The sequence below is a fragment of the Lepus europaeus genome, chromosome 21 (assembly GCF_033115175.1).
Source record: "Lepus europaeus isolate LE1 chromosome 21, mLepTim1.pri, whole genome shotgun sequence".
NCBI classification, from domain to species: domain Eukaryota; kingdom Metazoa; phylum Chordata; class Mammalia; order Lagomorpha; family Leporidae; genus Lepus; species Lepus europaeus.
In genome coordinates this window covers 28,185,550-28,254,487 of record NC_084847.1, presented here as the reverse complement: position 1 = coordinate 28,254,487, position 68,938 = coordinate 28,185,550, and the positions used below count along the sequence as shown (strand labels likewise).

Sequence of the window (68,938 nt, the reverse complement as noted above, 5' to 3'; positions counted from 1 at the left end):
GTGTGTGCAGGGGCCCAAGGACTTGGGCCATCTTCTACTGTTTTCCCAGGTATAGCAGAGAGCTGAATCAGAAGTGGAGTGGCTGGAACTCAAACTGGTACCATATGGGATGCCAGCACTGCAGGCAGCAGCTTTACCTGCTATGTACAGCATCAGTCCCAATATAAATCCTTTTTAAAAGACTATTTGTGGGGCCGGCACTGTGGCACAGTGGGTTAAAGCCCCAGCCTGCTTCCCATATGGCACCAGTTTGAGTCCTGGCTGCTCCACTTCTGATCCAGCTCTCTGCTATGCCTGGGAAAGTGGTAGAAGATGGCCCAACTCCTTGGGCCCCTGCTCCCACGTCAGAGACCTGGAAGAAGCTCCTGGCTCCTGGCTTCAGATCGGCACAGCTCCAGCCATTGCAGCCAATTGAGGAGTGAACCATTGGATGGAAGACCTCTCTCTCTCTCTCTCTCTCTCTCTCTCTCTCTCTCTGTAACTCTGACTTTCAAATAAATAAATCTTAAAAAAGAAAAAAAAAAGGGAAGACACAAATACCTTCCTAAATTAAGTGGTGGTGACATGGAGGAAAAGTATCACCAAATCATTATTGTGACTAATTTCTGTTTCAAAATCCTAAAAGCAGTGAATGTTCTCCAAAGTTCTTTCAGATTTTGAATCACAGAGGTGCTGTCACCAGCCACCCTGGACTGGCCCACACCCTACTGCAGGAGCAGCAACTGTGCAGGTGGGTCAAAAAGTATCCAAAGATCATCTTAGATTTCTGTATTCATTTGAAAGGCAGAGTTACAGAGATGCAGAGGGAGAAAGGAAGGAAGGAAGGGAGGGAGGGAGGAGGAAAGGAGAAGGAAAGGAGGAGGAAAGGAGGAAAGAAAGAGGTCTTCCATCCACTGGTTCACTCCCCAAATGGCTGCAACATCCAGATCAGAAGTGGAGCAGCCAGGTGTCGAACCAGTGCCCATATGGGTTGCCGGCACTTCAGGCCAGAGTGTTAACCTACTACGCCACAGTGCCGGCCCCTGTGTCTCCCCTTTTTGAAATTTAAATTCCATAAATATAGCATTCAAAACAAAAACTGAGAACAGTGCAATAGTTTGCTTGAGCAATAAAAAGGTTTAGAACCTAGTAGCATTCCAGACAGAAGTCAGTTCTGAATGCCCCACCCTAACATGCATGGTTATATTTATAGCCCAGAAAAGGATATGACATACAGAAACAACCTGGTGGAAGTCAACAGCATTTGCCTTATTTGGACATGGTCTGATCAATTGGCTATGTGATTGCCTGAAATTTGACTGCTGTAATTGGGAGAGACTCAGTTTCTTGATTATAAAAGTTATAATTAGCTTATGTTACTGGAGACAATTGCTCAGAGGTTCATGTCTTCACGCAAGAAAGAATTTCAGATGTGAGACAGAGAGTAGTAGTAAGTGAGGTAGCAAAGTTTAATGAAGAGAACACACATGACAGACCAGGGTGGCATATCAGCAAAGGACTCAGAGCCCAGACGGTATTCAGATTGTAGTTTTTATGTATAAGGATATAGGTCCTCATCACCGCTCCACTTCTCCTTTCTTTCCTCTTCTGAGAAATCACTGGGTGGAGGACTATGTGGGTATGGAATTCCCAAAAAATGCTCCAAGGACCTTAACAGCAGTGTTATCAGAGCTAATAGACCCATTTTCTTTGGCCCCTCTTATATACACATAGGCTAATGTCCACCTAGCTACCTCACACACATCAAGTCAGAATACAAAGCTATTTTAGGCCAATCAGTTATGTACAGAGGCTAATCTAGGCCAAATTTATTTCAGTGTGACATTAGAATCTTGTTTTACTTGGTGCTGTTACTGAAACATCCAGTGTACCGTAACAGACCTCCAGAGGCAAAAGTTGCCATAGGACCAACAAAACAGCACAAATCTAAGATTACAAAGAATGTAATTTATTGGGGGATTTATGGACAGAAGGTGGTCTTGGGCAGCTGAGACAGTGGATCCCTATGCCGTGAGTCAGGAAAAGAGGAGTTTTACAGAGAAAGGTGGTTCACAGCCAATTGGAATGCACGTTACACTTTTTCAAGAAACATTAACATTCATAAGAGGGTATCCCAGACATTAGATAAGAGGGACTCTAGGAAACAATAGCAAGTGAGGGCCACAGTTTAATCATGTGACTTTGTGTACCCTATCATAGGGCTTGGGGTAACCTCTAAGGTTACCTACTGGTCAAGATACACGGTGGTTAGACCCAAGATGGCTGAAGCACATCGGGCTGAATGCCTACATTAGCCATTCAGTAAAATCTTGTCAAATTACAGTGTAGGATGCTATCTCAATTCTGCATACAAACTACATACAAACATACAAGAAAAGGGGCTGAAAATATATAGTAATACACATGCAAATCATTATTACCGTCTGAATGTAACATTTTGTTGACTGTAGCCACAAAAACATAAACCAAAGCAACTCAACACTGTCAAGCCCTGCCTAAAACTTTCTTTCCTCCAGTCACATAGTGACTCAAAAAAATACTTGTCCAAATATGTAGCTTCCTCAAGGTCCCCCAGCAGTCAAGCCAGAAACGTGACTCGCACAGCTTGGGCTAAACTCACCATGTTAATACAAATGTCTGAAGGACGCAGCGACAGCCTTCGGCCTAGGAAGCAAACTGCTAACCTTCCTGACTCATGCTAAGGTCGGGGGACAAAGTTTGCAGGGCACCACAGGATCTTCCGGTTATATAAAGCGCCGGGCGCGGAGCTCATGACGTCAATTATGCACGACGAGGCTCCGCTGTGAAGCCCTGCTCTTCCAATGACCTTCAGGGGCCGCCGAGGCGTCAGCGGACGAAAGGATCCTGTCCGAGCGCTGATTGGTGTAACCCTGGGGTAAGCCCCGCCTCTTACCTTCCGCTCTCCTTCTTCGCCGAAGCACTTGAGCTCTTGGCCGAGTTTCGCCTTTGGTGACGCCGAGTAGCTTGGCCGTGAAGATGCCGCGTGGAAGCCGCAGCCGAACCTCCCGCATGGCCCCTCCGGCCAGGTGAGGCTGTTTGGGGACCTGGGGGAGGGGGCCGAAGTACGGGTCTCTGAATCCTGTCGGCCCGGGGCGCCGAGGGAGACTGCGGGCGGAGGCGAAGAGAGCCCGCCTCGGCCGGACCGAGGTGGATTGTGTGCACACCGTGTGCTGGGAGCGTGGGGGAAGGGGCAGAGCTCGTGCCAAGGACGGGAGGCGCATTTCATAAAGCCGTGGCCAGATGCCACTTGATAGGAAGCCAGGTCACAGCCTCCGGACGTAGCCTCGATGCGGAGGAGGGCGCCCCAGGAGTAGTCCACAGGCGGGCGCAGGAAGCGGGGTGCAGCCGCAGTGTCCAAGCAGTGGGGGCGGGGTGGGGACGCCCGCTTCCGGTCTCCGAGGGCCTCGGGCTCCTCACGCCCCCTGCCTGCTGACGCGGAAGTGGTGGCCGCGCCGGTGACTCCTGTGGACCTGGGTGCTGCCACCCAGGTGGAAGACCTGAATTGAATTCCTGGCTCCGGGCTCCGGCCTCGACCCAGCCCCGGGCGTCGCCGGCATCGGGAGAGTCCGCGAGGGGCATGGGAGCTGTCTTTGCCCTTCCAGCTGTTTTTTTCAAAAGCAGTACTGGGCTTAACTAGTGGAGGTTCTAGACGTACTGCAGATGGGGAGTACGGTAGCTCCACGCTTATCTCGCTAGGCTCCGGTTTTGCAATCTCTGAAGTGAAAGAACTGAACTAGATTCTTTACCCAGGTGACCATCGTTAGCTTTTTTTTTTTTTAAGATTTATTTATTTGAAGGTCAGAGTTACACTGAGAAAGAAAGGCGGGAAGGAGGAGTGTCTTCCATCCGCTGGCTCACTCCCCAATTGGCCACTGCAGCCGGAGCTGCGCCCATCCGAAGCCAGGAGCTTCCTCTGGGTGCAGGGGCCCAAGAATTTGGGCCATCTTCCATTGCTTTCCCAGGCCAGAGCAGAGAGCTGGATCGGAAGTGGAGCAGCCAGGACTTGAACCGGCGCCCATATAGGATGCCGGCACTGCAAGCGGTGGCTTTACCTGCTCGCCACAGTGCCAGCCCCCTGAGCTAGATTCTTTACCCAGGTGACCATTGTTAGGTCTTAATTCAAATGTTACCAGCTTAGTGGGAGCTTGCTTGATTTTCCTAAAATTGCAATATCCCTCATCATACTCCTGCTCTTGAAAGTTCTTTAACATTTAATGTACGACATTTTTACTATTTGATCTTGGTGTATAAGGTCCATAAAAGCACAGATTTTCATCTCTTGTTAAGTTCTGTTCCTGTCATGCATAGTAGTTGCCTGGTATTTGGATAAATTATCTTGAGGTTTTTGTTTTTTTGTTTTTTTTTTTTTTTGAAAGACAGTGCTTCCTCCAGGTCACTGGGTATGAGTACCCAAGCCCTTGGGCCATCTTCTGCTTTCCCAGGTTCATGAGCAGGGAGCTGGATCCCAAGGGGAGCAGCCAGGTCTTGAACTGGAGCCCATGTTGGATGCAGGCCTCACTGTGGAGGCTTAACCTGCACAACACTGGCCCCTCTAACTCTTTTGTTTTTGTTTTGTTTTGTTTTTGACAGGCAGAGTGGACAGTGAGAGACAGAGAGAAAGGTCTTCCTTTGCCGTTGGTTCACCCTCCAATGGCCGCTGTGGCTGGCGCGCTGCAGCCAGCGCACCGCGCTGATCCGAAGGCAGGAGCCAGGTGCTTCTCCTGGTCTCCCATGGGGTGCAGGGCCCAAGCACTTGGGCCATCCTCCACTGCACTCCCCGGCCACAGCAGAGAGCTGGCCTGGAAGAGGAGCACCCGGGACAGAATCCAGTGCCCCAACTGGAACTAGAACCCGGTGTGCCGGCGCCGCAAGGCAGAGGATTAGCCTATTGAGCTGCGACGCCGGCCTCCCTCTAACTCTTAATAGTCTATATTAATATTCTGTATTTCTTAATGAAGAATTGGAATAACTGTGTTCCTAAAAAAATACAGTGGGTTATGTGAGCATATGGAAATGATTGCAAAACAGCAGGAAAAAAAATACACTTGGTAATTACCACTGTAACAAAAAATTAGATAAAATTGTATAAGTAGTTTATATATATGTATGGTAAGCATCTAGGTTTAAGAATTTAAAATGAAAATCTTGAGATTTATTCTGATACAAAGGTGTGTGTTTTTTATTGTGTTCTTCTGGTTTTTGTAATTTTGAAAGCTCAGTAGAAATGGAAGCTTAATGCATTTATGTTCTTTCAAGCCGGGCTCCTCAGATGAGAGCTGCCCCAAGGCCAGCGCCAGCAGCTCAGCCTCCAGCAGCAGCCCCACCATCTGCAGTTGGCTCGCCTGCCGCGGCACCCCGACAGCCAGGCCTGATGGCCCAGATGGCCACCACTGCAGCTGGCGTGGCCGTGGGCTCTGCTGTTGGGCACACGCTGGGCCACGCCATCACTGGGGGCTTCAGTGGAGGAGGCAGTGCTGAGCCCTCGAGGCCCGACATCACTTACCAGGTAAGGTTCGGGGCAGCATTTTCCTCCCGTGGGAATATCTGTGAGAAAACCTAGTTTTTATGTTCTTTGGGTGTAGGACTATCTTTAATTTTAGAGTCTACAATGCTGTTAATAGAAAGTGGGCTCTCAAAAGCCACATTGGGCAGTTCAGTTAGTGCTTCAGCAGCACCAACAAATCGTACTGTACACATTGTGTTTCTTCCCAAGGAGTCGAATTGTGACAGCGCAGCCTGACTCACTGCAGAACAACCGTTTTTCCCTTTAATGTAATTTTATCTTGGTAACACTGATCCAGTCTCAATCTTAATTAAGACATCAAGGCCGGCGCCGTGGCTTAACAGGCTAATCCTCTGCCTTGCGGCGCCGGCACACCGAGTTCTAGTCCCGGTTGGGGCCCTGGATTCTATCCCGGTTGCCCCTCTTCCAGGCCAGCTCTCTGCTGTGGCCCAAGTGCTTGGGCCCTGCACCCGCATGGGAGACCAGGAGAAGCACCTGGCTCCTGGCTTCAGATCAGCGTGATGAGCCGGCCGCAGCGGCCATTGGAGGGTGAACCAACAGCAAAAAGGAAGACCTTTCTCTCTGTCTCTCTCTCTCTCACTATCCACTCTGCCTGTCAAAAAAAAAAAAAAAGACATCAAAAATCTCTTCAGTTGCTCTGTGTGATCTCCTGTGATAGTTGCCATTACCCCTTTCTGAGATGTGTAGCGTTTCTTTCTAACAAGCACGAGTCTGTATTCTGTATTTGTGGTGTACAGGAAGCCATCTATCCATCTTTCTGTTGTCCCATTTTTCCTCCAGGAAGCTTCACTGAACTGTTTAATCTTGAGATGCCTAGATAACCATTCCACCTTATTTTTGTCTTAGTTGTTGACTGATTGCCACTGGAATTTAGTTTAAGTTCACGCTCCTCCTACCTTTAATTGTTTGCGTTTTTTGTATTAATTTGCATCTGTCTGGTTCTGCTTTCCCAGATGATGTGGCAGATAGCCAGATGATGGCTGCTGCCGTGTGTCTGGGATTCAGTACGATTTCCTTTCTCGATAGTGTTGAATATTTTACCTTCACAGGAGCCCCAGGGAGCCCAGTTAGCACAGCAGCAGGAGTTTGGCCCTTGCTCCTACGAGATAAAGCAGTTTCTGGAGTGTGCCCAGAACCAGAGTGACGTTAAGCTCTGTGAGGGTTTCAATGAAGTCCTGAGACAATGCAGAATTGCCAACGGTAGGTGGTTTGCCAAGCTGTGTCTCCTCAGTGTACAGTGATATTCCTGATCATGATGGGGCTGTTGGAGGGTGTGTTTAACAAACTGGCAAGTTAGAGGAAAGTAATGTTTCTTTAAAAAAATGTATCCTTATTTATTTGAAGGAGACAGGGAGAGATCTTCCATCTGCTGGCTCACTCCTCAAATGCCTGCAATAGCTAGGGCTGAGCCAGGCTGAAGCCAGGAGTTAGAACTCAATCCCCACATGGGTGGCAGGAATCCAGCATCGCTTCTCCTCTCAGTGTGCACTAGCAGGAACCTGGAATCAGGAGGGAAGTTGTGACTGAAGCCCAGGCACTCTGACATAGCATGTGGATGCAGCATCGTAACTACTGTACCACATGCCTGCCCCATACTTTCACTCTTCATAAGGAACTAGCCCAGAAGTTTACCAGTTATGTTCGGAGTTTCATTCTTCAGCATTTATAAGTCAGTGTGTCAGATCTTGTGGTCTGTTGCCCTTAAGTCCATGAGGGTAAGAAGACATTTCATTTTCATCAGTAGTGGGCAACTGTGCCTCACTGATGGAAAGTTCAGTAAGTCCCCAGTAGAACACTGGGGATTTAGGCTCTTTGGATTGTTGGCAGTCAGCTCGTGTTGTTGTTGTTGTTTGTTTTGTTTTGTTTTTTGTAATTTCTTCCTGCCCACCCAAGATGTTTACTTTGATCTTGCACTTTGATTTAGGTTAGGAAATTGGGAAGAAGCTTTTAGGCGTTTGAACTATGGAATTAAGGGATTGCATGGCTGAGTTTATCAGAAGTCTTTCTTGAAGCTACGTCTAGTACCAAAATGGTTAAGTTTCTGCCTTGGTACTTGTTCCCTAGAAGCACACATGCACTCACTGTTTTCTGTTGTGCCAAGCGTAGAGGTTTTATTGGCCACAGCATAAACCAGCAACCATGGGCTGCTTCCCTGCTGTTCTATTTGGAGGGCTGGTAGGGTTAAGTGGTGCTTCCAGTGCTCTTCTAACTCAGCTTTTCTTTTTGCAGGGTTAGTCTAATCAAGAAGCTCAGGATGAAGCAGAAGATTGGATCTCACGACCAAGTTACTTTGGCATACAGATGTAATCGGTAGTGTAAAGCCGCCTGGTCAGCCTGTCATCCGCTTTGAAGAGCTTCCCTAGTCCAGAAAGGGCCATCTTTGCTGTGTGGAAATTCACAGATGTTTGGTCTCCTTGAACAAGCTGTTGTAATGTTATTGTTTATAACAGAGTAGAATAAAGTGATTTTCTTCCAAGATGTAGTGTCTTACGTGTAAGGTCATTAATTCAATGTAGTATACACGTGCATGCCAAACATAACATTTGGCAGGAAAACACTGTTGTCTCAACCATTCTTTTAGGTTCATCTAGTCTAGTCTGGATATTAAATTAGCATCCACATTCAGATCTGACAGCTCCTTAAGGAGTTTTTTTAAAGGAGTAGCTCACTAGAAATCATGCCGTTCATTTAAAAAGAGATTCCCATAGAGTTCAGTAAATAGCCATAGCAGGAAGCGTCACTTCAAACAAAAAAATCTCAGATGGGTTGTAGGAGTGGACCTGTTGCTGTGTTGGGTCTCCATCATATGATATGTCACTGTTCCCCTGGCAAATCGAATTCACGGAACGGAAAAGCCATTCTCTTAAGGGAGGCAGTTCCTCTGCAGATGTGTTTTCTTACGCTTAAGGCGTAACTTTTGAAAGATTAGCTGAAATCACTGTGTTGGTGAAGGACTTACAAGTGTGGACTCCATAGAACTGTTTGCTTATTTGAGGATTGATTTATTTGAAAAGTGGAGACACAGATCTTCATTTTCTTACTCCCCAAATGACTGTGATGACCGGGACTGAGCCAGGCACTATCTAGGAACCTAGAACCCTGTCTGCATCACTTGTGTGTAGTGGGGGCCCAAGTATTTGGGTCATCCTCTACTATTCTCAGGCGCTTAGGAAGCTGCATCAGAAGCAGAGCCAGTAGGATATACGGGAAGCCGGTGTCACAAGCCCAGCTTAACCTGCTATGCTACAAGACTAGCCCCCAACCCTACATTAATTCATACTTTGAAAAGTACATTTTCATGGGTTCCGTTAGAGACTTAGTGCCAGGAAGTGAATTCAGTTACTACTTCCATTGCTCTCCTAAAAGGGGCCAAACTCCCTGCCCTGACAATGCACTCCTGGGCTGTACCCCAGAACTTCACCTGGGTTCATCAGTAGGTCCTCTGCCCGTTTTCCTAGGGGTCCGGGACCTGTGAGTTGATGCCCAGGTGCCCTGTCATTCCAAGGTGTATGGTGTGTCCCCCATTTAAAAGTGAATGAAAGGAAAACGAGCCACTAACAGTGGCTGGCCTGGCCTGGACATAGGAGTCGTGACTAAGAAGGACACAATGTACTTGGTGCCCTGGCCTTTTGCCTGGGGTCATATTGGATTTTGTGATGCCCTGAAAATCTCAGGCAGTCAAGTATATAATTTATGACCTGAGTGCAAAAACATGTTTTCATACTTAGAACATTTCCATTTTAATGTGTTAAATCTCAGTAAATTGGAGACCTTTGAGCTTAAGATTCACACACTAAAGTCACTTTCACCTCCTTTCTGTGTAGCAATTTAAGAAATCCCCAAGGTGAGATGGTTGGTAAACATGGTATGGAAAGAGCCCTGGCATTTAAAACACCAAGGGTTGATGGCCGGCGCCGTGGCTCAACAGGCTAATCCTCCGCCTTGCGGCGCCGGCACACCGGGTTCTAGTCCCGGTCGGGGCACCGATCCTGTCCCGGTTGCCCCTCTTCCAGGCCAGCTCTCTGCTGTGGCCTGGGAAGGCAGTGGAGGATGGACCAAGTTCTTGGGCCCTGCACCCCATGGGAGACCAGGATAAGCATCTGGCTCCTGCCATCGGAACAGCGCGGTGCGCCGGCCGCAGCACGCTACCGCGGCGGCCATTGGAGGGTGAACCAACGGCAAAAGGAAGACCTTTCTCTCTGTCTCTCTCTCTGTCCACTCTGCCTGTCAAAAAAAAAAAAAAAAAAAAAAACACCAAGGGTTGATCCAGACTTTCCTTACCTACTTGGAGAAAGAACAAATCCCATTCTCAAGTGTTGCTGACTACCAGAGTTTCGGAGTCCAAAGAAGGTTGTCTATGACGCACTTGATAAAATGGTAAGCTAATGGGTATTTCTGGACTCTGCTCTCACGTGAAGCCTTGCATAGTTTTCACTACTTCAGCTAAAATATCGGAAGTTCTTCAGGAGAGAAGAAGGTTTATTTTTGCTTAACAGTTTTGGAAGTTCGCAGTTCAAGGTTGGGTGGCCACATTAGCCCAGTGTCCAAGTCCAAGTCTTTGGGCCCCTGCACCCATGTAGGAAATCTAAATGAAGCTCCTGGCTTCAGCCCGGCCCCAGCCCTGGCTGTTGCAGCCATTTGGGGAATGAAAATCAGGTGGAAGATTCTCTAAGTCTATATTTCAAATAAGTCTCTTTTCAAAAACACATAGAGGCAGAAGGCATGTGAACAGAAGATCATGTAGTGAGCCAGGAATCAGAGGAAACCTTCTATAATGGTCTCCTTATAAAGTCATCCCAACTCAGTCATGGGATTAGCAGCCTAATCCAATCAATCACTTCCCAATCACTTCAGACACCATAACTGGATGAACTGGACCCTTAATGCACCAACCACTGATCCACTAACAATTTAAGAAATTAAAGACTTCGGGGGGGCTGGTGCCACATGTGGCACAGTGGGTTAATGCCCTGGCCTGAAGCACCGGCATCCCATATGGGCACCGGTTTGAGTCCCAGCTGCTCCTCTTCCGATCCAGCTCTCTGCTATGGTCTGGGAAAGCAGTAGAAGATGGCCCAAGTCCTTGGGCCCCTGCACCCACCTGGGAAACCTGGAAGAAGCTCCTGGCTCCTGGCTTCAGATTGGCGCAGCTCTGGCTGTTGTGGCCAAATGGGGAGTGAACCTCTCTCTCCCTCTCTGCGAGTAACTCTGACTTTCAAATAAATAAATAAATCTTTTAAAAAAAACACAAAACTTTGGAGTTTAAATGTCTGCATGCATCTGCGGAGCCAAATCCTACTGAGTTGCCACATACTGTTTTACTCCCTCTCCCAAACTTGCAACACTAGAATTAGGATCTTGGGGAGTGGGGAGAGAGCAGCTTTTTAAATTTAGGATGAGAGAAGACAATAAAGAATCAGTGTCTCCTCAATTCACAATAGCTAAGATACGGGATCAACTTCAGTCTGTCAACTGAAGACTGGTTAAAGAAATTATGGGATATGCACACGAAGAAATACTACACATCAGTAAAAAATGAAAATCCTGTTGTTTGCAACAAAATTGATGCAATTGGAAAACACTATTTTTAGTGAAATAAGCCAGTCCCAAAAAGACAAATACCATATGTTCTCCCTGATCTGTGGTACTAATAGAGTACCTAGGGGACTGGCACTGTGGCATAGCGGTAAATCCACTGCCTGCAGTGCCGGCATCCCATATAGGCACCGGTTCAAGTGCCAGCTGCTCCATGTCCAATACAGCTCTCTGCAATGGCTTGGGAAAGCAGTAGAGGATGGCCCAAGTCCTGGGCCCCTGCACCCACCTGGGAAACCCAGAGGAAGCTCCTGGCTCCTGGCTTCAGATCAGCTCAGCTCCCGCTGTTGCTGCCATTTGGGGAGTGAACCAGTGGATGGAAGACCTCTCTATCTGCCTCTCCTTCTCCCTCTATGTAACTCTTTCAAAGTAAATAAATAAATATTTTTTAAAGGTAATCTATAAAAGTGAAATTGGCACTGAGATGTGATGACTTTGAACTGCCATTGTCTTGACTGTTGAGGAACAGTTTTTTTTTTTTTTTTCCCATACTATTTGTTCCCGGTTGCTCCTTTTCCAGTCCAGCTCTCTGCTGTGGCCCGGGAAGGCAGTGGAGGATGGCCCAAGTGCTTGGGCCCTGCACCCGCATGGGAGACCAGGAGGAAGCACCTGGCTTCTGGCTTTGGATCGGTGCAGCGCGCCAGCCATAGGGGCCATCTGGGGGGTGAACCAACGGAAAAGGAAAACCTTTTTCTCTGTTTCTCTCTCTAACTCTGCCTGTCAAAAAAAAAAAAAAAAAAGATCTTAAGTAAAAAAAAAAAAATAAATGGGAATAGGAGAGAGAGGAGGAAGATGGGTGGGCATGCAGGTGGGAGGTAGGGTAGGGTTGGAAGAATCACTATGTTCCTATATTTGTATTTATAAAATGCATGAATTTTGTATACCTTAAAAATAAATAAAAAAGAACCAGTGTCCACCATGTGTTGGCCTGTTCCACACTGAGGACCCTGGCGTGAGGCTGTGCCTGGTCACTGCCCATAGCTGTTCCTGGCACATGAACTCCTTACAGTAGAAACTGCATCTTTTTTTTTTTTTTTCGACAGGCAGAGTGGATAGTGACAGAGACAGGAGAGACAGAGAGAAAGGTCTTCCTTTTTGCCATTGGTTCACCCTCCAATGGCTGCTGCGGCCGGCGCATCGCGCTGATCCGAAGCCAGGAGCCAGCTGCTTCTCCTGGTCTCCCATGGGGTGCAGGGCCCAAGCACTTGGGCCATCCTCCACTGCCTTCCCGGGCCATAGCAGAGAGCTGGCCTGGAAGAGGGGCAACCGGGATAGAATACAGCGCCCCAACCAGGACTAGAGAAACTGCATCTTGAAAACAAGATGGGCTGAGCAAAGTTCCTTAGATGAAATGACGGAGGGTAGATCAGAAGCAGATTCCTAAAGGGGAAACACCCTTGGCCTTGAAGGTGTGCATTAGGTAGGGCGACCACACACTTGTCCCTGTGTGGGTCCTGACGTCAGGGTCTCTGGGACAGCCAAAGCTGCAGGAGTCCCATGCCGAGGTGTTCTCCGGGGCCCTGCATCCAGCATCCGTGGAAATCACTAGAAGCGACTACATTCCCTACAAGCCTGGCTTTGTGTCCATGGACCTGGAGGCAGGTGAGCTCCTGGGGGGAGAGCGGTCACCTCAAGCTGCCCGCCTGCTCCCAGGCCACCCGAGCTTTCCTCACCCTCCGCCAGAGGTCACCCCGTGCTGAGACTCAGTCCCATGCCGTGTCCCTGCTGAGCTTTGGCCTGCGTCCCAGGTTCGCAGTTGTGATTTATTTTTGGCACGTCAGTCTTCCGTCATCAAGGAGCAGAAACCAAAAGAAGACCAACAAGATATCTGACTCTGGCCACAAGTGTCTGCTGGGGACAAGGCTTCAGCTCTCTCCTGTCCCTTCTCCCTCAGGGGCCCTGGGACCTTTGGAATTCTCTTCAAGCTCATTTCCGGGCCTGCAAGTACCTAGCGGTGAGTTACCAGGCCAGGGATGGACAAAAGCCAGGCTTGGTGGCAGGGAGATGGAGGGGGCATGGGGGATAGAAGACAGAGACCGCCAGATCCATCAGATGATTTTCTCTGCCCTTCTAAAAGGCAGGTGAGCTTGGGAGTGTGGCAGTATTGACCCTTGAACCCCTACCCACTCCCTGGGGGAGAGTATTCGACAGCAAATGAGTCCCTGTGGCTGTGTTTTGGACTTGGGCTTGGGGGCGCGGTGCTATGTTACAGAAGGACCAGGACTGGAGTGCTCAGGTTCTCCAGAGAGGTTTTGGGAAAGATAGATGGGGCAGCAGACAGAAGCACAACATTTGCCCCAGGTGAAGAAGATGTGGCAAGATAAACACACCTGCTCCCCCACCCAGAGGAAAGGTGAATGCCGCTGCGACTTGGCCAACCCAATTGTACAGGGAATGGCACCCCAGAATGGCATCCTGGCACGGGTCCAGGTGGACCCTCTAGCCATGGAGGGCTGGGGAAAGGGAGGAGCCCCAGGCTTCTCAGTTTTGGGAGTGAGGCACGCTGATGCCCATCTTGGGAACTTGGAAACACTTGCCAGGAAAGCGGGCCCTTGTTTGCAGAGGGCTCCGCCAGGGTTGCTGACGGAGCAGGAGAGGCCTCTGTGCAGCCCAGGCGCCGGCTGCTGATAGAGGACACTGTTGTTATTCTCAGCCTTCCTCCTGTAACCAGGCACCCAGTAGTGGCGGCACCAGGCTTCCTGGAACAGCCGGCCTGAGTCCCGAGGCAGCCAGGGCTGCTGCTTGGCTGGTCAGCAAACTGGCCCCATGAGAGATGCCAAGAAGGGTGGTGGGAGTGGGGCGAGGGGCAGCTTTGGCCCTGCAGAGTGGAGCCTGTGCCTGCTTTCCATATGTCCCTATTTCTGCTGGCGGATGAATTTCTGCCTTTCCCAAATGCTACATCTGAGGGAGGGAGAGGTTCAGTTCCTCGGTAGGAGCCTTGCTGATCCTCTGTGTCCAGACCTGAGCTTCCTGGCTCTGCATCTCACTGGCCATCTGGCCATCGTTAGGTAGAATGAGGGCATCCTACCTGTAGGACCTTGGATCAATGGGAGAGGACCCCGGACCAACAGGATACCTGCCTGGCCACTACTGGCTCACATCTAGGGAGAAGCACCTGCTCTGTGTGTGCACAGAGGGCAGAGAGGGCTAGGACGTCCAGGGGAGGCCATCTTCTGCTGGAGGAGATGACCCCATATGCCCCAGAGCCGCGGACCGGGGCTCATCCACCCAGCTCCACCTCCCTCAGAGCGGTGCTGGGAACACACTCAGAGCAGTGTGCAAGTGAGGGCTTGGGAAAGACCTGGTTATGGACAGAACGAGTGAGGAACTGAGGTAGGAGGGCTGTTCCCAGGGCAGGGGGGAGGGGGGCAGAGTAGTGCTGAGGTAGGAGGGAAGAGGACATCAGAGTGGCATATTGAAAATAAGATGCTTCTTGCCTTTCCCCCAGGGGTAGCCAGCGGGACTAGCCTCTGTCTCCCCAGCCAGGAAAGGCAATGGCATTCCAGTTTCCCCTCTGCATTTTTCTTAGTGGTTTTTTTTTCTCAAAGCAAGGGTGTGCTGGCCCCATCAGAGCCAACCCCGGGGCCTATCTCCTGCCTGGGTCTGGTTGGTTATTCGCTGCCCGCTCCTGGGACTGTTGCGAGCTATGTGGGCCACTGGGGCGGGGGGTGGGGGGTGTCCCAAGAGAACGCAGCTGATGGGACAAAGAAGCAAGCCTGGCTCTTTCCAAAACTCCAGGCAGTGAGGGTGAGGAGAACCCAGGAGGAGGAAGAGCTGGCATTTCTGGGCAGGGCTGGGAAGCCAAGGCTGGCTGAGGGGAACATTCGCTACTTCCAGCCCCCAAGGAGCACGCCTCCGTGTCTGGACGGTGGAGAGCTTCTTTCTGCTTCCCTCTCAGAGCCCCTGAGGAGCTGAGCATGACCCGCGACGCGGCGCTGCCCGACTCTCACTCCACACATGGCTTCTACGAGAATTATGAGCCCAAGGAGATCCTGGGCAGGTGAGGGCCAGGCTTTCCCTGGGAGGTGCTGTCCTGGGCTCCTGCAGGCTCCACAGGTGGCAGCCATCTGTGCTAGCCTCAGGTCTATCCCCCGAGTCTGTGCATTTGTTGAAGCACTCAGTACGGAGTTGTGCCCCCTGCCCCTGATGCCAGGGCAGGCGGGAGGGGTCAGAGATGAGAGACATCTCCCCACTAGAAGCTCCAGGTGCTTGGGTAGGTGTTGTGGTGCTGCAGGTTAAGCTGCTGCTGGCGTGCCACTTCAAGTCCTGGCTACTCCGCTTCCGATCCAGCTTCCTGCTAATGTCCCTGGGAAGCAGCAGGCAATGATATGAATATTTGGGTCCCTGCTACTCAGGAGGGAGACCAGAACAGAGTTCTGGGCTTCTGGCTTTTTTTTTTTTTTTGACAGGCAGAGTGGATAGTGAGAGAGACAGAGAGAAAGGTCTTCCTTTTTGCCATTGGTTCACCCTCCAATGGCCACCGCATCTCGCTGATCCGAAGGCAGGAGCCAGGTGCTTGTCCTGGTCTCCCATGCGGGTGCGGGGCCCAAGCACTTGGGCCATCCTCCACTGCCTTCCCGGGCCATAGCAGAGAGCTGGCTTGGAAGAGCGGCAACCGGGATAGAATCTGGAGCCCCAACCGGGACTAGAACCCAGTGTGCCGGCGCCGCAAAGCGGAGGATTAGCCTGCTAAGCCACAGTGCTGGCCAAGGGCTTCTGGCTTTGACCTGGCCTATTGTAGACATTTGTGGAATCAACAAGCAGGTGGAAGCATGCTCTCTCCCTCTGCCTTTTTTTTTTGGACAGGTAGAGTTATAGACAGTGAGAGAGATAGAGAGAAAGGTCTTCCTTCCGTTGGTTCACTCCACTAATGGCTGCCATGGCCAGCGCCACCCTGATCCAAAGCCAGGAACGGGGTACTTCCTCCCGGTTTCCCATGTGGGTGCAGGGCCCAAGCACTTGGGCCATCCTCCACTGCACTCCTGGGCCACAGCAGAAAGCTGGACTGGAAGAGGAGCAACTGGGACTAGTACCTGGTGCCCCAACCGGGACTAGAACCTGGAGTGCTGGCGCCGCAGGCGGAGGATTAGCCAAGTGAGCCACAGTGCCGGCCCTCTCTCTGCCTTTCAAGTAAAATAAATAAGTAATTTTTTTTTTTTTTAAACTCCAAGTGCTGTTGACAAGCACTTCCAAACCTAGCTTTGGGCCAGGTTGGGGTAAGAGATCAGAGGGAAGGCTGTGGCCCCGAGCATACCTCTTCTTTCTATGTGCTGAGAAAAATGAACCAGGAGCCACCAGGCCTGAGACCAGCCTTGTCCTCCTCAGCTCTGGGCAAATCACTCCTCAGGGCCCTTACATCTCCATCCCACCATCTCCCAAGGTTCACAGGGGGAGGTGTCAATCCCTGCTGGGGCTTGGATTGGGGGACCCGCCTGCCTGGGGTGGGGGTGGGGGTCCCTTAGGCCATCTGTCCTCTGCACCCCCAGAGGAGTTAGCAGTGTGGTCAGGCGCTGCATCCACAAGCCCACGTGCAAGGAGTATGCCGTGAAGATCATTGATGTCACTGGTGGAGGCAGCTTCAGTGCCGAGGAGGCGCAGGAGCTGCGAGAAGCCACGCTGAAGGAGGTGGACATCCTACGCAAGGTCTCGGGCCACCCCAACATCAGTGAGTATCGGCCCCGGGCCACAGCAGGGCACTCGGCTGGGATTCCACCCGATTCCCCCAGTCAGGGAGTGCAGCCCCGCTGCATGGCCAGCTAGAACCATCCAGAGAGTGTGTCACCTGTCCCCTGAGGCTCCATCAGCTCAGGGCTGGGGTTGGGGACAGATAGGGGAACAGGAGTTTGAAGGCTCCGGGCCTGTCACACCCCAGGCTGACTTCATGTGGGCACCATCCTGACCGCCCCCACTCCCCCCATGCCCTCAGAGAATGAAATCAGCTCAAGGAAGCCTTAATCCCCTTGCCCCTGCTACTTGAGACAAGCCAGCCATTTCCCTTTCAGTACAGCTGAAGGACACTTATGAGACCAACACTTTCTTCTTCTTGGTGTTTGACCTGTAAGTACCCAGCCCCAGAGCCAGTCACATCCTGGGGATGATCTGGGAACCGCCTACTGTGGTCCTCCCACCCAGTGCAGCGCCCCCTGCCCCGTGGATGCCAAACAGGATCTCAGATGCTGTAGGCAGCAACAGCCCCTGGGGTCAGGCTGCCAGGCTTTGAAACCCCAGACCACCAATTATGGCCTGGACAACTTCAAGGATCTGTTTTCTCAGTGGTTGTTATGTAAATGGTAGCACAGTGACTGGCACGATTAGCCATGTGAATAATTACTGCCAATGATGGTGGCAGGTCACTCAGTTACCACCTTGGCACCCAGGACACAGCAATGGGAGAGACAAACATGGTCCCTGGCTTGTAGCTATGTACCAATACACAGGTACACGAGGCAGAGGAGCAAGTCCCCGGTGTTAGACGGCAGACTGACTGCAGTTCGCAGCACCCTAGTATACATTTATGAGCCAGTAGAGGCGAGCTCCAAGCTCCTGGATGAAATTATGTCTAAGAAGGGGAAATGCTGCCAACCCTGCTTACACAACTGTACACATGGATTGAAATGTTGCCTGGTAGCCCACCCATATGTACAAGTGTTGTCAATTTGGGCAAACAAAATAGCCAGAACAAAAGGCTAGAGATGGGAGCTTCCTTAGTCAGTGCTCAAGGGGTGGCCTGGATGAAGCTATGGCAAGAGTGGAAAGGGAGGATGGGGTGGAGGAGAGAGGCAGGCCGTAGAGGCTGCAAGTGGAGTGTGCCCCAGAGATCCTCACCACCACCACCACCACCATTGTTCCCTTGCTTCTGTACCAAGAGGGGTGGGGAGATGAGCTCCTTTGTCAAGTGTGCACAGAACGAGGCGTTCTGTGAACTGGGTGTTCAAGACCCATCATCACCACCAGTCTCGTTGCAAAAGGTTCCCAGGGAAGGGTTAGTCTCTGCTTGTGACATGAATCCCTGTGGTGGAGGTGTCTCGATTTCTCCATACCTAAGCTAATTTAGGGACTGGATTTACTTGAGAGACCTACTCATATTCCCTCCACTTTTGCCCAAGGAATCTCACTGCTTTCCTTGGAGGGCTGGGTTGTGGGAGATGGTGTAGGGGAGAAGACAGGAGGCACCTTTGCCTGTTTATCCAAGGGAGCCTTTCCAGAGACCGCTCCAGACTCCAGCAGCTGCAGCTGTCCCGACTCTGCTCAGTGGCACTGTCCTACACAGCCCTTGCAGGCAGCTCAAATGTCCTTAACCTTTGAAGCTGCTTGGGGAAGCTCTTTTTTTAATGCTACCAGGGTGTGACTAGATTGTTCTAGGAGAGAACTCTTTTTAGATCTTCCCAAGAAGTAAGAGGGAACTGCAATTCCTCCTCCTCTAACAAGCAAACTTGTCCCTTTTACACCTGCAGGGCAGAATCCTTCCATTCATTCCCAGGGAGGAGAACCAGGACACTGTGTCCTGATTTGGTTCTGGGGCCCTGGGCCAGTGGCTCAGGGTCCCCTCTTTCATTCCCCACCCTGATTTAGGCCCAGACAGACCCCCGTCCATGATGTCAGCTGCACAGGTTGGGGGGATTCCCACACACACTGGGGAGCATCCCACCTCTCCAGCCTCCTTAGTCTTCTGCCAATCCCTCCCAGGCAGCTTCAATCTCACTTCCCCAAATCTTGGTCCTTCATGGGGAGCCGCCCACTTGTCTCCGGAGGTATTGGGGTGGGGAACAGCTCTGTCAGGGTCCCTGGGGGAGGACGGGGTGGGCTTGGGACCAACTCAGCTGTTCCCACAGGATGAAGAAAGGGGAGCTTTTTGACTACCTCACTGAGAAGGTCACCTTGAGTGAGAAGGAAACCCGGTGAGGGTCCATCTCCCCGAGGCCTGGGGTGGGAGGGTGTGCCGCTGGCTTTGGAAGCCTGCCTCTCTCCTTGGCTCCAGCTCCAGCCTGTCTCAAGTCCTCCCTCACGTCTTTTCTACCCTAGAAAAATCATGAGGGCCCTGCTGGAGGTGATCTGCGCTTTGCACAAACTCAACATCGTGCATCGGGACCTGAAGCCTGAGAACATCCTCTTGGATGATGACATGAACATTAAGCTCACAGACTTCGGCTTTTCCTGCCAGCTGGACCCCGGAGAGAAGCTGCGAGGTCCAGCAACACGGCCTTGGCTCAGGCTCTCATTAATTCCCCCAGGAACAGAAATAGCCTGGGTTTCTCCCCTAGCATTCCCCACCCCTCCCCTGGCCCAATCCCAGCATAAGAATCTCACCATTCCATGCAGAGGTATCTTCGGGCTACTTTTCTTCCCAGGATTCTCAGCTGAGCCAGGTTCCCATGGCCTGAGTTCCGTGCAAGGATGGCTCCAAGCAACCAGGAACCCAAAGGCCCCTGTGCTGGGTGCCCTATGAGCCATTCCCTGCCCCTGCCCTTGGCTCTGACTTTGGCCAGTGTCAGCTGGGTCTCAGCCCAAGCAACCATTTCTGTTCCATCTCCCCTCATGTCTCCCTGGCTGGCCCGTCCTGATGGTACCTATTCCTGCAGAGGTCTGTGGGACCCCCAGTTACTTGGCTCCTGAGATCATCGAGTGCTCCATGAATGACAACCACCCAGGCTACGGGAAGGAGGTGGACATGTGAGTGTGTGGAGGAGGCAGGGAGGGCACAGCAGGAGCTACAGAGGGGCCCCTCCTGTACTCCCCCCCAGGCTGGGTGTGGTAAGTGGCCCTCGAACATCCTAGGTGGAGCACAGGAGTCATCATGTACACCCTGCTGGCCGGCTCCCCGCCCTTCTGGCACCGGAAGCAGATGCTGATGCTGAGGATGATCATGAGTGGCAACTACCAGTTTGGCTCACCGGAATGGGATGATTACTCCGACACGGTCAAGGACTTGGTGAGGGGCCAGGCCTGCTGGCTTCCGGGCTCACACGAGGGTGCCAAGTCCTAGGTGGGAGGGAGCTACCAGGAGAGACTGCCCCCCCATCCCCGCGAACTCTGAAACGCTGGGGGACAGAGACACCGCTGCCTTGCTGTCCTCAGCTCCCCTCCTCTTCGCCCCCAGGTTTCTCGATTCTTGGTGGTCCAGCCCCAGAAGCGCTACACGGCTGAAGAGGCCCTGGCACACCCCTTCTTCCAGCAGTACGTGGTGGAGGAAGTGCGGCACTTCAGCCCCCGGGGGAAGTTCAAGGTACTGAAGCTGTCCCCAGCCCAGGGCACAGAGCAGCCGCCCCTGGCTCAACTCCCCTTTCTCCCCGCTCCACAGCCCCTCCCCGCCCCCAACAGAGGTCTGTACGCCCCCTGACAGTCCCAGGGCCCGTTCTGCCTTCATGGAAGGTGGATGTCAGCTGACCGACTCCACCGGCCTAATCAGCACGGTGGCGTAGGAATGGGTGGGGGACACTCCGGAGGACCCAGCAGAAGCACCCCACACCCCTAGCCCAGGGTCTACAGGGTGTCGTCTCGGCCCTCCGCAGGTGATCTGCCTAACCGTGCTGGCTTCCGTGCGCATCTACTACCAGTACCGCCGGGTGAAGCCCGTCACCAGGGAGATCGTCATCCGGGACCCCTACGCGCTCCGACCTCTGCGCCGCCTCATCGACGCCTACGCTTTCCGCATCTACGGCCACTGGGTGAAGAAGGGGCAGCAGCAGAACCGGGCTGCCCTCTTCGAGAACACCCCCAAGGCCGTGCTCTTCTCGCTGGCCGAGGACGACTACTGAGGGGGCAGGCACGCGGGGGAGGCGGAGCCGCAGAAACCTAAGCCGGAGGCATGAGGCCGTGGGCGTGTGGGGGGCACTTGGCCCCCGCCAGGAGCCCCCTCCCCGGGTGCTGAAGCCGGCGTTGGATGGACGTACCCCGACCCCGGGCCAGGCGCCATTCCTGAGGAGGGAGGACCAGATGTGGTCCGGGGCCAGGGCCCTCACTTCGTGGGAGGCGCAAAGTCTCTAACACCCCTTCCCTCAGACTCCCAGGGCGAGGCTCAAACACGGAGACAGTTCAGAGACGCGCAGTCGCACAATGTCCACCGGCACCCGGGGACTTGGTCCGGGAGGCCTAGGGAAGCCCTTAGGTACATTAGCAATAGAAGAGGAAGCTTCTGCTAATACTTCCTCTGGAGCGTTATTTACTTTGTGACTCCCACGGTGCGCTGCTTCTCCTGGTCCTTTGGGTCTCCCAGGTCCCCCGTGAACTGACGCTGCCCTGTCAAGAGCCACCGTGGTGCATTTTACACGTCGAGAAAAATAGCGGTCCTTCTCAGGGGCAGGAGAACGCCACAGAGGAGGCCGATGAAACTGCATCTTCCTCCTACAGTGGTTTCCTGGGAAAACAAAGATATGGGGACACCTGCCTTGAGAAAACACTTGTCAGATCCCTCAATCAGACCGGAAGGGGGAGGGAGCAGATTTAAACATTTTTAGCAAACCGTCTTCCGGCGCTCTCTGTTCCAATTCTTTGCATATTTGGCCACCGCCTCATTAATTCGTAGCCTCTACAAGCAGCACCCAGCTCCCAGCCACAGTCACGGTCGCTGGGTTGGGCTGTGGCAGGGAGCCTTCCTCGGAGGCTGAGATCCCCTCTGGCCCTGGGAGAGGTGTCTGCCACAGAGGGTGGGGGTGGAGGAGGACTGGGCTCACTCCCCCGGCTGAAGTCACAGAGCCTGGCCTGTGGCAGTGTTCAGAACGAAGGACACAGGTACCCTGGGGCCCTCTTCCTGGCCACTGCAGTCACTGCGTCGCTGCTCACAGCTCCCCAGGGGGTCGGCCGGCACCGGAAGCACAGCGGAAGCTCAGGTTGTCCGAGGCTGAATCGGGAGTGTTGCCCATCCTGGATCCATCCGAGAAGGGGAGAGAGAGTGGACACGTGCTGAGAACAAGGCCTCAGGCCTTACCCAGCTTCCCTGCCCAACCACCAGAGCCTGCTATTTGTGTGTCTGTTGGTCTGGGAAGAGCCTGGTGAGGACAGGTCCTGGGCTTGTGCCATGCCTAGGGGACAGGAGTCAAGAAGGGGCTTCAGGACACAGTGAGGGAAGCGAGAGTCGTCCTGAGAGACTGCACTGGAGGGCAGCAAAGATGGTGACTAGTAATTTCTATAACTCAGCTGGAAAAAAAAAAAAAAACCCTTTGGCAAGAAACAGGAACATCATGGTACTAGTCAGAACCTCACATTTTTCCAGAAGCTTTCTCAGTCCCTCATTTATCGTTTCCCATCTGCTCTGGGAGGCAGAACCTGTTTACCACTTTACGGATCCAGAATCAGAGAGAGACTGGCTCATCTTGCCCAAGGCCAGCCACTGCTTCAGGGCAGAACAGGATAAGCAACTAACCCAGCTCCCCGGTGCCCAGGCCAGTTGGTACTTTCTTACTACTTGGTTCCCAGAGGACAGGGAAGGAAAATCCTGGGGTTTCCATGAGTCAGAGACACCTGTGCAATCCTGAGGTCCTCAAGCCCCAGGAACAGTGGACCCCCTACGGCCTTTTTGGGTGGAAGACAGAAATCAACCAAAGGAATCTGCAGATGGATGAGGTAGGAAGAGTCCCAGAGGGTCACTCAGAACTGGACCACATAGCTGCTACCACTAGCCATCTGTGGGGAATGAGCAGGCCCCAAGATGTCACTGAGCCTTGTGGTCCTTGATTATAAAACCAAATGATTGTGAAGGATGATATATTGGGCGCCCACCACTTTGAAGCATCAATAATTCCATGATCAGCGGCAATGACTTACTGATGTGGCCACTGCACTTCCCTCCTGGTAGTGAGGATAAGAGGAGAAACTCACGTAATGAAGAGCCTGAGCATACAGTCTCCCTTAGTGCCAAGTGCTGGCAGGATAAGGTCCCAGCCGTCCCAAACCCTTTAGCTTTTCATGATGAGCACCACTCGATGTCTTTTCTGTACCCACAACTCTCAGTAGAGGCAGGGGTATGAAAGCAGCACCAGCCCCCACTCTGGTGCTGCCTGTGTGCCCCAGGAGCCCAGGATCTAGATGCTCAGTCCCCAGATCCTTGGACCAAGCCCCTCACCTGGTGGTGACCCGGGCCCGGTGATTAGCGGAGCCATCAGCCGTGTCGATCCACGATGCCCCCCGGAGCACGCGCATGTCCTGGTCAGCGGCCGGGTATGTAGATGCTGTCCACTCCCACACATTGCCCATGAGGTCATACAGCCCTGCAGCATGGCCAGTGGGTCAGTCCCAGGCCTGGAGGCACCAGACCTACTTCTCCTGCCTATCACAGACTCTGGGAGAGCAAGTGCTGGCGCCGGGCAGAACAATCTTACTAACACCTGTGAGCATGGGAGACCTTACCGTAGTTGTTCTGCGGGGGGAAAGCATTCACGGGGGAGACTCCGTGGAAGCCGTCCTCAGCTGTGTCGCCCTTGGGGAACTGTCCCTGTGGGAGAAGTTAAGGCTGAAGGATTCGCCCGTGTGTCCCATGGCCCAGCTCACCTTCTGTATAAGCTGGTGCAGGGGAAGACATGGGGCAGTGAGCCAGGCTCCTATCCTGAGCTCCTACACCAGCTCCCTCCGTGCTCCACCATGAGCTCCAGCCTGGCCCAGGAAGAGCACGTGCCTGGGTGGTCCGTGGCAGGCCCAGCCCACTCCTGCTTTTTCTGCTCTATGCCACTTCCTCCCCTTGGTCTCCAACTCTGCATGCCACGGTCCCTCTGGGAAGAGAGTCCTGAACCCTCTGCCTGAGCACGGGAGACCAGTGCTGCCTTTTCGGGAACCACTGATGTCTGTCCTGTGCCCTCTATTGCCACCAGCCTCATCTCCCTTTGATCTACCCTGACTCCACCTTCCCTGTCTCCTGCTCTTTCCCACTGAAATTCCTGGAAAACCAACCTGTATTTGTTGATGCAGTTTGGTCACCTTGTTCATTTAAAATCGGGGCTCAGCTGCCACTACCCTAAGGCAGTTGCTCTCACAAAAAGATGAATGGAATGGGGATTATAATTTATTCAATACTACTATGTGCTAGGGTCGTTGTATTTGCCTCTTTTAAGTTAATCTTCATAATAGTATGGGACAGGTATTGCCTCCACTTAAAAAACTGGCAACTGAGGCCTGCATTGTGGCACAGTGGGCTAAGTCAGTTTCCATCCCATTCCACATCAGAGTTCTCATTCAAGTCCTGGCTACTCGTCTTCTGATCCAACTCCCTGCTAATGTGGGGGTGGGGGGAAGCAGCGGAGAACAGTCTGAGTGCTTGGGCCCCTGTCACCCACGTCGGGGGACACAGATGGAGTTCCAGGCTCTTTAGGTTCAGTCTGACCCAAACCTGGCTGTTGTGGTTATTTGGGAAGTGAACTAGCAGATGGAAGATCTCTTTCTCTCTCACTGTCTTTCAAATAAATAAGCTTAAAAAAATAAAAAAGTTGGCAACTAAGGCTCAAGCAGGCAGTGACATTGCTAATCAGTAAGTCAGATCTTTCCACAAAGCTCTGGCTCTAAGCCAAGGTCATTTGAAAGGTCAGCCTGATCCTCAGGCCCCTTTCGCTGCTCCCCCTCAAACACTGGTGCTGAGCTGCCTGCCGTGGACAGTCTCTCTGGGGATATCACTCTTGCTAAGGTACATGCTGATGACTCCCAAACCATTTGCTGTGACCCAGGCTGCTGTCCTCAGCTTTAGGCTCCTGTTTTCTACTCTGGCTGGGCAAATGGCAAATGCACTGTGACCCTAAATGACCCAAGCCCTACCCCTGACCCCGACAAGCATCTTTGCGCTGCTGGACAGTGGCAGCGCCACCACCATGCTGCCCGAGCTTGGATTCATGCTGGACTCCACCTCTCTACCAAACCCTGGCTATCTTCTCAGGCTTCCTCTCTTGCTTGCATTCCCATTTAATTCGGCTGTGGAGAACTTCCTGGGGCCACTGCCACAGCCTCCAACTCAAAGACTCCCCGTCCCCAGTACAGCTCAACTTCCATCTGGTCCTGTGCAAATTAGCATCCCCCACCCACTTAGCCAGTGCTGGGTGTCTCTTACCTGCCACAGATTGGTGCGGTTTGGCTGGAATCGGTTCCCCCAGGGGTAAACCTGACCTGCCAGGAGGGTAAGGAGACGGGGGAAGAGGGAGAGGTGAAGGGGTGGGGGGAGTGAGGGAACCAAAAGTTAGGAGGTGGGGAGAAAAGTAGAGGGAGGTTACTTCTGTCTCCCTGCCCATCCCCTGCACTTACTGTACGGCATTAGGGCCCCTGGCCACCTGACCTGCCCCAGGACAGTGCAATTCTAAGCGTGGTTCCAGAGCAGTGGCACTTTGTGAACTATCTGTTACCAGCTCATGTCAGGAAAAGCTCAGAAACTGAGCGTTAAGCATTAAGAAACTTGTGTCAGGGAAGTTAAGTTGCCACTTGGGATACCCGTGTCCCATATCAGAGTGGCCGCTGGAGTTCTGGCAGATCCACTTCTGATTCAGCTTCCTGCTAATGCATCCTGGAAAGCAGTGGATAATGGCCCAGGTGCTTGGGTGCCACCCATGTGGGAAACCCAGATGGAATTCCTGGATCCTGGCTTCAACTGGCCCAGTTCTGGCTATTGCAGGCATTTGGGGAGTGAATGCAAGATAGCTCTTTCTCTCTCTCTCCCCTTCTTCTTCTCCTTCGCCTCCATCATTTTGCCTTTCAAGTAGATTAAAATAAATCAACTTTGGGGCTGGTGCTGTGGTGTAGCAGGTAAAGCCGCCACCGGCAGTGCAGGCATCCCATATGGGCACTGGCTTGAGTCCTGGCTGCTCCACTTCCTATCCAGCTCTCTGCTATGGCCTGGGAAAGCAGTAGAAGATGGCCTAAGTCCTTGGGCCCCTGCATCTGTGTGGGAGATCCAGAAGAAGCTTCTGGTTCCTGGCTTCAAATCAGCACAGCTCCAGCCATTGCAGCCATCTGGGAAGTCAACCAGTGGATAGAAGAGAGTTCCTCTCTGTAACTCTGCCTTTCAAATAAATAATTATTTTTTAAATCACTCTTTCTAAGAAAGAAATTTGTTCATTGGACTTACACTGCGTAATCAAACAGGCAGGAAGCAACTTCCCTAGTCATATTAAAAACTTTGACTATTGATATACCAGGTGTTCATTCAAGGAGTGCATACAGGAGTTTAATGTGGGCAACTGCTTTCCACTCCCATGACGTTTTATCTATTCAAGACTACACAATGACAAACTTTGAGTGAATAGTGATTCATTTTATCAATCCCAGCTCCCCCATGGAAAAGGTATGTAATTCTAGTAATTCTTTCTCCCTGTGTAATGTTGTGCTACTTACACTGATTGAAATGTAACTCAGAGGGGCTGGCATTGGGGTGCAGCAGGTTAAGCTGTCGCCTACAATGGCAGCATTGCGTATGAGTCCCAGTTCGAGTCTTAAATGCTCCACTTCCAGTCCAGCTCACTGCTCATACACATGGGAAAGCAGTGGAAGATGGCCCGAGTACTTGGGCCTTTGCCTCCCTGGTGGGAGACTAGATGGAATTCTAGGCTCCTGCTTTGGCCTGGTCCAGCCCTAACTTTTGTGGCCATCTGGAGAATGAACCAGCAGATACAAGATATTTCTCTCTCTCTCTCTTCCTCTCTCTCTCTAACTCTGCCCTTCAAATAAATAAATAAGTCTTAAAAAAAGAAATATAACTAATACTTGTAGAATCTCCAACAATAGAAAATTTTTATGTCTGTTTGCATTCTGGTTTCCCAGTTATTAACATTTACGGTGTTTTACAGATGTACTGTTCTTAGATCAGAAATAAAAACATAACCACTGGCCCTTCACCACAGTGAGTTTAAATAGCACTGCTTTGGGAACATGGACCCCCTCCCGCTTTAAAGTCCCCCATGCAGGGCAGGATGGGGAGAAGAAGAAAGAGCAATCGCCTCGGCAACTGTATACCCTTCAAGCCCCCTCGGGCAGCAAACTCCCACTCTTCCTCAGTGGGCAGCCGTTTCCCTCGCCAAGCACAGTAGGCACGAGCATCATTCCAGCTCACGTGTAGCACTGGGAGCTCCAGTCTATCGCTGATGCCAGAGCCGGGACCTGCAGGCTGACAGCCAAGATGAAGTGAGACGGGTTTCTGGGCGCTCACGGAAGTGTGAGGATGGCTAACCTAGGGTGCCAGAGCTCAGCTTCTACCACTAGATGGAGCAAGGAAGTTGCAAGAGATGGCTCGGTGAGTGGGGGCCCACCAGTGCCAGGAAAAAAGACCACACAGGAGACTACAGGGAGAGACGATGGGACAGGGCCAAGGGAAAAGAGACTGCTTAGCGATTCCCCAGAAGTTCTCATGATCTCATTAAACTCAGCATTCCTGGGTGCACAGGGATCTAAGGAAGCAGGGGTCCCAGAGCCTATCAGGAGGGGAGTCAACCCTTACCTGCCTCCAAAACGCCTTTTCCACAGGAAGCCACCAGAGGAGAGACTGCAAGAGAGAAGGAGCGAGGCTGGGAGATTCTGTGACCCAGGAGGCAGAACAGAGAGGCAGGCGGCCCAGGGGAAGCGTGGATGGAATCTCTCCCCGACTAGAGCGAGGCTTGTGAAGTTCAGAGGCACCCTGAGCACTTCACTTTGCTGGTCTTTATCTGACTACAGCAGAACTGGCTCAGGGCTCACCTCCTGGGACAGCGTGTCTCTCTTCCAGGGTGGGTTTCTCCTGCTGCCTCTCTGCTCCAGCTCTCGGGTCAGGTTCTGTCCTGTGGCCCAGCTGACCCCGTATCCTACAGGATTCTCTGTCCATGGCTCCCCCCTTCCCCGTCAGCTGAGTGGACCAGGCTCTCTCACCTGCATCTGCTTTGTCACTTTGTTTCTGAGCTCCTTGGAGACAAAGTCCTCAAAGACAAAGCTCCACCCAAACGCCTCAGCCTCTGTCCGGTACTTCTTCTCCCTGACAAACTCCCTGAAATGAGACAGTTCACCCGGTTCACCCTCTCACCCTTCCCTGCTCCAGGAACCTGCATACACCCTTGTCCCGGAAGGCACATACCTCGGAGCTGTTATGACCTGCAAGGAATTCACCTCCACCCTCAGCAGGGGCAGATTTTCTTTCAAATAAGAACAGAGGTCTCATACAGGGAAAGCCACCCTTTTGGATGTATATATAGCTCTGTGAGTTTTGACAAAGTGCATGGATAATTCCTATATGAATAATCACTACAGAGATCATCGTGAATAATGAAAATACAAAATGACACCACCAATCGCCCCAAAAAACTTCCCTGTGCCCCTGCAACCACTTTTTTTTTTTGTCCTTATAGTCTTGCCCTCCCCAAAAAGTCACCTAAAGGGACTCATACACAGTACACAGCCTGCTGGGCTGGGCTTCTTTCGCTCAGTAAAATGCTTCGGAGCCTCATTCATGCTGTCAGTTATCAGCGGTCTCGGCTTTCCCATTGAGCATTTCACTGTATGGATACTATGCTTATGCACTCACCAGCTGAACATCAGTGAGTTATCTCCAGTTTTTGGAGATTATAAAAAAAAGAAAAAAAAAGCAGGTGTGTAAGGGTGAGGAACGAGACTGTTTCCTGAAAGGTCTTCATCACATACCTAATCTCTCCCTGTGATCAAGGGAAGGCAGGCAGCACAGGCAGCACAGTTAATCTCCATCTAACGGATGGAAGACAGTGAGCCAAACACAATGACACGCTGAGATGGTAGAAAGGATTTTCATATGGTTGGGTTTGGTTTAGTCAGTTTCAGCAGGCAGACTGCTGGGTAGGAACGATGATTTTTTCCTGGGCTATGTGTTTCAGGCCTCTGACATGAGAAGCCACTGTTCACTGACCAAAGGGGCTTTGGAAATGGAGGAGGTGACCAGGAGATTCTGTAGCAGTAACTACCAGCCCCAGAGCATCCGAGTAGCTTAAAAACCTTTTACCAGAGGCAGAGCCAGATCATGGGGTTCTAAGCAAAATTTAGGGACCTGCTGGAGGTGATGTCATATTGTTTAATACAGTAGGTCACACTTTGGGATATAAAAGGCATACTGTGCTTCTACCTACCTGTTTTTGGTTGTCATGATACAGTGCAAGCTAGATCAGAAGTGATTTCTCATCCAAGTTTAATAACTTTCCTGTTAAAACTACTTTAAAAAAGCATGTATATATAAACAACGCACACTGTACTGTAGAAAAATTAGTACATATAAATAAGTTAAAAAATTAGAATCAGGGGCTGACATGGCACAGTGGGTTTAGCCACCACTTGTGATGCCGGCATCCTATACGAGCTCCAGTTTGAATCCCAGCATCTTTACTTCCTATCCAACTCCCTGCTAATGCACCTTTGAAGGCAGCAGAGGACAGCCGAAGTGCTTAGGCCCCTGCCACCCACATGGGAGACCTAATAGGAGCTCTTGGCTCCTGGCTTTGGCCTGACTTAGCTGTGGCCATTGTGACCATCTGGTCTCCCATGGGGTGCAGGGCCCAAGGACTTGGGCCATCCTCCACTGCACTCCCTGGCCACAGCAGAGAGCTGGCCTGGAAGAGGGGCAACCGGGACAGAATCCGGCACCCCGACCGGGACTAGAACCTGGTGTGCTGGCACCGCTAGGCGGAGGATTAGCCTATTGAGCCGCGGCGCTGGCGGTAAGTTCACTTTGATGCAAAAATAATTTGAAATCTGTGCATACAAGGGGTTTTTAAAGGGTTAATGGAAAATGCATACTATGAAAAAACTACATGTGGATTTCAAATTTGGGGACCAAAATAAAATTCTCTTTTAATTCCATTTTCCATGAACTTCTTAAAGATTTACTTATTCATTTGAAAGTCAGAATTACAGAGAAAAAGGGAGAAAAACAGAGACAGAGAGAGATCTTCCATCTGCTGGTTCACTTTCCAAATGGCTGCAATGGCCAGGGTTAGGCCAGGCTGAATGCAGGAGACAGGAGTTTCTTCTGGGTCTCCAACGTGGGTGCAGGAACCCAAGTGCTTGAGCCATCCTCCACTGCTTTCCCAGGTGTATTAGTAGGGACCTGGATTGGAAGCGGAGCAGCTGGAATTCAAACCAGTGCCCACATGGGTTGCTGGCAATACAGTGGGCAGTTTAACCCACTATGCCACAGTGCTGGCCTCTCTATGAACTTTTTGAAGTACCCTTAAGTATCTATAGATACAAATTCTCCACTCCACCCCTTGCACCATTTGAAGGTAAGCATCAGATTTCTTCCGATAATCTTCACTTTAGCTAACCCAAACATAGGTCCCTTGTGGAAACTAAACTGGCTCAACACAGCTTCTCAGAATGATCTGGAATCACAAAGTTGGACTCCTAAGCAACGCTGTTTCCCTCAGCAAATACGACTTAAATGCAACTTAAAGGGCCGGCACTGTGGCACAGCAAGTAAAGCCCCTGCCTCCAGTACCAGCATCCCATAAGGGGGCTGATTTGAGTCCCGGCCCCTCCACTTCCAGTCCAGCTCTCTGCTATGGCTTGGGAAAGCAGTAGAGGATGGCCCAAGTCCTTGGGCCCTGCACCCATGTGAGAGACCCAGAAGAAACTCCTGGCTCCTGGTTTCTGATTAGGCCAGCTCCGGCCACTGCAGCCAATTGGGGAGTGAAACAGTGGGTAGAAGACCTCTCTCTCTCTGCCTCTCCTCTCTCTGTGTAACTCTGACTTTCAAATAAATAAATCTTTAAAAACAAAAAATGAATGCAACTTAAGTGACTTTCAGTGAGTATGACCCCAGTCATTTCCTCCCTGGGTTTCTTTTGCTAAAAAGATTTTTTTTTTTTTTAAAAAAAGAGAAAGTTATTTATTTGCATGGCAGAATAACAGAAAGAAAGAAATCTTTGATCCACTGGTTCACTCCGCAAATGCCCGTACCAGCCAGAGCGAGGGCAACCCAAAGCCAGGAGCCAGGTACTGCATCTGGGTCGCCCACTCTCAAGTGCTTGATTATCTGCTGCCTCCCAAGACGCATGAACAGAAAGCCAGATCATCCAGCGCCGCGGCTCACTAGGCTAATCCTCTGCCTGCAGCACCGGCACCCCGGGTTCTAGTCCTGGTTGGGGCGCTGGATTCTGTCCTGGTTGCTCCTCTTCCAGTCCAGCTCTCTGCTGTGGCCCGGGAAGGTAGTGGAGGATGGCCCAGGTGCTTGGGTCCTGCACCCGCATGGGAGACCAGGAGGAAGCACCTGGCTCCTGGCTTCGGATCAGTGCAGCACTGGCGGTGGCGGCCATTTTGGGGGTGAACCAATGTAAAAAGGAAGACCTTTCTTTCTGTCTCTCTCTCTGTCTAACTCTGCCTGTCAAAAAAAAAAAAAAAAAAAGGAAAGAAAGAAAGAAAGAAAACTGCATCAGAAGCAGGGTATCTGGGACTTGAGCCATCACTTTGACATGGGATGCTGGCATCTCAAGCAGCAGTGTAACCCACTGTGTCACATGCCCAACTCCCTAGAGGTTTTTTTTATCAGTGTTTCACTTCTGTACATCTTTCTCAGTGCTCTGCCCAGTGTCAGGGAAAACTGCACTGGCTCAACAATCAAGAGTTTTGAGTTCAGCTCCAGTTCTACCACTGAGAAGACCAGTCAGAATTCTTTGGATTTCAGATTCTTCATCAGAAAAATGCAGATAACACTGCAAAGAAGGTATGTGATGGTAAATCAGATAGCTTCCTTCTGGATATTAGGAATGAGGATTCGAAAGAGCTTCTACCTCTCCTGGGAAAAGTCCTGATGTACCTGAAATCTTTGTTGGTGACAGGAAATATGTCGATGGCAAAGGGTTTTACTGTCACCTCCCGGACAGGCCCTTCGCCATCTCTGCCATCTGGAGCATTTGTTCCCATCAGGAATCTTCCACCCTGCAGCTGGACCATGCTAGTTGCCTGTGCATCCCCTGCAAAGAAGGAGAGTGATGAATAATATATGCACATATATAACTAAGCATTAATATTCTGATCATATGTAATGTTCATAATGGTACAAAAAATAAAATATGGAGGCTCAAAAATTTGGCTTTAAATTCTTGTTCTGCTACTGAATTTGCTGAGAACTCAGGCAAATAACCTAATCTGGGATTTGTTCACCCATCTAATGGGGATAACATCTACCTTACAGATGGCAGCTGTATGAATTAAAATAACGTGTACAGGGGCTGGCGCTGTGGCATAGCAGGTAAAGTCACCGCCTGCAGTGCCTGCATCCCATATGGGCGTTGGTTCGAGTTCCAGCTGCTCCACTTCTGATCCAGCTCCCTGCTAATGGCCTGGGAAAGCAGTGGAGGATGGCCCAAGTCCTTGGGTCCCTGTATCACATGGGAAACCAGGAGGAAGCTCCTGGCTCCAGGCTTCGGATTGGCGCAGCTCCGGCCGTTGCGGCCATCTAGGGGGTGAACCAGTGTATAGAAGACCTCTCTCTCTCTTTCTGCCTGTGCCTCTCTGTAACTCTGCTCTCAAATAAATCAATCTTTAAACAAATAACATGTGCGCAATACTGAACACGTGGGAGATTTTCCTGTACCTCTTTATGCCTTTACACAACCCCTTTTCCAAACTAGGTAAATCCAGAAACTATATACATATAGTATTTTCTAATGCCCATACTTCTGCTTATGCTGCTCCTCTGCCTCTTCCTGTCCACTTGTTGAATACTTATCAAATCAATGCTTTTTTTTTTTTTTGAAAAGCAAAGCAAGAAAGAGATAAAGATCTCTTCCATCTGCTGGTTCACTCTTGGAATGCCAGGAACTCCATCTGGGTCTTCCATGTGGGTAGCAAGGACCCAAGTACTTGAGCCATCATCTGCTGTCTTCCAGGATGTGTGTTAGCAAGATGCTGGATTGGAGAAGACACAGGATTTGATCCCAAGCACTCTAATATGGGATGTCAGCTGCTTAACCTGCTGCACCACAACACCTGCCCCATTTATCAATTCTTAATGATTTTTTCTTATCAATACACTGTGTGCTCCAGAAAAACCAAACTACATCACATGTTGCCAGTGTATTCCTGACTCAAGTGCACCTTGCTTATCATCAAATAATTGAATGAGCTCCTTTATAATTTTGCCGTTTGAATTCCTCAGAAAATTATATAATAAAAAGCATCTTTATTCAACTTCATTTCACAGAAGGTAACCAAGATCCCCCAAAGAGCTAACTTAAATAGCTAGTTCGGGGTGGTGCTGGGGAGTAGTAGATTACGAGACGGGGGCCAGCATCCCATATGATGGGTTGGGATAGCAGTGGAAGATGACCCAAGTGCTTGGGCCCCTGACCCATGTGGGAGACCTAGAAGCTCCTGCATCCTGGCTTCCAACTGGCCCAGCTCCTGCCATTGTGGCCATTTGGGGAGTGAACCAGCAGCTGAAAGACCTCTCTCTCTCTCTCTCTCTCTCTCTCCCTTTCTCTGTCTGTAACTCTGCCTCTCAAATAAATAAATCCTTAAAAAAATAGTTGGTTAGCAGGAGACAAGACAACATCCAGATCTCTTTACTTCCAGTTCAGTCCTGTTTCAAATAGGCCCACGTCTCCAGCTTTCGTGGTGTCTCCAGGAAAGGCTGTCCAAGCACTCCAAGTTCCCCAAACACAGAGTCCACCTCTTTAGATGTCCCTCAAGAATCTATCTCTTAGCTCTTTTCTTCATCCTGACACACTGACTTCATCTACTCCCACTTTCTTCAACAGACTTCAATAACAAGCAGAAGAAAAAGGGGCCAGTGTTGTGGCCTAGCAGGTAAAGCCGCCGCCTGCGAGGCCAGCATGCCACAGGGGTACCAGTAGTTCCAGTCCTGGCTGTTCCACTTCTGGTCCAGCTCCCTGTTGATGGCCTGGGAAAAGCAATGGAAGATGACCCAAGTGCCTGCACCCCTGCTGTCCACATGGGAGAACTGGAGACAGATCCTGACTTCTGCCTGGCCCAGTCCCCACCTTTGTGGCCATCTGGGGAGTGAACCAACCCGATGGAGGATGTCTCCCCCCACCCGCTGTAAGTCTCTCAAATAAATGGAAAAAAAAAAATAAATCCTGAAAAAAAAAAACCCAATTACTCATTAAAAAAATAAGCATCTAAGTGCGATGTATCAACTTTACTTTCACCCTGATGCAACAAGCAAGTTATAACTTAAAAACAATTATGAGAAAGATGAATTTGAACCGAGTGCATAAGATATTAAAGAACACTATTTTTCGGTTGGGGACTAGCATAGCAGGATAAATTTTTTTTTTTTCGCGACTTCTGGTCTTTGGCCACTCAAGCTGAATCTGAACAAAACTATGCCATGCCTGGTACTCAAAGTGGTTCCAGGAGAGGGAGGGCAGGAAACTGAACGAGGAAGTTTGGCCACCAACTGCCAACTGACTTAGGTGCAGGACGCGTACGTGGGGGGCTCTATGTTCTCTCAACTTCATGTTCCAATATCGGACGGCAAAGTAAAGGACCAGTGAGAAGCTGTGAAGCTTCCCCACGCTGGCGGGCTCCTCCCGCCGCCGCCAGCACCTCCAGGAAAGTACAAGAGCTACGGTCCCACTCCCCGCGAGCGCCCCGGCCCTTTCCCGAGCCCCCGGGGCAAGTGCGGCCCGCGCCAGGCGGGCAGGCAGCACACTGACCTAGCTCGAGCCAGGAGCCCGACAGGAGCACCACGGGCAGCAGCGGAGGCCAGAGAGCCATGCCGAGCGCGGGGCGGGAGACGCAGTGTCGAGCTGCTGCGCGTGCGCGCGCCGCGGCACCGCCGCTCGCCCAAGCCCCACCCACGGCCCCGCCCCGCGCAGCAATCGTCAGCTGGGAGACGCGCATTACAGGGTGAGATAGGCTTCACCAGCCTCCTCAAGGTTAGGTTGAGAGGCCCTTGCCATCCTTGCCTGGCATTAAATCTTACATTCAGAGTGTAAGCCGCACCACTGCCAAGACCGCAGAAGGGTTTCAACAACATTTATTGCACTCAGCTTTAGTAACACAACTTCACCTCTCAGGACTACAGAGTATAAAACTTCAAGGGAACATGGAGGAGGAGACAGTCATCCGGGTGTGAGACAGCTGATGCTAGAGCTCAGGACCCACTGTTTTACACAATGTTGATTGAAAACCACCACCTTGTGTAGTAACCACACCCCTTAGTCACGGCTTCAATTCTTACATAGGCCTCTAGTTTTGTTTCTTTTTATAATTGTACCTCTCAATTCCCTTGCTCATCTGCATTTTCTGGGACAGTGTTTCAGCACATCTGTTTCAAGTGTGAAAGTCCAACTGATCCAATAATTTTACTCATAACAACTTAAAGAAATGGATGCTTTCACAATTTTAAATTGTCGTAATGGCATAAACATTTAAAACTTAAATGTGTAACAACAGGAAACTGTTGGATAATTTTAAATATATCCATAAGAACAAATTATTAAACCATTAAAATTTGTTTTCCAAGGAATTTTAATAAAGTAAATAACATATGCTTATCTAACATGTAAGTTTGCTACTACAGCTAAAGCAAAACATCCTGTTCACTGGGTAAAAGGATTTGCTTGATGTGTATACATTCAGTGCAATTTAAAAAATACTGTAATCATAATTTGAGAACATTGTAATTTGAATAGGTGCCAGTATTGTTTTTTTTTTCCCCCCAAGATGGGCAAAGAAAATTCTTTTGAAAATCATTTGGAGCTTGGACAAAAATCCCACAGCTGTTTTTCAGGATCACTCTGGAGTCTTCAAAATTCACACACAAGAGAAGCTGCAATTCAACCTTTGAGAGAAGACATTCCAGCTCGCATGATCTCATCAACCAAGAGAATGTTGGTTGCAATCACAGTGCTGAAATGAAGAAAAAAAAAAAAAAAATCATGGTTCTGATGTTGTGGACCCTAATTTAACTCACCATTTCCAATGAAAGCCATACATATCACCACCAATTCTATTTCTCCTTATTCTTCTACACAGAAGGCTAGTTTAGCCCCCATGCTTTCAACTCATCAAATTATGGGAGAACAAACATACTAAGCGGAGAGAGTAAGGTAACTGCCCAAAGATTATTCTAATTTTGGTTTTCCAAGCTTACCAGGAGTGAAGCAGCTGTTTCTTCACACAATAGTTATCCCAAATGCCTACTTGTGCTGCCACCATTGGCTCCCCTGAAAGATAACCAACTCTTCTTAAAGTCAAGCATTAGTATACTGTAATACCAAATGTCTAAAAGAACATGGAACACTTTCTCTATTTTATGAACAGAACTATTTCTAGAATCTAAAATAAAGCTGAGAGTGTTACAAAATAAAATTTTTAAAAAGGGGTTAGAGCTAGAGAAAAAACAAAACAGTATTTGGCTCATCACTGATTACTCAAATGACAACTCCTGTCCATGCTAACTTTGACGAGTAGTTAATTTCTACTTAGAAGACTACCAATGAAGGAGTGCCTTCTTTGGTTACATTTACCAAATGTTTGAACATCTCTGTTGTTCTGGACATATTCCGATTTATCTTTATTTACGATTAGCACTTAAATTACAAACTGGCTAAAATGGGCGTTTCATTTTCTTCATTCCAGAAACTGTTCCTATTAAACTGATAATGCAGACAATAGATCATACACATACGGCAGATCATACACATACGGCATTATCTGCCTTCCACTTTGTACTCATATAATGTGTTACAAAGGCTAAGAACAGGTCCCTTTTCTGGCATTACTTGCTCTCCTTTATTTATCTAGTCATTCATATTTGACTCCAGAGTTCCCCAACAGTACTGTTATCAAACTACAAAGCAACTCTCCAAGATTCCTTTGTACCCATTTTCCAGCTCTCCTGGTTTCACCTCACCTTCTACAAACTGCTGCCTTCCCTTACCTGTGTTCAAGTCCACACCCACAAGTTGACCTGATTCAGAATGTTCTGTTCGAATTTTAACTAATGTTTCCTGAAGGTCAAAGCCAGAGTTCTGAGCAAGAACCTAAAGTAAACAAGTTAGATTCATCAGTTTGAAACAAAACAAAAGCAAGCTTACATTCAAGCATTAACTCCTGAACTAGAAATCTTAAAAAAAGTAGTTATCTCTTGGGGCCAGACTGTGGCATAGCGGGTGAGTCACCGCCTGCAGAGCCCACATCCTATGTGGGCACCAGTGTGAACCCCAGCTGCTCCTCCTCCCTGCTGGTGTGCCTGGGAAAGCAGCAGCAGATGGTCCAAGTATTTAGGCCCCTGTACCAACATGGAAGACCTGGAAGAAGTTCCACGTTCCTGGTTCAGATCAGCCCAGCTCTGGCCGTTGCAGCCATTTGAGGACATAATCAGTGGATGGAAGACTTTTTTCCTCTGCCTCTACTACTCTAACTACTTTTACAGATAAACGAATCTTGGAAAAAAAAAAAGTAGTTATCTCTTGCCACCCCAAACTTTAGATATTCAGGTCTCAGAAGAACTAAATATAGAGATAAGGGAATCCCTATTCTAGAGACAACTGATCAAATTTACTTCTACAAAATCCCCATTATGCAGATATCATTATCTAGAAGTCTTGATTAGCTCAATCATTTTGGTATAGTTTAGAAAACTGACAAATGACAAAGTGGTCACACCTTGGGAATAATGAGCAATGCATCAGCAAATGCTTGAACTCCAAGTTGGGCCCTGCCCTTTACACTGGATTTGTATTTTATCAGGGCTTCTGCCATTGCCACTTCTACTGCACCAGCACCTGGAACCACACAGCCTGTTTGGTGGGAAGAAAAGAGAAATGCCAAGTTATAAACAAAAGAAACCAAAGCATAAAAATTACAAAATATAAATTAGAACACACATGTACGAAAGCCATTACTTTTTTTATTAATTCACTACAATTTAAATACCATACTGCATTTGATAAGCCACAATGCAACAATTAACATATCAAATAGCAAAACCGTCACTGAGCACTTGTGAGTTATTTCTATTAGTTTATTTGTATTCACTTTCAATAATGATATGCTAAGAAAAACTCAGCATACCAAAATGATTTCCAAGGGAAGCCTTTACTTTTGCATGGTGTCTGGCTGTGTAAACTACTGACAAAAGAACACAGTATTCAGCCATGCCTTTCAGAGGTACAAAAAGAATTCAAATTAGCAAAGCTCTTACCATCATCAATAGCATTTTTGACAGCCCTCAAGCCATCTCTTATCGCATCTTTGATTTGAGTAAGTGTGTGCTTATTTGGTCCTTTGACCAATAATGTGACAGAGCGAGGATTGTTACATTTCTCAATAAAGGTGAACTTCTCTTCTCCCTGTGTACAAGAAATTATTTTCAAAACCAGAATATGGTCGTGGGAAGAGTAAACAGAAGGTATGGGCTTATACAGAGAATGTAGCATATAAACAGTACCAGAAACATCACACACATTAAATAAAGCAAATTGCTTAAAACAGTAAGTAAAATTTTTATTATACATATAAAACCAACAAAATCTACATCAACAACAAAAAAAATCTCATCCTGAGTTTGAATAAACTTTTCTACAAAAGATCTCATGAATAAAAAAGTACTATTAGGCCGGCGCCGTGGCTCAACAGGCTAATCCTCCGCCTTGCGGCGCCGGCACACCGGGTTCTAGTCCCGGTCGGGGCACCGATCCTGTCCCGGTTGCCCCTCTTCCAGGCCAGCTCTCTGCTGTGGCCAGGGAGTGCAGTGGAGGATGGCCCAAGTCCTTGGGCCCTGCACCCCATGGGAGACCAGGAGAAGCACCTGGCTCCTGCCATCGGAACAGTGCGGTGCACAGGCCGCAGCGCGCTACCGCGGCGGCCATTGGAGGGTGAACCAACGGCAAAAGGAAGACCTTTCTGTCTGTCTCTCTCTCACTGTCCACTCTGTCAAAAAAAAAAAAAAAAAAAAAAAAAAGTACTATTACCTTCAAGAAAAAAAACACTTACCAATGTATATTCATACACAAGTCCTGCATGTCCCAAACAGTCAGGATTTAGGTCATCTAAAGAATTCAGAGGTACTCCACCGCAAGCAAGAGTCAGCCTGAAATATTGAAGTATTTTAAGGGAGATGTACAGACAATGTTACCAGTTACATTCAAAGAGAAAACAATGTTTAGAAAGCAATTTTTCACAATTATATACCAAAATTACACCAACGTTCTAAAATGTATTTTAACCTAAACTCATCCTTTATCAAACTGCTGAAAATTCCTCTTCTCTTATGCCTCTACTTAAGCTATGCTTCCCAGGTCAACAAATACCACCAATATGAAATCTGAAGGTGGACAAGAGCTCTTTATTATGATGAGTGCTTTGGGAGAAATTATTTCTCTGAATCCTCTTGATGTTCTGTCTTGACAAGCAAAAGAAAAGCAATGTATGTCATGGTTTCAAAATAAAACAGTGATGTTCACCGAAGCATTATTCACAATAGACAAAAAGCAGAAACCCAAATGTCCACCAATAGATGAATGGGTAAACAAAATGTGGTGTTCCATAATTATGATGGAATATTACTCAATCTTTTTTTTTTTTTTTTTTGACAGGCAGAGTGGACAGTGATAGAGAGAGACAGAGAAAAAGGTTTTCCTTTTCCGTTGGTTCACCCTCCAATGGCTGCTGCGCTGATCCGAAGCCAGGAGCCGGGTGCTTCTCCTGGTCTCCCATGCAGGTGCAGGGCCCAAGGACTTGGGCCATCCTCCACTGCACTCCCGGGCCACAGCAGAGAGCTGGCCTGGAAGAGGGGCAACCGGGACAGAATCCGGCGCCCCGACCGGGACTAGAACCTGGTGTGCCAATGCCGCTAGGCGGAGATTAGCCTATTGAGCCATGGCGCCGGCTGGAATATTACCCAATCTTACAAAGGAATGAGACTGATACATGTTACAATATAAATGAACATTATGCTATTAAGCCAGATGCAAATGGACAAGTGAGATTACACTTATATGAAGCTACCAAAGTCATAGAGACAGAAGTGTTTATTTACAAGGGGCTGGAGCAACAGAGAAGTGGAGAGTTAACTGTTTAATGGATAAAGTTTGTTTGGATGATTAAAAAATTCTGGAGATGGACAGTGGTGATGGTTGCCCAGCTTCATCACTAATCCTGCTGTCATTAAATGGTATACCTAAAAATGGTTACATTAGCAACTTTTACATCATTTATATTGTCACAATAAAGCATACAAGCAGAGGGAAAGAGGAATAATCCTAGTTGGTTTGCAAAATAAGTAAAATTCTGTCAGAAAAAGTGCTACCCCGTACCTCTCCATATTTCTCCTTTTAGCCCTGCGCAGAGCTACTATGCCTTCTTTTGCAAGAGCATCTAAAGAAAAGGGGTCAATTCCCTACAACAGAAAGAAAAATTAGCTTTAACACCTTCCATCTTAAAAATGATAGACTATTTAGCTTATAAATCAAACTTTCATTCTTACCTTTTGATTAATAACAACAAATCCTTTATCTGAATCACCACAGACTTTCTTTTTCAGTTCTACTATTTTTTTAACTCTATCTTCAATGAATTTTCTTTCAGCTTTTACTAATTTTTCTCTCTCTTCTGCACTCTTGTAAAAAAAGCCAGAATTCACTTCCCTAAAAAGTTACAAAAATAGGAAAAATACTTAATTTTTGAAAGACAGCAACATAAGAAACTAGATCAGCCTTCAGATTTAAGAAAGAAGTCACTGAACTCCAACTCTGCCCCTTGGACATCATCAGAGGTTGTAAACCACAGTGAGCTATCATTATCCTTACAAGTGTGGGGAAATAGTTCCAGAAAAGTGACTTGTTGAAATACTGGGTGCCTCCACTCCTGTATCCCACTTTTAAGAAGCTATAAACTCACGTTTTTTCATATTCCAACGATACATTGCATGTGAGGATGTACGCATCTTCTACTCTTTTCTTCATATCTGGATGCCGTGCCCCATGGTCCAAAACAAGTCCCCTGATTAAGCTGTATAAACACATAAAAAAAGTGTTAATCAGTCATTTCCAGATGGCAGCAAAACATATACTAACAAAACAAAAACACTGAATTGAAGGCATACTAGAAATTTTTATACAGGTCAGTTTTATTTCTTGAATTATTTGAATAAGACTTTTGGGTGAAACCTAGGTCAGCTGAAAAAGAAGTACTATTACCTCAATACAGTCCATTCAAATAAAAACCCCATCTCTTCCAGGAAATTCCACAGGGTGTGTGTCTCAACTTGTGGGCTATCCTATCAAGCTGTGATCACCTGCACAATGTTTTCATGGCCGGGCATTTGGCACAGCTGTTAAGATGCTGCTTGGGACACCCATATCCCTTAACAGAGCACCTAGTTCAGTCCCAGTTCCAATCCTGATTGTAGCTTCCTGCTAATAATACACACTTCAGAAAGCCGAAGATGATGGAGGACCCTTAGGATTTGAGTTCTCTGGCTCCTGGCTTTGGCCTGCTCTAGCCCCAGCTCCTATAGGCATTTGGGAGTGAACCAGAAGATGACAATCTTTTTCTGTCTCACTCTCTGCCTTTCAAGTAAAATAATCATAATGCCATTTTTTAAAAAGATTTATTTAGTTATTTACAAGATAAAATCAGAGATTAAGAGACAGAGGTATCTTCCACTCACTGGTTCACTCCCCAAATGGCTTTAACGGCTAGCACTTAGCCAGGCCAAAGCCAGGAGCCTAGACCTCCAGCCTAATCTCCCACATGTGTGCAGGCACCCAAGCACTAGAGCCATTTTCTGCTGTTTTCCCAAGTACATTAGCAGGGAACTGGATAGAAGTGGAGCAGCCAGGACTTGAATTGCACTCATATGGGACACCATTGTCACAGGCAGCAGCTTTGTGCTTTGTGACCTCAGCAATTCAGTAAACACCTTATCTCTGCTATAGTTTTTTCAGAAGCACCTGACCTTAAACACAGCATATCATTCACCTCATTACAAGAGAATATACTACTAAAAGTAACTATAATACTTACCTTAGAAATGTACCAAACTTATACCTTTGAATAAACATGTATTGATCCAAACATGAAACTTCTAAACATAAAACTTCTAAAAGTATGTATCTCCAAACACCCTATTACCACCTATTTCACAGCATTCTACCACATACCTTGTATCAGTTTCAGATTTATGTTTCATCTCCATGATCTCAACCATGAAGAGGTCAATAGGTTCATCTTGTTTTTTAATGGCCAAAATGGAGTCCACTACAGCCTGCAATATGAATATAACCATTAAAAAATTCAACTTGCAGAGCTAAAATACCTGCTTGTTATTCAGAAGTTTATAGTTTTTCACTTCAAAATCTGTGAACTGAGGTCTCTTTCTTTGACTATACAGGGTATATTATATACTTGTATGTAAAGTGCTAAAATAATTTACTTTTCTGACATCTTAATTTGAAATTATCTAAATTAAATAATATTTGGCATTCCCCTTGTTCTATTATGTACTATTTTTATTTACAACAGCCTGTATTTAATAAGGAACTAGAAGAAAAGGAATTTGCTCCTAACACAAAGAAATGGTAAATATTTAATAAGGAAATGCTCATTACTACGACTTGATCACTTTGATTAAAAGCTCCAATCAGGCAGTTACTGGAACTTTCTCACTGCACCACTGTAGGTATCACTGCTACAAAATGGACCTACTTTTTTCAGAAAATGACACTGTAAAGACTTCAGACAGCATCTTAAAATTGGAATTGCTAGATATACTAGGTTTCCACTATTGGGGTTTTTTCCCACGAGTAGTCGTACCAGACACAAATCTATACATACCTCTGTTAAGACATCTGCAAGTTCAGCATGAACTTTAGTACGCAGAGAGGTCCTGGCCACATCTATAAGTGTTTCCCTGTCCATCTCTCTGCTTACTTTGATTTGTTCCAAAACCTGAAGGGCCTTTTCCTTTGCAGCTTCAAATCCTTCAGTGATTATTCTGGGATGAAGACCCTACAATAAATACACAACAACAAACCCTCCACTAACACGTCTTCAATTAGATGCAACTGTAACTCAGACAAAGGGTAGATAATTTTTAAAGAGATATTCTGGACTATTCATCTTTTAATACAATGAAGATAAAATAATGTGCTGACTTTCTGAATACATTTGAAAGGATAAAAACTCCTTTCAATGCAGAGGAAAAGAACAGACATTGCTGTAGCACAGAGTTAAAGCCAAGGGAACTATCAAGCCCACTTGGGTGTTTACTGTGCAAGCCACCAGTACTGATACAATCTGCAGCCATTAGGAACATTTTATCTCTTCCACAGTTAACCTGAAATCAATTCACACCATTTATTAATAAAATAAATAAATGGAGAGTTAAAAGTCTGCTTTCTTGCAGAGGAAGAGGGACACAGAAGAGATCTTCCACCTCCTGTTCACTCTCCAAATGGCTGCAAAGGCCAAAGCCAGGAACCGAGAGTTCCTTCTGCATCTCCGTTAGGGGAGGGACCCAAGCAGTTGAGCCATCTTCCATTGCTTCCTGAGGCACACTAGCAGGGAGCTAAATTAGAAGTGGAGCAGCCAGGGCAGGAACCAGCGCCCATTTGGGATGCTGGCATTGCAGGCAGAGGCTTAACCACAATGCCAGCCCCCAAAGAAATTCTAACAGTGGATTAATGCTAAGGTTTGTTTTAATGTTGGAACTACCTAGGGCTTAAAAAGTTGTGGAATCCTTATCTAAACGTTAGCTTTTGGATTTTTTTTTTTTAAATAAATATATCCAGTCCTGAACATCGTTATCTCTCAATTGTATTATAGACACATATAAACCATATATGAAAAATGTAACTTGATTTTTAAAAATCTTTACATTCTATGCTATGGCCTTAGCTGCAAAACATCAATTTGTACAAATATCAAGTATCTCCTATACATAATAAAATATCACAGAAACAAGAGAAATCCTGCATACCTCAGAAATGTAGAGATCCGCCTGCTTCAGTAGCTCTCCAATAATAAGGACATTTGAAGTAGTACCATCACCAGTTATGTCATCCTGGGCTGTTGCTACTTTTGCTATTAAGGAGGCAGTTGGGTGTTGAATTTGCTGAACATGGAACAAGAAAAAATTAGTTGAGTGACTTAAAGCAGATCAAATGTACCTTACGCAGAATTTGTAAAGAGCTTCTTTAAAGCACCATGTATCTGAACAAATTGCCCAAGTATGTGACTAAATATTACTTTGATTAAAAAGTCACAATTAGCTATTTTGCAGATTTTTTTTATTAAAAAAACTGTTTTAAAAACTGCTTATGTATCTACTTGAAAGGCAGAAGAGCAAGCAGTATCTTCCATCTACTGGTTCACTCCCCAAATGTCTGCAACAGGCAGGGCTGTGTCAAGTTGAAGTCAGAAACCCAGAACTCCATCTGAGTCTCCCAAATGGTGCCAGGGGCCCAAGCAATGAAGCCATCATCTGCTGCCTCCTGGGATGCACCAGAAAGAAAGGTGGAGGCTGGTGCCGCGGCTCAATAGGCTAATCCTCCGCCCGCAGTGCCGGCAACCTGGGTTCTAGTCCTGGTCACAGCGCCGGATTCTGTCCCAGTTGCTCCTCTTCCAGTTTCCAGTCCAGCTCTCTGCTGTGGCCTGGGAGTGCAGTGGAGGATGGCCCAAGTCCTTGGGCCCTGCACCCACATGGGAGACCAGGAGAAGCACCTGGCTCCTGGCTTCAGATCAGCGCGGTGCGCCGGCTGCAACGGCCATTGGGGGGGGGGGTGAACCAACGGAAAAGGAAGACCTTTCTCTCTCTCTGTCCACTCCGCTTGTCCCAAAAAAAAAAAAAAAAAAAAAAAAAAAAAAAAAAAAAAAAAGATGTGGGTGGCTTTACCAGCTAGGCCAAAACATCTGCCCTGGAAACGTTTTAGAATAAATTGACTTCTAAGATTATCACCACTTTACTGATAAGGACACTTGAGGCTCAGTTAAGGTTTACTCAATATGACAGTTAACACACTGACAAGTGGGATGGGTTCATGAGAGCAAGCCAGGTACTTTAAAAAAAACCAGCCCCGTTAGTAATAATCAATGAATGCTAAATCACTGTGTATAAAGGTTTTGGAAGAACAATGTATTTTTCCCACAAGAGCCAGCGTTGTGGCATAGCAGGTTAATGCCCTTGCCTGAAGCGCCGGCATCCCATATGAGCACTGGTTCGGGACTCAGCCGCTCCACGTCCAATCCAGCTCTCTGTTATGGCCTGGGAAAGCAGTAGAAGATGGCCCAAGTGCTTGGGCCGCTGCACCCACGTGGGAAGACTCAGAAGAAGCTCCTGGCTTCTGGCTTTGGATCAGCACAGCTCTGGCCATTGTGGCCAACTGGGAGTGAACCAGCGGATGAAAGACACCCCCCACGCTCCCCTGCCTCTCTCTTGTAACTCTTTTCCCACAGACCCTCCACAGTTACTCCATAAATTCTTATGACAAAGGATCCAATCAAAACTCCTGAATTTTATGTCTCTGTTTACTTCAGAACAGTTTCCTGGTCTTTGGGAACACTGACAATTTTTAAGACTCTTGGCCAGTCATCTTACACACTTCACATTATCAAAGTATGCTGACATTAAATATCTCTGGCAAGAATACTACATGGGTGAACCTGTATACTTCTCAGTGTCTTATCAATAAGCATACGTCAGATGATGAACAGATATTTACACTGGACCTGGAAAAACAGCAAACAGCTATAAAGGACATTTAGGGACAACTGTGAAAAATATGGTTTGTATAGAACACCGTATCAATGTTAGTAGGTATGATGTTTTGATTATGTGAGAGAATGACAGTTCTTGCTCATGACGAGTATTTTGGTGAAATGGCATGTCTGTAATTTGCCTTCAAATGATTTGGAGGAAAAACAGGAAAGAAATGGAGCACAATGTAAACAACCGACTAATCTAGATAAAGGGAACTAGAGACTGTTGGAATTATCTTTTCCATAGGTCTGTAATTTTCCAAAAAAAAAGCTGAAAAATGACTTGAAGAGATGGAGGAGGGCTTACAAGGACAGACTTGACAGGTGGTGCCCTCATTTGTCCACTCTGTAATCATTTGTAAGTTGCAAATTAAAAATCACAGATACAGCTTTTCTGATATCAGGTTTAAAAGGACAGTCCAATTGATCTCTGCTGCTAGCACTGGCCATTTAAATCACCCAAAATGAACAATTCCTACATCTTTTACACTAGCTAATCCTTGCTGAAGCTACTTATACACACACTATTAAAACTGTAAATTTTATTCTGAATTAATTCAGAGACAACTCATTTCTTTTTCTTGACCTGCTAGGTTTTGGAAAGTCAGCCATCAGTGAAACAGATGCTTTTCCTTAATCATCTCTTTCTTGATCCTTGGGGCTTTAAAAAAAAATAAACTATCAAAGAGGCAGCTTTATCTCCCTTATAGTTGAAGGTGGGTAGACAGGATCCAATAGAGGAATTGCTGTTTCAAAAAAAAAAAATTCGTAACCATCCTGTGGCATTCTGCCCATCTGACTGTGCTAATCGCAGTTAATTTTTCAGATATTACAATTAACTTCATATTAACTGCAATCCTTTAACCCAGACGGTCTGCGGCAGCATAACAGGAATTTAAATGGAGGTTTGTCAGACTCCAGGGCTGCTACTCTACTACTGCCAATACTACTACTAGGGACCCCATCCTTGTTCTGCTCCCCACCTGTTACTCCAAGGAAATAATTTTCTCCCACCCTAAGAACACACATCAGAGCTCTTCATACAGCTGAAACTACGGCTAAGCAAGATATCCTGCAGCACAGCAGCCTCTCACCATTTCATGCAGCAGCACGTTGCCATCTTTGGTGAGCTTGATATCGCCAGCGCCGGAAACAAGCCTGTCCAGTGGGCAGAAATCAGTCAGTCAGCGTGCGACGCTTTTGATGGAAACTCGGTTAAGACTCCCATTTAAGAAAAAAGGGCTTTTCCCAGAACCTAAGGGAGTGGATCCGAGATCGGAGAAGAGGGATGCAGTGCCCAGCCCACCCCTCTAGAGACGCCTCCGTGCGGCTGCAAAACCCGGACACCGCGCACGCGGGCAGCTTTGTTCCCCAGAGCGACCGCGTCGACACCAAACGGCCAAGGTAAGGGAACTTCGCCATGAAAACGCCGCGGAGACGGGCCTCGGGGGTGAGAGTAGAGGCCTGAGGCGGCGGACTCCAGACGGCGCCCCCCGGTTCGCCAGCCCCGCGGCGGCGCGAGGTGCACAGGGCCCCCCCAGCCAGCCCCGCCTTACATCTTCATGGTGCCCTTAGGCCCCAAGTTGGTCCTCAGCACGTCCTGCAGCCCCCGTGCCGCGCTGATGTTGACCGCCAACGCCGCCTGGGCTCTGGCCACCTCGGCCTTGGGATTCAGGGTCTTCACGGCCGCCATGGCTGACCCAGCAGCGGACAAAAAAAGAAAGAAAGCGGGCGACTACAGCGACCAGAGCCGCCTCAGCGTGGCCGGGAAGCGCTATCCGGGCCTTCTGGAAGAGTCGGGAGCGCCTGGCCCGCCCCCAGCGTGCCCGCGCGCCGCTGCCATTGGGCCGCGTGTCGGAAGGCGCCCGCTCATTGGGTCGCAGCCGCACGTTCTGCTTGCTGTCCCGCCCCTCGCGCCCGTGCGCCGCCCTGTGACGCACGGGAGGGGCCTATTTCCCAGCAATCTGTGCTCCGCCAGGCGTGGGCCATTTTTGAGCTCCTGAGGGCGGAGAACGTAGTTGTCTGGTGGCCGGCGTGTGGCTCGTGTGCGTGACCGGGGGAAGTGCGGCTTTTACCTGAGGTCTCTGGCCGCAGGGCGTAGAGTGGACTTCCCACCTGCCCTGCGCGCCTGGTTAGCTGCCGGCCGCCTTCCCCCGTCCGTTCATCCTTTTCCGGACTGTCGGCTCTGACGGTGTTCTAGGGGCTGTGGGGAGGAAGGTGACTGACCAGGACCCCTCCCCCACCTCCTACCCCGGACTTCTGTAGTGTTTTAAGGCCAGCGAAACAAGACAGAAAGTGAGCGTTAGTGTGATGGGAGTGAAGGGGGAGCCAGAATCAGGCCACCAGCAGGAGTCTAAAAGTTGGAACTTACTACTCAGCCAAAAAAAACCAAAAATCCTGTCTTTTGCAACAAAATGGATGCAACTGGAAACCATTATACTTACTGAAATAAGCCAGTGCCCAAAACAAATACCAGGTTTTCCCTGATCTGTGGTAACCAATAGAGTGCCAAAACAATGTATAGAAGTGAAGTTGACATTTTGAGATTTGATGATTCTTGACAGCCCTTATCTGGACTGTTGAGGCACAGCGGTGTGTGTGTGATTTTTTGTTTGTTTTTCCCTTCTATTTGTTGAACTGTTTATGTAGTATGGGTTAATTTTATGACTATGAAGTAAACTGGAAGATCATTGTTAAAATTAAGAGAAAGGAAGAGAAAGGGTAGGGTGAGAAGAATATGTTCCTAAATCTGTGCATAAAATTTGTTGACCTTAGATTTAAAAAAATTTTTAAATTCCAACCTAACTGAAGAGTGGTGACTGGCTTTTGGAGAATGTGATGAAATATGAGTCTTTGCTCCTACACTTCTCTTTTACATACTTTCTGAATTCTCAGATGCTGTCTGAGTTTATAAACTTACGTATGAATATAATCATCTCCCCATACAAATGGTAATTTCATAATACTCACTGTTGGATGTATTACTCAAGTATTTCTATTGTCCCCCATCTTCTGCCATTCATGCTGCCCAGAGTATCTTGGTATGTAATAATGCCTTAAAATAGATTTGTGGATTTGAGAATCACAAAAAATGTCTATACAGATTTGGATATGGGCCTGCACAGTAATAGACTCATGATGAGTTCTCCATACATCACTTGGTGTGCTTTAAGTTTTATTATAATTATTGTTAAAGGTGTGTGAGAGACTTAAGGGTAAACAGAATTGCTTACAATATTTTACGCTCTGCTTTTACAGGTAGAGAAAGGGGGAGCTGGAAAGACTGCTATCCTGAGGTGCACAGCTTTAAGGAGCACCAATAATCTAAGCAGTATTTTAATACAATGTTTCTAAAATGCAGGATTAGGAGGCCCTTGTTGTGGTGTAGCTGGTAAAGTACTGCCTGTGATGCAGGCACCTGGTTTGTGTCCCAGCTGCTTCACTTTCATCCAGCTCCCTGCTAATGGCCTGGGAAACCAGCCCTGCCACCTGGGACCCTGCCAGCCACATGGAGACCTGGAAGAAGCTCCTGGCTCCTGGTCTCATCCTGGCCCAATGCTGGCCATTGCGGCCATCTGGGGGATAAATCAGCAAATAGAAGATCTCTCTGTGTTTCTCTAACTCTTTTAGATTTTTTTTTTAATAGAATTAATACCAAAAAATCCATGATGAACTAGTGCCAGAGTTCTTAGTAAGATATCTCCAGTAACACACCAAGCATTAAACAAATCTTTAACATACAAAAGGATCCCCATGATTCTGGTTGCTGTAGAGATACTCTGTTTGCATTGTAACATTCTACTAGTTTCAGTTATCATGCTTTCAAACAAATTAAAGTTGTTGTTTAGATTGATTTTCATTATGTTATGCAGAATAGAGCAATAACGATATTTCTTATATGCTAATATTTGTATAGTGAGGGATAATATTAGAATGCCTTTTGGAAGGAAAATGTGTACCAAAAAAATCAAGCTACATTGCAGGAGCATCCCATTTTGATCTTTGATAAAAGAAGTTGAGGAGGCAGCAGATTTTTCATTTTATTCAAGAGGGATCTCAATGAAGAAAAATATAAGATGAATCCTAATAAGGTAGGACACTGTATTAGAATTCTACAGTCAGTTTGAATTCTAGTTCTGCAGTGTTTATTGGTATGTGACCTTAGACAAATTTTTTTTACTTTGTTTTTAAATTATAAAATAAGAGAGACATTTTGAAGAAAATTAAATGAGATTGTGTATAACATGCTTTGTATTGTGCCAAATATGGCAAGTAGTCAGTTAATTATTTTTACTGCATCCATATAAAATGCAGTCCACTATATAATTTTCATAGCTGCTTCATGTGATAGTAATAAAAATCCTTTGAGGTTGATAGTTCAGATAGTATTAAACAAGTTTCACAAGTAATTAAAGAAACCCAGAGAGAGGTCAAATAACCAACACAGGATAACCCTGACTTTATTGGATTGGTGAAAGCCAAAAGCCTAGGTCCTATCCTTGTCTTAAATACAGCTAATATCTGCTTTGTCTGCTTTTCTTAATTCCCATTCCCACCATGCACATCTAGGCCATAACAACATAACATAACATAACATAACATAACATAACATAACATAACATAACATAACATAACATAACAACAGCCGTAGTGTTCTAAACCAACACTGCTTTTTTCCCATGTTGCTGCTACAGCAACCTGAAAAATACAAATCTGCATGCTACAGCTCTGCTTATAGTCCCTCAGTTATCTTCAAGATCTTAGGCTAACATCTAGATGCCCTTAATGTGCTTCCAAGGCCAATTGCATCCTTCCAGTGCCTGCCTCTCCATGCTTACAACCCTTCTCTGTCTTTATGCTCTGATCATTAAGCATTTCTCAATTCTTGGATCATCCCACCTGCCTTTCCTCGGTGTGAAACCCCCTTTGAGAACCTCTTCCCTCCTAGCCTCACTCCAGTCCCTGTCCCTTCCCTCCAATCCCCTTATCCCCATTGCTGCCACTAGCCAGTGGGTGTTGAAATAAGTAAGATTCTTAATCTCAAGGCACACGGTGTAGTTCAAGAGATAAGTGGGTGACTGACCATAAAGGATAATATGTAATATTTAATGCATGAATGGAATGGTGTGAGCACAAAGCTATTAACTCTTATCTGAGCACGAAGAAGAGCTTAGAGGAGGTGAGTTTTGAATGGGATTTTGAAAGATACATACAGTTGCCAAGGATGTGGGGTAATAAGAGTGCTTCTAGACAGACTGGTAGCAGAGGGCCTGCAGTATTCAGACAGGTGGAGCCTTATAAGATAGAGGAGGAAGGTTGCAAGAGAAAAATCCGGAGATGTAGATTCTCCTGATTGTTTCAGCCTGGTTTCTAGGTTAAAAAGTCAGCTCTTAAGCCGATTAGCAATGAGAACCCGAAGTATTAGAGATGGAGGTTAGCTCAGAAGGGAAAATGGAGAATGAAACGGGAGAAGTCCAAGGATAGGGAAGTCAGAAAGAAGGGTGTTGAGAAGTTCACATGGAAGGGAGTGAAAGCGGTTTTAGTACACAAATAAGTTCTTGATAAGGGGAGAGAACAATTTAAATAGCATCTTTGTTGTATTCTCATTTTTGTAGCCACTCATCATGCAGCTAAGTAAAAAGAGGAAATACATCAAAATATTACTATTGACTAGATAGAAAATTAAGAATATGGGGCCGGCGCTGTGGCGCAGGTTAATCCTCCGCCTGCAGTGCCAGCATCCTATATGGGCGCCAATTCTAGTCCTGGCTGCTCCTCTTCCAGTCCAGCTCTCTGCTGTGACCTGGGGAAACAGTAGAATATGGCCCAAGTGCTTAGGCCCCTGGACTCTCATGGGAGATCTGGAAGAAACTCCTGACTTCGGATCAGGTAGTTGCAGTCATTTGGAGAATGAACCAGTGGAAGGAAGACCTTTCTGTCTCTCCCTCTCGGCACAGGTGGAAGCTTAGCCTAGACTATGACACAGCACAGGCCCTTTGGTGGTGGTGGAATTTTAGGTGATTTAAAAATTTTTTTTATTGTCAAAATTTTAAATTTTAATAGATTAAATCACATGTGTGGTAAAAAAATAAGGATGTAGGAGAGATGCCGAGTGCTCGGCTCAGCGAGCGCTGCCCTGGGTGGCTTCGGCGGCACCGGTGCGTGAAGCTGGCATCATCTTCCCATCCTCTGAGGTGACAGCCCAGTGGCCCAGCTGTGATGCACCTGTGGCCTTGGACATGAAGTAGTCCACTGTGTGTTGCTGTTGCCACAGGGCCAGGGATTGACGAGGGAAGCATGGCCCTCAAGAATGGGCAGGCAAGCAGCGTCAGCCTTGCAGCCATGGCTTCCGAGAACAGTAGGAGCTCTGAATCATTAAGTGACAAAGGTTCCGAATTGAAGAAAAGCTTTGATGCTGTGGTACTTGATGTTCTTAAGGTTACACCAGAAGGATATGTGGGTCAGATAACACTAATGGATGTTCCAGTATTTAAAGCTATTCAACCAGATGAGCTTTCAAGTTGTGGATGGAATAAAAAAGAAAAATACAGTTCTGTGCCAACTGCTGTTGCTTTCACAAGAAGATTTAATCATGTAAGCTTTTGGGTTGTTAGAGAGATTCTTCATGCTCAGACATTAACGATTAGAGCAAAAGTTTTGAGTCACTGCATGAAAACTGCAAAGAAACTGTATGAGCTGAATAACCTTCATGCACTTATGGCAATGGTTTCTGGCTTACAGAGTGCCCCAGTTTTCAGGTTGACTAAGACATGGGCATTACTAAGTCGAAAAGACAAAACTACCTTTGAAAAATTAGAGTATGTGATGAGTAGAGAGGATAACTACAAAAGACTCCTAGACTATGTAAGTAGCTTAAAGATGACACCTTGCATCCCCTATTTAGGCATTTATCTGTCAGATTTAACATGCATTGATTCAGCGTACCCATCAACTGGCAGCATTCTACAAAACGAGCAAAGATCAAATTTAATGAATAACATTCTTAGGATAATTCCTGATTTACAGCAGTCCTGTGAATATGATATTCCCTTGTTGCCTCATGTTAAAAAACATCTGAACTCTGTTCAGTGTATAGAACTGCAAAAGTTTGTGGAAGATAATAATTACAAGCTTTCATTAAAGATAGAACCAGGAACAAGCACACCACATTCTGCTGCCTCCAGGGAAGATTTAGTAGGTCCTGAAGTGGGGACATCGCCACAGAGTGGGAGGAAGAGTGTGGCCACTGAAGGAGCCTTGCTACCACAGACACCCCCACCCCACGTCCCCACGGAATCTGATTCCATGTGGACATAGGAAGTGCCATAGCTTGGGTTATAATTTCATTCATAAAATGAACACAGCAGAGTTTAAGAGTGCAACATTCCCAAATGCAGGGCCAAGACATCTGAAACCCCATGCACCATCTCAAGGCCAAGTTGGAAGTTCTACTCTTTCTAGTGCCATATCAAAAGGCAGCAATGATGGTTCTGAACTAAGTGAAGAGACATCATGGCTTGCTTTTGAAAGTTCTGCAGAATCAGAAGATTTGGCAGTGCATGTATATCCAGGCGCGGTTACTATTCAAGGTGTTCTCAGGAGAAAAACTTTGTTAAGAGAAAGCAAAAAATCTACAGTAGCAGCTTGGACAAAATACTGGGCAGCTTTGTGTGGGACACAACTTTTTTACTATGCTGCCAAATCTCTAAAGGCTACAGAAAGAAAACATTTCAAGTCAATGTCAAATAAGGATGTGCTTGTGGTCGGCTGGATGGTGATGATGGCTGACGACCCGCAGCACCTGGACCTCTTCTTGCTCACGGATTCCAAGAAAGCAAATTCATACAAGTTTCAAGCTGGCAATAGGATGAATGTGATGCTGTGGTTTAGGCATCTGAGTGCAGCCTCCAAAGTAACAAACAACAGGTTCCTACAAACTTGATGACTTCTGAGTAGAAGCCTGAGAAAGAAGAGAGGTGCCTTGTGCTCCTTCGCGAGAGCTGGGACCTGATGGTGAGAGCCATCCTGTGCCAGGGAGAGCGTGGGGCTCAGCCCAGCCTGTGAAGTTATGAACCAAAAAAGCACTAATTTCAGGGAACAAAGTGAGATATTCCCAGAGAACAAACTGGAGTTACAGAATAAACTGCCATGAACCATGCTTCTTATCTCTGAACTGACCTATGGAAACCACTGCCTTAAAAGAATGAAAGGAGGGGCTGGCACTGTGGTGCAGCGGGTTAAGGCCCTGGCCTGAAGGGCCGGCATCCCGTATGGGTGCCAGTTCGAGTCCTGGCTGCTCCTGTTCTGATCCAGCTCTCTGCTGTGGTCTGGGATAGCAGTAGAAGATGGTCCTTGGGCCACTGCACCTGCGCGGGAGACCAGGAAGAAGCTCCTGGCTCCTGGCTTAGGATTGGCACAGCTCCGGCTATTGTAGCCAACTGAGGAGTGAACCAGTGGATGGAAGACCTCTCTCTCTGTCTCTACCTCTCTCTGTAACTCTGTCTTTCAAAGAAATAAAATAAATCTTAAGGAAAACCAACATGAAACACCAAATAGTGCAAATAGTGTATGTGAATCTTCTGGCAGTGCTGTGCTTGGAGTAGATCATAGTGAATTTGCATTTCTTTTAACTTTGTACTAATTTTGGAGGGGGGGAATCACCTTTTTTTAGATATACTTAAAACAGAAACCTATTTCTTATGGATCACATCAGGAGCTGGTTTTGAACTGTGGTGAAAAGAGAATTCAGTAGGGGTGACACCAGCAGCCCGCCTCCAGCGATCGGCAGCCTTACTTGTTCTCTCACAAGAGAATGTAGGAGTTACACATGTTCATAATGTGAGTCGTTGGGGTTTGTTTGAGGGGGCGGGGAGAGGGGAGTTTATTTTGTTGAACACGAAACTTCCAGAATTCAGTACTGTATAGGGAACATTGCTTCTTGCCGGAGTTGCAAAGGCTGAGCTGTTCACATGCCAGGGGGTTTTAAAAGTAGGCAGTTTCTAACTGGGGCTAAAGTGAGCCCATCGCTGGAGCACAGAGCTGTTGGGAAAGGACTGTAATCCCAACCTGAGACTTTCCTTATTTCAAGTTAACTGCATTAGCCCTTCTCCCTTTCACAAGTTGTTCTTGGTGTTAAGGCTATATATTGACACTTTCTTTTATGGTATTTCATGTGCATAATGCCAGAGTTATTTTTTTATTATTCATGTTTGTTTTGGTTCAGTATGAGATTTAAGATCATATTTGTTTAAAAGATTCCACATACATACATAATGTATGTATTTTGTCATAAGACATAGAAAATAATTTTTTTTTGACAGGCAGAGTGGACAGTGAGAGAGAGAGAGAGAGAGAGAGAGAGAGAAAGGTCTTCCTTTTCCGTTGGTTCACCCTGCAATGGCTGCTGTGGCCGGCGTGCTGTGGCCGACTCACCGTGTTGATCCAAATCCAGGAGCCAGGTGCTCCTCCTAGTCTACTACACAGGTGTAGGGCCTAAGCACTTGGGCCATTCTCCACTGCACTCCCGGGCCACAGCAGAGAGCTGGACTGGAAGAAGAGCAACCGGGACAGAATCCGGTGCCCTGACCGGGACTAGAACCCAGTGTGCTGGCACCACAGGCAGAGGATTAGCCTATTGAGCCGCGGCGCCGGCCTCATAGGAAATAATTTTAAGAGGAATAAAAGTGAACATTGAGGTCCTGAGAATTTTAAGTATTAGAATTTTCCTCTTTATATGGCTTACCATAAGCACACCATATTTTTCTTTCTTTTTTTTAAAGATTTATTTGTTTTTATTTGAAAGTCAGAATTTCACAAAGTGAGGAGAGAAAGAGAGAGAGAGAGGTCTCCCTTCTGTTGGTTCACTCCCCAAATGGCTGCTACAGCCTGCGCTGCGCCGATCCGAAGCCAGGAGCCAGGTGCTTCTTCCTGGTCTCCCGTGCGGGTGCAGAGGCCCAAGCACCTGGGCCATCCTCCACTGCTTTCCCAGGCCGTAACAGAGAGCTGGACTGGAAGAGGAGCAACCGGGACTAGAACTGGCACCCATATGGGATGCTGGTGCCGCAGGCAGAAGATTAACTTAGTGTGCTTCAGCCCCGGCCTCAACAGCCTGTTGATCTCTTACGATGATTAGAATTTCACTGGCCAAAGGACTTGAGTATAGTCTTTTTTTTTTTTCTTTTTAAGGTTAAATATGTAAAGTATATGCATTTACTACTGGAAAAAAAACTGTAAGGCATCATATTAGTTGGAAATCAATAATATTAGCAAATTTAATCCATTTTTTACAATGGATTTATTTTATTTATTTGAAAGACAGAGTTATAGAGAGGTAGAGCCAGAGAGAGAGGGAGAGATCTTCCATCTGCTGCTTCACTCCCCAGATGGCTGCGACAGCCAGAGCTGCGCCAATCTGAAGCCAGGACTTGGGGCATCATTCTACTGCTATCCCAGGCCATAGCAGAGAGCTGCATCAGAAGAGGAGCATCTGGGACTAGAACTGGTACCCATGTGGGATGCCAGCACTTCAGGCCAGGGCCTTATCCCGCTGCACCACCGCACCAGCCCCTAATCCATTGCTTTTTTTTTTTTTTTTTTTGACAGGCAGAGTGGACAGTGAGAGAGAGACAGAGAGAAAGGTCTTCCTTTTTCCATTGGCTCACCCCCTAATGGCCGCTGCGGCCGGCACACCGGGCTGATCCAAAGCCAGGAGCCAGGTGCCTCTCCTGGTCTCCATGCGGGTGCAGGGCACAAGCACTTGGGCCATCCTCCACTGCCTTCCTGGGCCACAGCAGAGAGCTGGCCTGGAAGAGGGGCAACCGGGACAGAACCCAGTGTGCCAGCGCCGCAGGTGGAGGATTAGTCTATTGAGCCGCGGCGCCGGCCAATCCGTTGCCTTTAAAAGAACGTATCCACTGTTGCTCCGCTTCTGGGTTTGGATTTTTGTTTTGTTTCGTTTTGGAGGCGCATTCCTTTATACCCAGCTTTTAAATTATCTTCTGCAGACAAGGGGATAACAGTGTCGCTTAATCGAAGATAATATTTCATGAAAGAAATCTTCAGCCTCAGAGGTTACCAAAATAATTGGATCTCTTTTTGAAAACAGAAGTGGACTAAGCTGTGTGCCAGTGGAACAGTGGTACTGCTGTTGTGTGATCAGATGATGGAGAACAAGCTAGGAGGCCTGTCTGACTTCTCTAGTGACCTTTTAGGCTTTGCTTCTATTTTGTGTCTCTTTTGCATTCTTTCTTTCAAACATAGTAAATTTATGATTTTACAGCGAGAGTGGTATTCTTTTTTGTTTAAGCTTTGAGATACAAAAAAAAATTTTGAGCACACTGAGGACGAATTGCTTTCCACATGAACCTTCTCAAAATAAGTATCTTTTGGTTTCGCCTCCTTAAAAATGGCTTGTGGCTTTGGAGAGTTACAGTGAATAAGAAAGCTGTGGAAACAAACTTGTGAAGCTTATTTGAGAGCAATTTCCTTTGTTTGTGTCTCAGGTTGTCAGGTGGGGAAGATTTGGTCAGTGCCTTATCAATTTGAAGACCAAGTGTAGGGCATTGAGTATTACAAGAATCATTTGTCCTCTTGCTCTTCTTATTTCGGGAGTGTGTGCTATCTGTCTCCCCCAGCATTGTGTTTTCTCACAGCGTGTGTCAGAAAAGTGTGCAAATGTCTCTAGGGAATTGGTGCAGGCCTTCTTGACTTTGGTCTTTTTAAACAAGCTCCCTCCCTATGTCTCCCTTTTCATGGTAGGAGATTCAAAATATACCCACGCTCAACTCCACCCTTAAAGAAATACCCCTAGCAACTCTGAAGAACGTTCATGCAGTGAGGCTGTTTTTTATTTCGTTGTGTGTGTTGTTGTTTGTTTTGAGCATCAATCTAATGATAAGGCCTTTTGGAAAATCCCTAAACAAGTAAGAAATGCATACAGCCAGAAAGATTTGTTAGGATTTTATTTAAGCTACAGAAGTCTTGTAAGGAAGAGCCCCTTGGACCAGAAGTGAGGTTTTTTGCAGTTCATTTTCCATTTGAGTAAGACAGAATGAACAAGTGGTCTTCCTGTCCATTATTGTTTCCCTGAAAATGTTATGCTAATAAGTGAAAACAACTCCAGTGTATGAATTAAAGGGAAGTTCAGAGGCTAAGCTTGTGAAAGCAACATTTGGGAATATTTTGCTTCTCTGAGATTACTGCTGGAAGGCCTGGAGTTACTGGTGTTTGTCTAGATTAAGATGCTGGCTTCACGTTTTTAAATGGGCTACTGTGCCTCACAGTGGTCAAGTGGACTCAGTCTGTAGAGCCAATTGAAAACGGTCAACTGGTCCTTGAGGGCTTTTAGCAGGATTTAAATTCGATTCCAGCCATTTGGACTGCAAAGTGATGGCAGGAGTTAAACAATACATAGAACACTTTGGGATTGAACTTTCTTTCCTTGATAGAAAAAGAGGACTATAAATAACTAGATGTGCTTTAGATACCAGGTAACAATAAATTTTCCCTGAGACTATCACATCTAGAACTACTCACAAATATAGTCCAGTAACTCTTAGGAGATAAGATCAAATAGCTGATAATAAGTCACCCACCTGTCAAGTGCGTCAATGCCTTGCTACGGACAAATTCATTGTTTTATGGCCTGCTGAAGTGTATTTGTATGGGAAGGGAATGGGGAACTTATTCACAGCATGATCTAAAGGAAATCCACCATCTCTGGGATAAGTACGCAATGAGAATAATACACAGGAACACACAAGCCATTTTTAATCTGTACCCCAGTGAACTTGGGGCACTCTGTGATGAAGCACTGGATTGCACTGTGACCTCCTTAAGCGACATGCAGCTTGGTTTCTCCCGCACTTTCTGTTTCTTTTTAATATGCAATTGTGAGTGTGTGATCTTCAGTGTGTTTGCATAAGCTAACTTAAAATGAACTTAAGTACAGTTTTCTGAAATATTTCTATTGAAATAAATGACTTAAAATTAAAAGAAGGATGTAGAGAAGGCAATTCTGTGAGAAGTGTGTCTTCCTCTCCTCTTAGTTTCATTAAATGTTTTCTCTCCTTGCCAATTTGATAGGAAACAGTATCTTGAAGTTTTATTGAGGGTGAGGTTGAGTATATATTGTATAGGTGAGAGCTATTTGTAGTGCATTTTCTATGAATTGTTTATACCTATCTTTTGTGTTTTGTCTGTTTTTTCATTTTGAACTTTTTTTTTTTTGTTAAATCCATGCAGTTTTTCTCACAGTATGCATTTTCCATGAACTTTTTAAAAAGATTTATTAATTTGTTTGAAAGGCAGTTACAGAGAGGGGTGGGAGAGAGAGAGTGTGTGTGTGTTCTACCCACTGGTTCACTCCCCAAATGACCACAATGGCAAGAGCTGGACCAGGCTGAAGCCTAGAGCAAGGAACTCCATCTGGGTCTCCCACATGAATGGAAGGGACCCAAGTACCTGGACCATCCTCTGCTGCTTTCTCAAGCACATTAGCAAATGGAGTAGCTGAGACTCAAACCGGCACCCACATGGGATGCCAGTGTTCCAAGCAGCGGCTTAACCTGCCTGGCCACAACACGGGCCCCTGTATTTGAATTCTTTTAGATGTGTAGTTGTGCCTGAGTAAGTGCAAACAGAGGAGCTCCACACACTGATAAAATTTAATGGTCCTTTATTGCTGGCGGATGGAGAGCGGGCTCATGGCCTAAAGAACTCTCAACCCTGAAGCTCAAAGCAACAGGATTTCTAAAAGCAAAGACCACAAGGAGGGGAAGGGGAATACATAGTTGCTAGGGTCAAGCTGACCCAAGACCTGTGTGAAACCAATATCAATTACAACCTTAATAGACAAATTACAGTCTTAACATTAATCCAGGTGTAGCCTATCTGTTTTAAGCTTGAGCGATCATGCTAGGAGTTTCTATGTTCTATCAAGTGGGACACAGTGTACTGTTATTGTCTGAGAACTATTATATTGTCTGAGTTTTAGAACATTAGTTTCAGACCAGAATCTCACGGTGGAGGGTGCTTTCTCAAGATGGAGTCCCGGGTGCTGTAAGATGGAGTTTCTACTGTAAAGGTGTTATTTCATTCCCCCTTTGTATGCTGACAATAATCAAATCCTTTATTCAGCCGCATCATCACATTGATCAGGGAGGTTATTTAGAGCAGAGTTATTCGTACTCTGTCTAATGAAATTTAGTAACTGGTTAAGAATGCAGGGGCCTACAATCATCCTGCAAGAGACTTTTCCTGGCTGTGTAACAGATCAATAGAAGATTGGAGGTGGCTGATGTTGGCAATATGGGAACTACCTAGCTCACCCAGAACCAGGGCTCCTATGCTGAGGGCAGCAGTGCCTGTCACACTGAACCCAACTAGCATGGGAACTAATAAGAGGGAAGTGTGACACTGGTGGTAGTTAAGGCCACAGAGATCAAGTGATGTCCCACAGGTCTACTGTAAGCATAGACCTGAGGAAGGATATGTAGAGTAATACAAAGGGTAGGGCCTTTTGGTGACAGTGGAATGGGAGGTGGTAAGAGCTAATTTTTCCTTTGGTGGACCCAGTTCCCCCACATACACCCTGCACCTAGCTTTTGGGTACAAGATTTGTGACTTGCTTGAAAATGTGGTTGAACAGGACGTCACAGTGGGGAGAGGTGGGTGCAGGTCTCAGAGCAAACCCTTCTGTCAAAGTTTACAGCCTGCATGCACAAGACATTCTGTTAAAGCCTGAGGGGCCCACAGACACTTAGCCCAACCAGATGGCCTCAGCCCCCCACCTTTTTTATTTTTATTTTATTATTATTTTTTTATTTTTATTTTGACAGGCAGAGTGGACAGTGAGAGAGAGAAAGACAGAGAGAAAGGTCTTCCTTTTGCCGTTGGTTCACCCTCCAATGGCCGCCGCGGTAGGCGCGCTGCGGCCGGCGCACTGCGCTGATCCGATGGCAGGAGCCAGGGGCTTATCCTGGTCTCCCATGGGGTGCAGGACCCAAGCACTTGGGCCATCCTCCACTGCACTCCCTGGCCACAGCAGAGAGCTGGCCTGGAAGAGGGGCAACCGGGACAGAATCCGGTGCCCCGACCGGGACTAGAACCCCGGTGTGCCGGTGCCGCAAGGCGGAGGATTAGCCTATTGAGCCGCGGCGCCAGCCTTATTTTTATTTTTTAAGATTTATTTATTTATTTGAAAGTCAGAGTTACATAGAGAGAGGAGAGGCAGAGAGAGAGAGTCTTCCATCAGCTGGTTCACTCCCCAATTGGCCACAAGGTCTCCCACGTGGGTGCAGGGGCCCAAGGACTTGGGCCATCTTCTGCTGCTTTCCTAGGCTACAGCAGAGAGCTGGATCGGAAGTGGAGCAGCCGGGTCTCGAACTGGTGCTCTTATGGGATGCTGGCGCTTCAGGCCAGGGTGTTAACCCGCTGCACCACAGCACCGCCCACTCCCCCTTTTAATCTACAGAGAGTCATTGTCCTGGGGGCCCCTTAGGGTGTGGAGTGGGAAATGGCAGTGAAAACAGGGTTCCAACAGGAGGTGGCCTCTCTAGGGGACTGCAGTGTCAACTTGCAGGAACTGCTTTCATCTGAGCTTTCATGTGTACGGCCAGCTAGGATTTTATTGTTTTAAGTCTGGAAAAAACAAATCTAACAAGCAGACTAAATACACAGGGTCTAAAACAAAGGACAGAGTCATTATTAGGGGACTTACAAAAGGTGCTGTCCAAACCAGGAGGGAGTTTTTTAATTTATTGGCCTGTCACCTATCCTTACATTGCTCCTGTTGCCTAACTCGCTCCTCTTTTTCCTGTCTTTATTAAAGTAGACCACAGAGGAGGCCTTTAGGATGTCAGCCAAGGGGGTGCTCAATCCCATTGCTAATCTTTGATGGTCTAGCTAGAAATGTGTTGTCACAAGCATGTTCTGACAATCTTTTTGCTGTAGGGTAAGACAATGCCCATGAGGAAAGTTATGTCTTTCTAAGCAAGATCAAGCATGAAGACCACCCATCCAAACTGTCTATACATTTTGAAGTAATTAGTAAGACTTTGTATCTCCCTTAGTTTGATTTGAAAAGTGAGGTTTTGCTTGTTTAACATGTGCCAATAGCAAAATAAATCTAGCTATAAAATCATAAGCTTTTATTTAGGCTTTTTTTTTTTTATGTGACCAGGATATTTGGTCTTTTATATGTGGCCAGGCACTAGCACAGAAAAATATTAGCCATCCCTTTTAAAAGGTCTAAAGATTAAACTGAACATGCTGATGGAGAGTCCTACAGAGTAGTCAGTTTATTTTAAAAAAAAAGATTTATTTATTTATTTGAAAGGCAGAGTTACAGAGAGGCAGAGGCAGAGTCAGACAGATAGGTCTTCCATATGCTGGTTCACTCCCCAAATGGCCATGATCACCATTGCTGGATGATCCAAAGCCTGGGGCCAGGAGTTTCTTCCGGGTCTCCCAAGTGGGTCCAGGGCCCCAAGCACTTGGGCCATCTTTTACTGCTTTCCCAGGCCATAGCAGAGAGCTGGATCAAAATTGGAGCAGCCAAGATTTGAACCAGTGCCCATATGGGATGCTGGCACTACAGGCAGTGGCTTTACCCACTATGCCACAGCACCAGCCCTTAGAATAAGTTTTTCATCTGGAAGAGAATAGAGCCTTCTCAGGTTGTTTACTGTCAGTAACTTAATATCAAGTGAAGCCTTAGGAAGCAATTTTAACTGTCAAATAACAGCTTATGAAAGCGTTTACCCAAAGGTCCAATGTCTTTTATAAATTTTGAGAGTATATGTAGTTGGAAGTACTTTTTGAATATCTAACACAAGTGTAACTTGTTTGACCAGCAGACCCAAGCACAAACATGTCAATGACTTAAAAGCATTTTTGGTTTCTTATTACCAACAAATTTAAAACATCTGATACAGAGATTTATTTAGGTTATGTGAATCAAAAATGTATTTTGGGTTAACTTAGCAGTTTAAATTTATCAGTCAAATTTTATGTATAAACCAATTAAAACAGAGCTCTTAATTTTTTCTACATAAACATACAATATGTACACACATATAACACATAACATACATTGGAGGATAAAACAATAAAATGTTTTAATAAAGCAGTTTTACAGCACTCTGGCCTCAGAATCAGCCCTCAAAGCATTTGGATCTGGCTAAAAAGCCTATGAGAGCATTTCAGGCATGGAAAGCCAAGACACTGTGGCAAAAAGTAACCTACATGAAAGATCTCTGTGAGTGAGATCACCATGGAAAGAAGGGGCCATCAAAGAAGGGGGTACCTTTCTCTGAAGGGAGGAGAGAACTTCCACTTTGATTATGGCCTTGACTAAAAATGTCGGAGTTTGTGGACTCAAGAGGCTTCCATAGGCTTGGCAGCTCATGACAAGGGCCTCGGGTGATTACTGATGTCATAAATAAGAGTGTCAGTTGTTAAATCAACAACAGGAGTTACTGTGCACTTGCCCCCTATGTAGGACCTCTATCCTTACTGTGTTGTACTATGAGAATTAATGGTAAAACTAATCTTCAAAGAGTACTTTATACTTTGTGTGTCTGTGTGGGTGCAAACTGTTGAAATCTTTACTTAGTATAGAGTTGATCTTCAGTATATAATGCTAATTAAAAATGAAAATGAATCTTCTTTTTTAATTTTTTTTTTTTTTTTGACAGGCAGAGTGGACAGTGAGAGAGAGACAGAGAGAAAGGTCTTCCTTTGCCGTTGGTTCACCCTCCAATGGCCGCCGCGGCTGGTGCGACGCGCTGATCCAAAGGCAGGAGCCAGGTGCTTCTCCTGGTCTCCCATGGGGTGCAGGGCCCAAGCACTTGGGCCATCCTCCACTGCCTTCCCGGGCCATAGCAGAGAGCTGGCCTGGAAGAGGGGCAACCGGGACAGGATCCAGTGCCCCAACCGGGACTAGAACCCGGTGTGTTGGTGCCACTAGGCGGAGGATTAGCCTGTTGAGCCACGGCGCCAGCTGAAAAAAAATGAATCTTAATGAAGAATAGGATGAGAGAGGGAGTAGGAGGTGGGATGGTTTGGGGGTGGGAGGGCGGGTATGGGGGGAAGAACTGCTATAATCCAAAAGTTGTACTTATGAAATTTATATTTATTAAATAAAATGTTTCTATAAAAAAGCAGTTTTAGTAATAGCTTTTTAAAATCTTTAACTGTTTTTTTTTTTAAATTACCAATCAATTAGAATTACTTCCTGCTCTTAGTAACCTGAATTAACCATACTTTTTCTCAGTTGGAACCTGTTAATCTTTGGCTTTATCTATTTGTAGAGCCATCCCAAAGTACTGAATATAATAAAGGTCAGGAAAAACAAGTCCCTTGGAACCTAAAAGAGGACACATTTAAACACAGAACCAATAATGTTTTAATTTTCATGAGCAGTAAATCTGATTTTTAGTGTTTAGAGGAAAATACAAAACTGTGAATGACAGAAGACTTTAAATAGCCATGGTTAAAATTATAAAACTCATTGCCCAATAATACTGTGCTTACTCCACACAGTATTTTAGAAAGTACCTGTCAGATTTTATAAAAACATTTATCCTTTTTAGTCCTCTGGGCCTTTTTTTTAATTATTAAGAATATTTTAAAGTATTTACCAACATATATGTATTACAAAAACCTCATTGTTCTATCAGAGAGAAAGGAAGAGTTATCTTCCATCCACTGGTTTACTTCCTAAATGGTCATAATGGCCAGAGCTAGGCTGATCCAAAGCCAGGAGCCAAGAGCCTCTTCAGGGTCTCCCACATGGGTGCAGGGGCCCAAGGACTTGGCCATCTTCCACTGCTTTCCCAGGCCATAGCAGAGAGCTAGATTGCAAGAGGAGTAGCCGGGACTAGAACTGGTGCCCATATGGGATGCTGGCGCTGCAGGCAGAGGCTTAGCACACTACGCCTGCCATAGCACTGGCCCCAGAAGATCAGAGTTTAATTAATAGCTTTTGTATCCAGAAAATGTTCCCTAACCTCCTGTGACTTTCTCACAGCTTCTGCTCTTTCCTTCTTAACCTTCCTTACCAAGAACACATTTTTATACTTGTGACCCTTTTTTAATCTGCTGATTTCTTGATTTATATTGAAATAATACTTTAAAAATCTAAATTAAGACGTTTTTAAAATAAGATAACACATTGAATTTTTTTAAAGATTTATTTATTTATTTGAAAGTCAGAGTTACACAGAGAAGGAGAGGCAGAGAGGGAGGCCTTCCATCCGCTGGTTCACTCCCCAGTTGGCCTCAACAGCCAGAGCTGTGCTGATCTGAAGGCAGGAGCCAGGAGCTTCCTCCAGGTCTCCCATGCAGATGCAGGGGCCCAAGGACTTGGGCCATCTCATGCTTTCCCTGGCCATAACAGAGAGCTGGATCGGAAGTAGAGCAGCTGGGAGTAGGACTGGTGCCCATATGGGATGCTGGCACTGCAGGAGGTGGCTCAACCAACTACACCACAGCGCCAGCACCACACATTGAACTTCGACCTTAATTACTTTTTTTTTTTTTTAAGATTTATTTTAGACTGGTGCCTCAGCTCAATAGGCTAACCCTCCACCTGTGGCGCCGGCACTCCGGGTTCTAGTCCGGTCGGGGCACCGGATTCTGTCCCAGTTGCTCCTCTTCCAGGCCAGCTCTCTGCTATGGCCCAGGAGTGCAGTGGAGGATGGCCCAAGTGCTTGGGCCCTGCACCCGCATGGGAGACCAGGAGAAGCACCTGGCTCCTGCCTTCGGATCAGCACGGTACACTGGCCGCAGCGGCCACTGGAGGGTGAACCAACGGCAAAGGAAGACCTTTCTCTCTGTCTCTCTCTCTCACTTTCCACTCTGCCTGTCAAAAAAAAAAAAAAAAAAAATTTCTAATCCTCCACCTAGCGGCACCAGCACACCAGGTTCTAGTCCCAGTCGGGGCGCCAGATTCTGTCCCAGTTGCCCCTCTTCCAGGCAGTTACAAGGCAACTTTTAAGGCAATGAGATTTTTAGATTCAAAAGATGAAATTGTTGAACATACACTGAAAAGTTTCCACTTAGACTGAACAGAGCCCATGTTCAATGGAAGGGACAGAGAGACTCCAGAGACAAGGGAATAAAAGGGACAGGCAGGACAGGGAAAAGAATTTACCTTCTGGGATTATGGATGCAGACAGTATGGAAAGTGGCCATGAAACAGGAACAGAAACCAATTATCCAGGAAAGATTATTAAGTCCCTTCCTTCCTTCCTTCCTTCCTCCCTCCCTTTCTTTCTTTCTTTCTTTTCTTTCTCAGGCAGAGCTACACAATGAGAGAGAGAGACAGAAAGGTCTTCCTTCCGTTGGTTCACCCCCAAATGGCTGTTATAGCTGGTGCGCTGCGCCGATCCGAAGCCAGGAGCCAGGTGCTTCCTCCTGGTCTCCCATGCGGGTGCAGGGCCCAAGCACTTGGGCCATCTTCCACTGCCTTCCCGGGCCACAGCAGAGAGCTGGCCTGGAAGAGGAGCAACCGGGAGAACCCGATCCCCATACGGGATGCCAGCGCTGTAGGTGGAAGTAATCCTCTGCCAAGTGAGCCATGACGCTGGCCACTAAGTCTTTCTTTAGCCAGAGTCTCCAGTCCTAATGTTTCAAATAGGAGACAGAGACAAGGATAACAGTAATGACAAATAGCACAATGACAGAAAGCAAACTATATCCAGGAAAGGCCTTTCTTTAACCAGACCAGAGTCTCAATTCCTATCGCCATCACACTCAATCAGAAGGGGACTTGTGTTGGTGTCTCATCAGACATCCAAACACCGAGAAGGCACCACCAGAAAATGCGTTGACTTACCAGAGGATCTAAGGCCAATTGGTCAGTGAACAGTTCAAGCCCAGCTTCCCAGGTCAGTGAATCAGGATGCGGGGCCCTGGCACATCATCAGGGGCACCTCCCCTTTGGCCATAGCACCAACCTGGAAGGATCGGAATGAGATCTTCCCCAGGGGTGGTCTCTGAATCTCACTGGGGCCTCCAAAATGTTGTGCCTGAGTGCAAACAGGAGCACCACACACATAAAATTTGACGGTCCTTTATTGCTGGCGGATGGAGAGCGGGCTCATGGCCTAAAGAACTCTCAACCCTGAAGCTCAAAGCAACAGGATTTCTAAAGGCAAAAACCACAAGGAGGGGAGGGGGAATACATAGTTGCTAGGGTCAAGCTGACCCAAGACCTGTGTGAAACCAAATTCAATTACAACCTTGACAATAGACAAATTACAGTTTTAACATTAATCCAGGTGTAGCCTATCTGTTTTAAGCTTGAGCGATCACGCTAGGAGTTTCTATGTTCTACCAAGTGGGACACAGTGCACTGTTATTGTATGAGTGCTGTTATTGTCTGAATTTTGGATCATAGTTTCAGACCAGAATCTCACAGTGGGGGGAGGGGTGCTCTTTCAAGATGGAGTCTCAGGTGCTCTGAAATGGAATCCCTACTGTTAAGGTGTTAGAAGCACTTTATGTTTTGTGGATGTTAGCCCTTTAAGATCTGTGTTACAATTAATTTGTCCCAGAATCATTTGCATTTTGTATTTATGTCTTTTCCAATTAAACATTACATTTTTTGCATATAGTCTTATGTGGGCCTCTGGCTTTTGTGATGTGTGTTGTGTGTGTCTGATTTTTTCTATGTATGTGAAAAATCACCCAGGCCTTACTCAGAGTTTTTAGAAAAATTTCTCCCATTTTTTCTTTTGCATTTTTGAAAGATTTTCCTGTTTTATTGTAATCCCTGATTCATTTGAGATTTATTGTGTGATGAGAGTCTGTGGAATAATAAGAATATATATTTCATCTTTGTTCCTAGTTCTTGGCACTGAGCTCCTCAAACTGGGGTTTCCTGAGCGATAGGAGCATCTTTTGTAATTTATAATGAATCCACATGAGAGCACACCTGAGCCTATGCTACCCCAGAGCAGAGTGGAGGCTATGCTATTAGAGAGTGGGAACATCCAGCCCATCCTGGACACAGAGCGGAGACTGAGGTACAAACCACTGATTTGGGGTAATTTTTGCTGTTGTTGATCATTCGCTCCTTGAGGTTTACTAATCTCACTACCCAGAGTTGATCATTGGTGATAGTTAATTTTTTCAAGTCAAAATTAGACAGAGAGAGAGCGAGCTTGCATCTGCTGCTTCCCTTCCTAAATGGCTGCAACAGCCAGAGCTGGGCCCATCCAAAGCCAGGAGCCAGGAGCTTCTTCCAGGTTTCTTTTGTGGGTGCAGGGACCCAAGCACTTGGGCCATCTTCCACTGCTTTCCCAGGCACATTAACAGGGAGGTGGATTGGATGTGGAGCAGCCAGGACTCAAACTGACACACATATCAGTTTGTCAGCACTGCACATGGGGGGCTTAACCCACTGCACCCCATGCCAGCCCCAACAGTTAATTTTATGTATCAACTTGGCTGAGTCTCAGTCAAACACTCCAGGTGTTTTTTGGATGAGATTAACATTTAAACCAGTGGACTTGGAGCATCGTTAATTACCCTCTCTAAGGGGGTGAACTTCTTCTAATTAGTTGCAACAAAGGCTACTCTTCTCCAGCAGACTCTGGATTCAATCTGCAAATCTTTTTTGTGTATTCAGCCTGCTAGCCTACCTTGCAGATTTGGGAATCACCAAACCTTTTTTCCTTCTAGATGTATACACACACACACACACACGTGTACAAACACACATCTGCATCCTATTGGTTGTTTCTCTGAAAAATTCTAATATAGATTTTGGTACTGGGACTGGTTCTAGAGGAACATAATCCTTTATATATATGCATATATATTTTTAATTAACACATAATGATTGCATGTATTAATGGGACACAATGTGATGTTTCAATACATGTATACAGTGTGTAAATGATCAGATCAGAGTAATTGGCATCTCTCTTTTTAAAACTCAAATTTATTTGAGAGACAGAGATCTCCCATCTGCTGGTTCACTCCCCCAGTAGGTCTGAGCAAAGCTAGGAGCTAGGAGCTCAATCCAGGTCACCCATGTGGGTGGCAAGGACCCAACCACTTGAGCCATCACCTGCTCACTTCCAGGATGTTCATCAGCATGAACTTGAAATTGGAAGTGGAGCTGGGACTCAAACTCAGGCACTGTGATATAGGATGCACATATCTCTT

The 68,938-nt window shown here is 47.1% G+C and overlaps 5 protein-coding genes and 2 non-coding genes across 9 annotated transcripts; 3 read left to right on the top strand and 4 right to left on the bottom strand.

Annotated features, from left to right (window-relative positions):
• The first annotated feature begins 2,866 nt into the window (after positions 1-2,866).
• CHCHD2 (coiled-coil-helix-coiled-coil-helix domain containing 2) lies at positions 2,867-8,021 on the top strand. Its single transcript, XM_062180376.1, has 4 exons — positions 2,867-3,047; positions 5,278-5,527; positions 6,595-6,745; positions 7,775-8,021. The coding sequence occupies exons 1-4, from the start codon at positions 2,998-3,000 to the stop codon at positions 7,783-7,785; spliced, it is 462 nt and encodes a 153-aa protein (XP_062036360.1). The 5' UTR covers positions 2,867-2,997; the 3' UTR covers positions 7,786-8,021.
• Positions 8,022-13,004: 4,983 nt separating this feature from the next.
• PHKG1 (phosphorylase kinase catalytic subunit gamma 1) lies at positions 13,005-21,102 on the top strand. Its single transcript, XM_062179918.1, has 10 exons — positions 13,005-13,094; positions 15,039-15,140; positions 16,627-16,805; positions 17,143-17,197; positions 18,973-19,038; positions 19,163-19,326; positions 19,720-19,810; positions 19,916-20,069; positions 20,238-20,363; positions 20,650-21,102. Exons 2-10 carry the CDS (start codon positions 15,058-15,060, stop codon positions 20,893-20,895), a joined length of 1,164 nt encoding a protein of 387 aa, XP_062035902.1. The 5' UTR covers positions 13,005-13,094; positions 15,039-15,057; the 3' UTR covers positions 20,896-21,102.
• SUMF2 (sulfatase modifying factor 2) lies at positions 21,102-34,792 on the bottom strand. 3 transcript variants are annotated; one of them, XM_062179920.1, is made up of 9 exons: positions 34,708-34,792; positions 31,842-31,998; positions 27,941-28,055; positions 27,537-27,581; positions 27,056-27,206; positions 25,164-25,219; positions 23,483-23,567; positions 23,199-23,343; positions 21,102-21,494 (listed from the first exon to the last, which is right to left on the bottom strand). In XM_062179920.1, exons 1-9 carry the CDS (start codon positions 34,766-34,768, stop codon positions 21,482-21,484), a joined length of 828 nt encoding a protein of 275 aa, XP_062035904.1. In that variant the 5' UTR covers positions 34,769-34,792; the 3' UTR covers positions 21,102-21,481. The 3 variants fall into 3 exon arrangements, with proteins under 3 accessions (XP_062035904.1, XP_062035905.1, XP_062035903.1); XM_062179919.1 differs by lacking the exon at positions 21,102-21,494 and adding an exon at positions 22,050-22,158; XM_062179921.1 differs by lacking the exons at positions 21,102-21,494; positions 23,199-23,343 and adding an exon at positions 21,502-22,000.
• A 714-nt stretch (positions 34,793-35,506) lies between these two features.
• CCT6A (chaperonin containing TCP1 subunit 6A) lies at positions 35,507-47,558 on the bottom strand. The gene is made up of 14 exons (XM_062180992.1): positions 47,317-47,558; positions 46,855-46,918; positions 43,983-44,117; positions 42,839-43,012; positions 42,166-42,269; positions 40,901-41,011; positions 40,488-40,647; positions 40,318-40,400; positions 38,996-39,092; positions 38,205-38,352; positions 37,667-37,800; positions 36,939-37,041; positions 36,150-36,222; positions 35,507-35,905 (listed from the first exon to the last, which is right to left on the bottom strand). The coding sequence occupies exons 1-14, from the start codon at positions 47,451-47,453 to the stop codon at positions 35,833-35,835; spliced, it is 1,596 nt and encodes a 531-aa protein (XP_062036976.1). The 5' UTR covers positions 47,454-47,558; the 3' UTR covers positions 35,507-35,832.
• LOC133751139 (small nucleolar RNA SNORA15) lies at positions 38,027-38,161 on the bottom strand. Its single transcript, XR_009864773.1, has one exon. It is a non-coding gene; the product is annotated as a small nucleolar RNA SNORA15 (small nucleolar RNA).
• Positions 43,147-43,280, bottom strand: LOC133751143 (small nucleolar RNA SNORA22). The gene has a single exon (XR_009864776.1). It is a non-coding gene; the product is annotated as a small nucleolar RNA SNORA22 (small nucleolar RNA).
• Positions 47,559-52,057: 4,499 nt separating the features above from the next.
• On the top strand, positions 52,058-53,716 carry LOC133750645 (ras-specific guanine nucleotide-releasing factor RalGPS2-like). Its single transcript, XM_062180261.1, is given in 3 exon segments — positions 52,058-53,044; positions 53,046-53,664; positions 53,667-53,716. Coding segments are annotated over 3 exon segments (1,656 nt in total).
• The last annotated feature ends 15,222 nt before the right edge of the window (positions 53,717-68,938 follow it).

Coding starts and splice junctions, on each gene's coding strand:
- SUMF2 (XM_062179919.1), bottom strand. CDS start 34,768: ATGGCTCTCTGGCCTCCGCTGCTGCCCGTGGTGCTCCTGTCGGGCTCC. Junction 23,568..25,163: donor ACCGCACCAATCTGTGGCAG/GTAAGAGACACC, acceptor CTTCTCCCACAG/GGACAGTTCCCCAAGGGCGA. Junction 23,344..23,482: donor CCCCCCGCAGAACAACTACG/GTAAGGTCTCCC, acceptor GCCATGCTGCAG/GGCTGTATGACCTCATGGGC.
- PHKG1 (XM_062179918.1), top strand. CDS start 15,058: ATGACCCGCGACGCGGCGCTGCCCGACTCTCACTCCACACATGGCTTC. Junction 19,327..19,719: donor CCCCGGAGAGAAGCTGCGAG/GTCCAGCAACAC, acceptor CTATTCCTGCAG/AGGTCTGTGGGACCCCCAGT. Junction 19,811..19,915: donor TACGGGAAGGAGGTGGACAT/GTGAGTGTGTGG, acceptor CGAACATCCTAG/GTGGAGCACAGGAGTCATCA.
- CCT6A (XM_062180992.1), bottom strand. CDS start 47,453: ATGGCGGCCGTGAAGACCCTGAATCCCAAGGCCGAGGTGGCCAGAGCC. Junction 44,118..46,854: donor ACGTGCTGCTGCATGAAATG/GTGAGAGGCTGC, acceptor TTCCATGTTCAG/CAAATTCAACACCCAACTGC. Junction 40,648..40,900: donor TCGTTGGAATATGAAAAAAC/GTGAGTTTATAG, acceptor GTAACTTTTTAG/GGAAGTGAATTCTGGCTTTT.
- CHCHD2 (XM_062180376.1), top strand. CDS start 2,998: ATGCCGCGTGGAAGCCGCAGCCGAACCTCCCGCATGGCCCCTCCGGCC. Junction 3,048..5,277: donor CGCATGGCCCCTCCGGCCAG/GTGAGGCTGTTT, acceptor TGTTCTTTCAAG/CCGGGCTCCTCAGATGAGAG. Junction 5,528..6,594: donor GGCCCGACATCACTTACCAG/GTAAGGTTCGGG, acceptor TTACCTTCACAG/GAGCCCCAGGGAGCCCAGTT.